Genomic DNA, 72089 nt, shown 5'->3' on the forward strand with positions numbered 1-72089 from the left:
ACAATCACAATCACAATCACAATCATCATATCAAACAACTAACTACAGCACATCACCAATATCCCATTATGGGACTAATACCGAGTAGGAAATCCCCCGGAAAGCACAACACGCAGACGGTATCTACACAATTGTCTCAAAACGCCTCTTCTACGAATTCTCCTCCTAACATATAACACATAAAGACTACCAATTACTTACTATTCATAAAACCCCCAAATCCTAAATTAGGGTTTGACCAAACCTAACAAAACATTATATAAATTATATTAAAAGCTTACCCTCGACGCAAGGAATCCAACGACACGAACTACGATACGAACTGACCGTCCGAACTCGGGAATTGTTAAGGATGCGATTAGGAAGATGATCGATCGCTTTCTCTCTTAAACAGGTTTTAGGTTTTGGTAAAAGTGAATTAAAACAACGACGATTATGTTTAAATACCCTAATCGCATAATTAACAAAACCCGCGAAAAACTCCCCGTAAACCGGACACTCGATCGAGTACCCAAGGTACTCGATCGAGTATTTTCTACTCGATCGAGTGCCCCAGCTACTCGATCGAGTGCCCAACAGGTCAGAAACTATTTTGCTTCGCCACTTACCCTTACTCGACAGAGTAAGGCCTACTCGATAGAGTACCCCCAAGACTATAAATACGGAGTATTACAGAGACAAAAAGACACCCTAGAGTGGCCGAGTGAACCCGTTTTTGGGGGGCCGGGTATCCTAAAACGGGACGGGAAAGGGTTTAGGGTTGGATTAGGGGGACCGCTACCGCAGATCCGCCTAATCCAACCCTAAACCCTTTCCCTTGCTTCTCATTTGAAGGCGGCAAGACAAAAAGACACCCTAGAGGGGCCGAGTGAACCCTTTTTTTTGGGGGGGGGGAGGGTCGGGTATCCTAAAACGGGGCGGGAAAGGGTTTAGGGTTTGATTAGGCGGACCGCAAACGCGGATCCCCCTAATCAAACCCTAAACCTGTTGGAATATGTGTCCTCTGACAATAATGCGATCACGACTGTTGATCATGATGATCACATGTTTAAGTCTCATTATAAAGAATACAATTGGGAAGTAATATTTTACTGTCAACTGGTCAACATATATCGGTAATGATTGGCTGACTAGAGTTTGACATTACTGTCGTGCGACGGTGGTGATCAGTTGACCCCCTAGGTCATACCTATAGGGCAACACTCTTAATTGATCATTTAATTAATCGTATAACGTTGCGAGTTAATTAAATTACTTGAAAAATTGACGGACGATTTTGGAAGTAAAATTTACGTATCTCATTGATATTGATTAAAATGAGATACGGTCTGAGTAATTGAATTGTATCATTACTCGGATGAAATTATTGTTTAAAGAAACAATTAAATTTGAATGAATTATTATAAATACAATTTATTGTGATTTATAATTGGAGAAATATTTTGGTACAAGTAATTATGAATTACTAAGTCGATTTTTGTATATGACGTATTTTTATTAATACGTTGATTTTTAATATGTTAAAAATACATAACAAATTTATGTTGCATATGACATGTGACATATTGACAAATTGACAAAAATAATATGGAATCCATATTATCTAATGTACCGAAATTAAGAGGGGTTTAGGCTAAATATTGTGTTGTTTAAATTAGTGGAGAACATAATCATACACTAATAGCCTAGTCATGCAACCCTAGTTTGCATTGTGAAGATAAACAAAGGCATGCATTGGCTCCCTTTGCCCCTTCTTCCCACCGGTTTTTGAGATGAAAAACCATTTTGGTTTTTCATCTTATTTTACCCAATAATACACTAAAAATGTAGTTAGTGCATATTCATTCTTTACTCATCCAAAATAAGAATTCTAGAGAGAGAAAAAGCTCCCTTCTTCTTCCTCCCAAAACCAAAAATATTAAGGGTCTTATAATATTTTTGGGTCATTTTTCTACAAGATTAATATTGTACTAGTATCTATAATATTAATTTTAATTAAGAATGAGCCTTGGGTATAAAACTTTGGGAGAGATCCTACACTTGGATCTTAGTTCATCCAAAAGGGAAAGCTCAAGAACAAGAGAGAAAGGTGATCTCTCTTGTGCCCTATTAACCGAAAATCACAATGTAAGAACATGTTTCTTCCTTATTTTCTTTTAATGTTTACATGCATAAGATCAATCATTAATTTTATGACAAATTAACTTATAACATATATGAATATGTAAGTATATAGATCTACTTTTCCTTCAATCGGTATCAAGAGCCATGGTTGTTTTCATGCAAATCGGTTAAAAGTTTTTCCGAGTTATAAGAATAACATATAAAACTTGAATAATTTGTGTTATTATGATATATCACGAAATTAATTTATGCATGTTAAAATTTCTGGTCCTAAAATGTTTTAGGATATTTTTGTTAATTTACGGATTTTTATTGTTCATATTATACAATAATGGCATTTAAATATGATTTTATGAGTAAAAATGTCATTTTCGGTCTAAAATTAGCTATACTTCGAATTTTCCAGTGATTTTTGGATATGTTGTCACATATATTATTTTGAGATAACCTGTAAATTGTCATAATTTTTGGACATGTTATGCTCGAAAAATGGATTTTTCATTATTAAAATCGATTTTAGGTGAAAAATAGGTTAATAAGAGATAAATTTCGAATCTGGTCATAGACATTTAGTATGATGTCACATGCAATTTTACAAGATGTGTGTAAAATAATGGGCTATAGTGAAGTCTTTTTGCATGATTTATGGATTTTTGAAGAAAAATGGCATGAATAGTGACTTAATTAATGAAAAATTAATAAAACATACTCTATGACTAAAGAAAAACATCATATGTTGCTTTTTATTGTCATTATCAGATCTAAAATTGAAAAGTTAATGAATATAATTTTTCTCATGTTTTTATGATTATTTTGTTAAAAACCGATAAACCGCAACATTGTTTTTCTGAAAAAATTTTGAAATTTTTAACCTAAGTTTTTGAACATTATGAGTGTCATGGTATTTTTCCAGAATGTTCATGAGTTTAAATTTCAAATTTTGAATTATTTGAAATTTTGTAATTTATTTGAAGTTTATAGCTTATTTTTGTAATTTTTGGTCCATTAACGAACAATTTTAGAAATATGAGTTAATTATGGTCAAATAATTAGTGAAGACTAAATTTTGAGTCCTAAGAGGTTAGGGTAATTAACTTATGCATAAATATGAATTTATGTAATTTTTGTGATTGTAAAATGTTGAAATCACGCAAATCCGTAAAAACCGAGTAATATACGATATTGGCTAATTAAAGGCGATTTAGCATTAAAATTGGGCAGGTTTATACATATTATAATGCTGCATTTTCTTTATGATTGTCATAATTTTATTTATGTAATTTTTTGAATTATGTAATTTTACTTAGTATGGCCTTAGATTTTAATTGGTATTTCCCGAAATGTATGGGAATATCGATTCGGTTGTAATTTTATTGTGATCTCGTATCACCGTTTTGTAATTTAATAGATTTAATTTTATTTAGTTACAAATGTATAATAGGAAATTATGTAATTCTTTATGTAATTTATTTTATCTCGGAGTTCCCAAAGACGGATTTCTTCAAGATGGCGATACATAAAGACGATGTTACCTCGAGATGCGTGCCACAACCGAAGTTCAAGGGACCAATGGAGTTGGTTTCCGAATATGTAATAGTTAAATAGTTTTTCTATTTTAGGAAGGCCATACTAGGATTTATTTTATGTTTGCATTTTATTTATATGTCACATGCATCGCTAAATCGCCATAACTAAAACATGCATTGTCATCTTTATCGAGTTTTTCGACCGTGTCAATTAGAATTATCGTAGTTCACCGCTTTAGTTCACTTAAAACGTGATAGATAATAAATTGACATGACCTCTCGCTAAAACAATTAATTGAGATATAGCCTTACCAAAGAGTAGAAACCATGAAAACCTATTTTGTAAGGGAGTGCAATCGGCGACACCGGGGTACAAACCTTGTTACGTAGGAGAAGTGGGTGATAAATGTCTATCCACCGAATTCATGTTGATAAGGGTTTCATCGGCCACACCGTGCCCAAGTTAAATATGGGTTTGGATCATGGACACATTTATTCGAAATTTGGATTGAACTCAACAAAAGTTTTTCGATAAGAGTTTTATCGGCCACACCGTCCCCTTGTTGAATGTGTTTTGGGCTAAAGATATATGTTAATGTAATATTATCGACCAAGAGTTCTTAAAGTAGAATCGATTAAACGTTAATCCACCGAGTTGTATTGATAAGGGTTTCATCGGCCACACCGTGCCCAAGTTAATATGAATTTGGGTCTTGGAATCATTTATCTAGTTGGGTAGAGGTCACTAGAAAAATGCATAAAACTTGTTTAAATTATAAATTTTTACGAGTATTATTATTAAAACGACATTTGTTTTACTCCTTATCCTTTGTTTTGTAGACCACTTCTTTTTCTCATAACAAATGGCAACACCAACCCCTATTGCAACGCCTCTCGCTAGTTCATCATGGCTCCGATCTTTCATGGATCGATGTAAACTTGAAAAGAATGGGTCAAATTTCTCCGATTGGGATGCCCAACTCAAATTAGCCGCCCAAGGTGACGACAAGCTTCGTTACCTTACTGAGGCCTCTCCACCCCAACCTACTACTAGGTCCACCGCCGCCACTAGGGAAGCATATGAGGCTTACCAAAAGGAGTCCGCCGCAATGAAAAATGTCTTGATATTTGCGATGGAGGCGGACCTCCAAAGGAGGGCCTTTAAAATGGGCAATGCTAATGAGATTTACTCCAAGCTTGTGACAATGTTTTCACAAACTCCGCGGATCGTCCAATATGAAGCAGCCGCGGCATTCTTTGATCTCGACTTCAAAGAGGGCCAAAAGGTTAGCCCTCATGTGCTCAAACTTATGGAGCTTGTCGAGACCTTGAAAATTCAAAAGGTTGAAATCCCCAAAGAACTCATTGTAGATAGGATTCTACACTCCTTGTCCAAAGTCAAAGCGTATGTTCAATTCCGGGTGAATTTTAACATGCAAGACAAGGATGTGTCTCTTGAAGAATTGCATAAGTTACTTGTGCAAGCCGAGAGGGACATGGGGTTAAATGTGAACCCACCAAAGGATGTGCTTAACATAAGCACTAAGAGTAAGGGGAAGTTCAAGAAGAATGGGAGGAAGGGCAAGAAGCAAGCTCCCACATTCACCAAAGCTAAGACTTATGAAGCTAGCACTTCAAAAATCAAGAAGGGTCCTCTTGATAAATGCCATTATTGTAATGGTATGGGACATTGGAAAAGAAATTGTTCCAAATACCTTGGTGATATTAAGGCTGGAAAGATTACTCCAGTAGGTAAATGACTATCCTTTCTTTTATGTTTCTAATTCAACTATGGTATTATAATACAAAGTTGTGATAATGTATCTCCCTTTTTATTGTAAAAAGGGCCTCCACCAAGCAAAGACAAGGGAAAGGAAAAGCAAGCATGAGAAACCATCAAGAAGCTAGGGATAGCTTTCATGGAGCTTTGCTTTTCATTGTCTTATTTTAAATTATGTTTTGGATTTTAGAACCTTAAGTTTTCGTGTTCGACATGGAAAGGTATTTTGGATAATGGGTTGTATTTTGGATAATGGTGACTTGGTTTGCAACCCAAGTCACCCGTTTTATCATTTTATCCTTTGTTCTAAAATTCGTATTTAAATGCTTGTTTTTAGAAACATATAACTTAAAGTCATCTAATAGACAACTATAATGACGAGATTCATTATATGTCCACATGCTTAAGGCTTGTGTATGATCACTTATAAAGTAATATTGAGTCTATGAACTCTCTTAAAGGAATGTCAAATCACCAAGTACACTTACGAAATCTATAACTATTAGTCCATCTATGAGATAGTTCTCCTTATACTTCAACATCATTATTTGTGTCTCATATGCTATCTTTGAATCTATAGTGTATTTATTCTAAAGATAGAGTGGGAGAAAAATGAGGACACAACACACAAGGCAAGATAAAATTGTGTACTTGTGTAAATTAGATCTACGCAAGAGAGAATGATTTGAATGAAGGTATATCTATTTACATAGTATACCAAATAGATGAGATCTATGGTCTCTAGTAAGTTCTATATGACTAAAGAGACCAAGTGAAGTAATCATAAGAGTATATTCTTAAGATAACTACACGAGGAGACCAAAAGAAAGTTTTGGATGAAAAATGACTAATGTAAAGTCTTAACAAGTTTTTGACTAAAGTTTATGAAAATTTTGACCAATAGTTTAAACCTTGAGATTTACTTAAGAGCCTAAATGAATCAATGTAACATCCTAGTTATAAGCGATATTTATGACTAGAAGTTGCAAGGATTGATATACCGATATCTTCAATAGCCAAAGTTTTAAACCACGCAGATGTCATTACTTAACCTCATTATGAAATGGTTAAACCTCCTTCCGAAAGGGTATTTCGAAGGACATGTTCTAGATATTATTTATATTTGAATAATGACATCACTATACATTATTATGATATGTGTGAGTTAGAGATTAAAATCTCTTTCCATAAGGTTAAGATGAGACCACTTCAAAATAGGTATTTTGAAGGGATATGATGGGAACATATATGGTTTTATCTTAATAACTTGGCAATGCAATTTATATTTCAATTCTTGAAAAGTTTCGATTGAGAAGTCAATTTCGAAACATGGGGAATTGAGTGGAAGTTAAGAAATTATCATGTGAAGACATGGAATTTAGTGGGAGCTATCATCCTTTGAATGTTTACAACTCACCACTCATTGAAGAATGACGAGCTAATACCTTCCTTCATAGAGGAAGATTTGAGTTTTCAATTCTGGATGAAAATGGACTATGATGAATCCAATTACATCAAGAGATGTTGCATAGGTATTGGGAGATACACATCGAATCAACAGAAACATAGGTTATTCATCTAAATGAAATGAAATTGCCATTAGCAGTCATGGTCGTTCCTTGAACCTAAATATAGTTGATGACATGATTAAAAGTTACTAATGTTTCCGCCATTAGAATAATCATGTACATGTCCAATGGTGAATCATATGCATAAGAGCATGATGATTCATTGGTAAGCCACAATAGAAACGCCATGAATTCTCGAGTAGAATCCGATGAGTGATTTCGGTGTTTGTCAGAATGCTCTTATATATGTCAAGAGGTTGCGCATATTAATGAAAATTCGAGCACATGTAAGGATTTATGAGAATCCTAAACCTTTCAAGCTAGAAAGAGAAATAAGAAGTTTTGGAAAGGTACTTAGTTTGAGAATAAGTTGCTCAAGACTAATCTTTCCTAATATGATAGGACTTGTGAGAAGTGCTAGGTCAATCATCTTGACAAATTGTTGCAAGATTCTACAAAACATATACCTAGTGCATGTGTGTGGATGGAGTACTTGATCAGTACAAGTTATATCATTCATCACAAATTTGTTCGTTATGTGATAATCGATAAGGAAGTTCTTTCAAGTTAAAGAACCGAAACCAAGGTCGGGAACCTTGATGTGTACTTAGTAAGGTTCATGCTATGATAGAGAACATGAATGTAAAGGAAAATGCAAGTATTAGAAGTTTGAACACATGGACACATGACATGTTAAACTTCTATTGCAATCAATAAGTGTTTACACTTACAATATACATCACAAGGTTGTAATATGATATTGACTACCCGAGTGTGATGTCGACATTTGTCGTTTGATTTATTATTAACTCACCTTATACTTTGTTACATCCAAACGGGTTGTGGAGACAATTGAACCCCGTTAAAGTGAACACGGATTAACATAGTATTTGCCCATAGTCACTTGTATGAGGTGACGTCTCGAAGTGACTAGAGTGTGATGCGATTGATGGCAAGTTCAAGTGCCATAGAGTCATGTGAGATGACTAGTCGATCACATAGGCAAGATCGGTATTAGGAACATTTTGTCGGGCCTAATGACCGCTTATAGAGTTCTGGCAAATTTATATAGCCTGGTCGTGGCGAGAGCTACTATAGTATTCGAATGAGTCGATTCTTTTGACTAAAGACTATTCGCCTAAAATGGCACAGTTTCAGATTAACTTTGATTTGTGTTACTACGACCTTCGTAAATGGGGTCAAATGGGCATATTTTGGGTTATGATGGCTGTGGCTAGTCGAAGGGAATGAGTGTGAAAGGAATTGTCCACCTCTAGTCAGGGTTATAACAATATCTCAGGGCCACTCGAGGAGTAATGAACTGGAAATGTGTGGCCACGCTCGGAAGGTATCTATGATAGATAAATCCGGTCAATCAGTTATTCTCCAGATCGAGGAAACCACTCTCGATATGATCACTTGCAAGTACGACCTGAAAGACACCTTGCATTGAGTGGGAGATAGTAATAGGACAAGAGAATTGGTGACGCACACTTGTCGAGGACAAGTGGGAGATTGTTGGAATATTTGTCCTCCGACAATAATGCGATCACGACTGTTGATCATGATGATCACATGTTTAAGTCTCATTATAAAGAATACAATTGGGAAGTAATATTTTACTGTCAACTGGTCAACATATATCGGTAATGATTGGCCGACTAGAGTTTGACATTTCGTCGTGCGACGGTGGTGATCAGTTGACCCCCTAGGTCATACCTATAGGGCAACACTCTTAATTGATCATTTAATTAATCGTATAACGTTGCGAGTTAATTAAATTACTTGAAAAATTGACGGACGATTTTGAAAGTAAAATTTACGTATCTCATTGATATTGATTAAAATGAGATACGGTCTGAGTAATTGAATTGTATCATTACTCGGATGAAATTAATGTTTAAAGAAACAATTAAATTTGAATGAATTATTATAAATACAATTTATTGTGATTTATAATTGGAGAAATATTTTAGGACAAGTAATTATGAATTACTAAGTCGATTTTTGTATATGACGTATTTTTATTAATACGTTGATTTTTAATATGTTAAAAATACATAACAAATTTATGTTGCATATGACATGTGACATATTGACAAATTGACAAAAATAATATGGAATCCATATTATCTAATGTACCGAAATAAAGAGGGGTTTAGGCTAAATATTGTGTTGTTTAAATTAGTGGAGAACATAATCATTCACTAATAGCCTAGCCATGCAACCCTAGTTTGCATTGTGAAGATAAACAAAGGCATGCATTGGCTCCCTTTGCCCCTTCTTCCCACCGGTTTTTGAGATGAAAAACCATTTTGGTTTTTCATCTTATTTTACCCAATAATACACTAAAAATGTAGTTAGTGCATATTCATTCTTTACTCATCCAAAATAATAATTCTAGAGAGAAAAACAGCTCCCTTCTTCCTCCCAAAACCGAAAATATTAAGGGTCTTATAATATTTTTGGGTCATTTTTCTACAAGATTAATATTGTACTAGTATCTATAATATTAATTTTAATTAAGAGTGAGCCTTGGGTATAAAACTTTGGGAGAGATCCTACACTTGGATCTTAGTTCATCCAAAAGGGAAAGCTCAAGAACAAGAGAGAAAGGTGATCTCTCTTGTGCCCTATTAACCGAAAATCACAATGTAAGAACATGTTTCTTCCTTATTTTCTTTTAATGTTTGCATGCATAAGATCAATCATTAATTTTATGACAAATTAAATTATAACATATATGAATATGTAAGTATATAGATCTACTTTTCCTTCAAAACCCTTTCTCTTGCTTCTCATTTGAAGGCGGCAAGACAAAAAGACACCCTAGAGGGGCCGAGTGAACCTTTTTTTGGGGGGGCGGGTATCCTAAAACGGGACGGGAAAGGGTTTAGGGTTTTATTAGGCGGACCGCTACTGCGGATCCCCCTAATCAAACCCTAAACCCTTTCCCTTGCTTCTCATTTGAAGGCGGAAAGACAAAAAGACACCCTAGAGGGGCGGAGTGAACCCCTTTTTGGGGGGTTGGGTATCCTAAAACGGGACGGGAAAGGGTTAAGGGTTGGATAAGGGGGACCGCTACCGCGGATCCGCCTAATCCAACCCTAAACCCTTTCCCATGCTTCTCATTTGAAGGCGGCAAGACAAAAAGACACCCTAGAGGGGCCGAGTGAATCCTTTTTTGGGGGGGCTGGGTATCCTAAAACAGGACGGGAAAGGGTTTAGGGTTTGATTAGGTGGACCGCTACCGCGGATCCCCCTAATCAAACCCTAAACCCTTTCCCTTGCTTCTCATTTGAAGGCGGCAAGACAAAAAGACACCATAGAGGGGCCGAGTGAACCCTTTTTGGGGGGGCCGGGTATTCTAAAACGGGACGGGAAAGGGTTTAGGGTTTGATTAGTCAGACCGCTACCGCGGATCCCGCTAATCAAACCCTAAACCCTTTCCCTTGCTTCTCATTTTAAGGCGGCAAGACAAAAAGACACCCTAGAGCGGCCGAGTGAACCCTTTTTGGGGGGGACCGGGTATCCTAAAACGGGACGGGAAAGGGTTTAGGTGTTGATTAAGCGGACCGCTACCGCGGATCGCCCTAATCAAACCCTAAACCCTTTCCCTTGCTTCTCATTTGAAGGCGGCAAGATAAAAAGACACCCTAGAGGGGGCCGAGTGAACCCTTTTTTGGGGGGCCGGGTATCCTAAAACGGGACGGGAAAGGTTTTAAGGTTTTATTAGGTGGACCGCTACCGCGGACCCCCCTAATCAAACCCTAAACCCTTTCCCTTTCTTCTCATTTGAAGGCGGCAAGACAAAAAGACACCCTAGAGGGGCCGATGGAACCCTTTTTTGGGGGGCCGGGTATCCTAAAATGGGACGGGAAAGGGTTTAGGGTTGGATTACGGGGACCGCTACCGCGGATCCATCTAATCCAACTCTAAACCCTTTCCCTTGCTTCTCATTTGAAGGCGGCAAGACAAAAAGACATCCTAGAGGGGCCGAGTGAACCCTTTTTTGGGGACGGTATTAAAACTAGGGGGCTGAGTATCCTAAAACGGGACGGGGAAGGATTTATGGTTGGATTAGGCAGACCGCGGTCTGCCTAATCCAACCTTAAACCCATTCCCTTATTTTAAGAGGATAATGTTTGAAAGAAATGCGGGTTTAAAGCTTTGGTACATCGTTACATAATAATATGGACATTTGTAAAATGTTGAAGGTACATTATAGTTGATCACTCTTGTAACTGGCTTTAAATTAGAAAGGGTCAATTCTAAACAGTTAAAGCTTAGGTAGATGATAATAATTTAGATTCAAATAAACATTCATAATAAACTGCAAATTTGTTCTGACAATAACACTTAATGAAAACGCATATGTTTTTAAACTTAACCACAGATTATAATTATACATAAATTAACATCAAAGTTCTTAACCCTTTTCGGGTTTCTCGCAAAATGAAGCATGAACACTTTGCTCTCACCCTCCAGCAAGTCCTCCCTTAGATGTTTCTTATAACCGTCTATTAATTCCATAGCCTTTACGACTGCTGGCCAAGGTATAGTATTTTCGCCATCAAGAAGAGCATATGATTCTCGTACAGCTATGACACCGGTGAGAAACTGACGGTCCATGTCAGCCTCTGTGTACTGTTTTTGTCTATTAGCTTCAAGTTGTCGGGCTATCTTTGTCTCTTTCACCGTGATAAACTTCATCTGCGCTTCAAAGAATGTCCACCTCTGTTGTAGTGACTTTGCATTCACTTGACTATGTCCATTTCTCATCGACCCTTCCCGATGTTCTTCTAATACTTCGTTTTTACCAAGCACCTCAATAAGATATTGATCCAGTGAATCTCTTTCGCGTTTCATTTGTGAGATCATACTCAACGTCGAAGTTTTTGCTCGATATCCGACATTATTTCCACATTGGTAACGGAACTCATATTCTGGTTCAGGCAAAAAAATAAACGTATTTTAAAAAGAGTGACAATAAACTTAAGGCATTATGGGAAGTACCAACTTCAACCATATTTAAGGCCATACTATAGGGTAAAACAAATTAACGTGGGCTTTGACATTGTATAATCATGCAAAGAGCAAACAATGTTATTGTGAAAACAGATTACAGCAAAAGGTAAAATAATCTTCTCCTGCAAATATTAAGCACGTTGCCAGATTGAAATATCTACTATACTTAATTTTGGCAAAACGTTCCAGCCACAAATGCAGTTTGATTTTCAGATCTGAAACAACTTTTAATTCGTCTGGGGACTAAAGTATATATTTCTTTTCACAAGATAAAAAAAACATACTGATTAATCAAATAATACTTATAAATGAAATAATCTGAATGTTATATAGGCTACTATTTACATAAAGATCTGCATTTCCTTTGCAGGGATAAAATAATAAGAACAAAAAAAAACCAGAAACCAGAGCACCTTTTCAAGGGAGTGAAGACGTTTTCTATATGATTATTCCATAGATTTTGTAATTAGCACACTAGTTTAGACAAGTATTTATAGTGAGTTTTATATTTAAACTGATTATGAAACAGTCTTGAATGGCTTTTGTAAGTATTTCTAATATTAATTAAATAGTATTATGTCGTTTACTGTCATTAACATTCAATACATTTTTTATATATGCTATATCAAAATGCACAACAATATTTCCTATGAACATTATCAATAAAATAAATGTTCCTTTAAAGGCATGACAATGGACATTGGCAGGAATACATTATATATGAACCTTTATTTGTATGAAATAAATTACCAGAGCATATTCGAATTCCATTACTGCATTATTCTTGCAATAATATTCAATATACTTATTTAAATAAAGATATGCATTTATTTTGCAGGGAAAAAACTAATAAGAACAAAAAAAAACAGAAATTAGAGTACCTTTTTAAGGGAGTGGAGACGGTTTGTATGATTATTCCTTAGATTTTGTAATTAGCACACTAGTTTAGATAAGTATATATAGTGAGTTTTATATATAAACTGCTTTGGATAAGAATAGGAGAAGTTACAATTTATGAGTGTAGTATTATTTGTCTTTTCACATGCATTAGTTTACAACTGTCATTTGACACATGTCTCATTTAATCAAATAATCATGAATAGTGGTGTCTTTTCACCTGAATTATTTTACAACTTGCATCTGAGAGTGTAATTATTAGATGCATTAATTTATATTATTTAATTTAAATGGTACATTGTTAATGCACGTAATGGACATTGTAAATACAGTGATGGGACAATTCTTTTCATGATGTATCAAAAATCCAAAAATTACAAAAGGTACTACGTCAATATAATGAAATATCATTAACAAAATAGAGAATGTACTTATATTCTTATATTCTGAATGGACATTGAAAATCAACAGTAGGTACAAGGGGTATGAGGTAAATATAAAACTTATATTCAAATGTACCTCAGCTGTATATATATAGTATTACTTGGTTTGATTTAATAGAATAAAAGCAAGTTCGACCGCTGGTCGGGAAATTGATGTCGGGATAGAGTCAAAATCTTCCTCTTCACCGTCTACAACAACAAGATTTCCTAACTCGGGTGCCAAATGATATTGAAACAGGTGCAATGTCCTCCTTGTTAAGAGATTGTCTGTCAAGTAACAAAGACACCTTCGGAAAACTACTACATTATCCCTGGTAGTCGTTCTAACCCCAAATGAAATGCTTGTCTGTAATCTGCTTTCATATTTCTCTCTTAAACGGGCTTCCTCATTTTGTAAGATAAACATCTTAGCCCAGCACTTGCATACTGCTTCCATGTTATGTTTGTCAGCTTGATTAACTTTTTGAAAGATTTGTAGCATGTAAGTTTCATCTTGTAGTGCTGTGTTTTTTGCATAGTTGTCCTCCACCCCTGGAATTATGGCGTCCTTCCCATTAAATAGCCATCCTAGCATTGTCTTCTTTGCGTCAAGATGATGTTTAGTGAATTGTTTTCTGTCTTCCTCTTCAGAATTTGTTACCAATCCCAAGCAAAATAATGACATGATTTCCTATGTAGACAGATTAAGAATGGTTATTCCAAAATGTTCATTGAACGATAACATTTAGAACATCATACTGTAAACTTTAAAAACACTATTAATTGAACGATGAACACTGTGAGCAATATTTGAAATTGAGTAAATTGTACAATTAGTATTTTAATTTACCTATTACTCCTATTTCATATGTTGTACACAATTTTCCTACTTGCCCCAATTACCCCAACACACGTAAATCTCACACAATTGTAATCAATAATTAACATCCCATTAAACTTGACATGAACATCAAATTAAACTGAAAACGACAAAAATGTAACAAACAAAAGAGGCGGGATTTTCAGGTGATTTTGTCAATGATTTAAATCAACCAAGTATAATTACCTAACAAATACACCAAAAGAATGGACGAAATTCAGGACAAGTTAGTAAATAAACGTGATTACCTGGCAATGAAGAAGTATTGAAAACGAAGGTGGAGTATAACCAAAATTTATGGAGAAGTTACCTAATACTCCGTAGTTGAAAGACGTATTTTCTTTGGAAAGATTGTTTGAAATAAGTATTCCTTTTATCTATTTTAGATTTACACCTAATTGTGTGTTTTATAATTGAACATAAATTGGCTATACTTCCATAATAGGTATTATTAGGTCCACCCTAGATTTACGTGTGTTGGGGTTATTTGGGGAAGTAGGAAAATTGTGTGCAACATATGATATAGAAGTAATAGTTAAATTAAAATACTAATTGTACATATTTACTCAATTTCGAATATTTCTATTTCCCTTCTCTTTTCTGCCCTCTTCTCATATGATTTGTTTAAATATTAGTGTATACGGAGTATATTTTTTTGTTTTCCTTAAAATGAACATTCTCATATTAAAATGACCACGCACGATATAAATTAATTGTATCAATTGTGAGATCCTAAAGCAAGAAAGTTACACAGGATGTAAATTTGTTTTCCTTAAAATGAACATTCTCGTATTAAAGCAAGAACATCATTGATTTTGGTGAACATTTGTTTTCCTTAAAATGGACAATTGATCATTAAAGAATGTACATTATAACAAGTAGCTTCGGATGAATGCACATCCAGTACAACTTTGGTGTACATACGCCAACGATCAAAAGTACATTATCAATACAGCAAACCCAATAGACATCAACTAACGCCAGATATGTCGACAGCACAAAAGAAAACTAATAAATCATATTCAGGAACCATTTGTGAATTCGTGACACGCTAATGCATGTCTAATAATGTTGTTACGATGTTTGTTGTGCTCAAATGTTAGTAGCGTGCATAGGTACTTGAATCTCAGCATTGTTAACAATCTCATCTGCAAAAAATAAAAAAAAAATAAAAACAAAAAAAATATGAAATTAGAATTTAATAACCAACAAGATAACATTGATTTGGTCTAAATACGTTACAATTAAAATGTAAAACTCACATCAATTTTGGACAGTCCACACTCCCAAGTGGCTATTCCCATAAATGTTTCCATGTGCCTCATGGTGTAAATACCACAGTCAAAAATATTTCTGTTATTTCTCCATGGAAGCATTGCTATTGTAGGATCCATGCCCATTACTATATTACTTTTCTCCATAGTTGATTGATTTTCACCCAAAACCCGTGCAAAAGCATCACCCTGTAACACAATAATAAAAATTAGACGAGATGAACCATAATGTACATGAATTTACCAATGCAAGTGAACGATAATAATTCATAGTTGAGGAGAATGTAAATTTACCAGTTCAAGTACACTATCACCATACTCTTCTAAGACACTCCCCCTTCTAATGCGATTGTAAAGAATCATGAGACATTTCCTTGGCAGGTCGAAAACGCACAACACAAAATGATTCTCAAGTGCAATAGGGAAGAAGAACTAGCATCAGGGAAAGAAACAATTGTAAGGCCACTGACAGGTAAAGGTTAATTTCATGTTAAGTAATAGCACATTTTGAAAACTTTGACAGTACATTCACTGACTTCTATTCAAATAGACTACTACAAAGAATATCTGAATTTAATTTCAATTACTAAATGAAGTGAGGGACTGACTAGTTCAATGGATGGTAGATCAATCCACTCAAACTCATTTAATTCTACTTCGATGCGACGCTTGAAAGGTTTGTAACGATGATCATCAATAGACGCACATGTGTTCTTCATTAGTAACAACTGCACAATGAAGATAAAATTTTAGTAATGTGAAAATGTTGGAAATAGTAAACTGAAATACATGAAAACAATGACCAAACTTACATATGTAAGTGTACTAAAAAAGAATCGTGTGGGATTGGTTGGATTCCCACCCTTTTCTTTGTAGTTTAGATATGCCGACCAAGAATCTATGACAAAGCTTGAGATATAGTGATACGGTTTTAATGACAACAGTTGATCCCAACCAAGGACATTATTTTTGAACTCAAATAACGTATTACTGCACAAAAAACAGTAATAGCATTATGATTAGCAGCAGATATGTAAAGATAAACTATGTAAATGAATATAAAATATTAAATCTTCTGTATGTAATTACCAACTGTTATCCACAGAGCCCTGGCCAATGAACACATAATTTGAAATCTGATATTGCATTGATGTCAAAGGTATGAAGGGATTCGTGTCGTCAATAGCATCAAGGAGAGGTTCACAGGAAGGACTCCTACTAAAATGATATTGATTCCCTGTTTTCGGATATAAAGGTGGACGATCAGCAGATAGTTTCATTCCTTTTTTACTCCGGTCTGGTGCTGCATAAACAGAAGAGTCCTCATCTTCCGGGAACACACCTAAACTGAATGACACAGCAGCGTTTGTAGGCGCATCCTTATTCTTCTCAGCAATTAATTTTCTCACTTTACGAAGAGCCGCTATGTGTTTGCTAGCAGAAGTGGGTTGTTTGTTGAAAACCTGGTCTATTTGATATGACGTTTGAATAGGTGTTTCAGTTAAATGAGCAAGAATTTCTATCGGTGGCACTTCTGCACAGCTTGTTCGTAAGGTGGCCCTAACAATGTCAAGTTTGTCCCTCACAATATGTTTAATGTGTGGCCAGTTACAAGATGGATCAACAATCCCATCTTCAATGGGGCTGTCAGGAACATCAATCAACAAAGGATAAGAGGAGTTTTTTAAGATGCTACACGAAGTGCAGCGAACTCTAGGACGATTAACAATCTCTTCTATTGTAAATTTGTTTCGGGGAACATCAATTATCGCAACAGAAGAAGAGTTTTTGTCAACTGTTTGTAATGTATGCCAAATGCTAGGATGATGTACTACTCCTATTGTAGGACTGTCAGAAACTTCAATTATCACAGCAGAAGAAGAGTCTGTGGTGAATCTTGATGGAGGTTGACAAACAGTAGGTGAATCAGGACTGATTTGCACAACCATAGTGACATATGTGTTCTTCGGTTTTAAATGTTGTTTTTTTTTTAAAAAAAAAAAGAAAAAGGAAAAAAAAAACATATAAGACAGAAACATAAAGCCATTAAAAATACAGATATCCAGAAAGGACATGCTAAACATTAAGAAAGTACATGAAGAAAATACATCCTAAATATTAAGCCATAGCAAAGAACATCAAAATTATTAGGAAATAATGCGTACAAATTCCGACATATTGATATGAAGCACAGGTATCCAGAAAGTAAATGCTAAACATTAACAAACTACATCAAAATCATTAGCAAACAATGCGTATAAATTCCGACATATTGATATGAAGGACACGTATCCAGAAAGTAAATGCTAAACATTAAAAAAGTACATGAAGAAAATACATCCTAAACATTTAAAAATATTAAGCCATAGCAAAGTACATCAAAATCATTAGGAAACAATGCGTATAAATTCCGACATATTGATGCACCTGTGAAATAATATTAGGACTGATTTATAATGAACATCTTCGAACAATAATAGCTAAGGAAACTATGTAAAATTCGAAGCAGATGAAAAGTAAACACAGTTGTTTTTATCAAATAATTAAAGGCAAAGAGTATAACCTTCATTCCGATAGAGAGCGATAAGAGTAAGTGAACGATCTGAGAATGAGAAAACGTGCAGGTACAATTTAATTGACAGGTTTATCAAAAAGTAGTAAGATGTTAAAGAGAAGAAGTTTAAAGTGACGGTATTTTTTTAAAAAATTGGGTCATACTATAATGCCATAAGTCCATTCTTTTTTTTTTTTCTTTTTTTTTTATTCCCACTGCTAGAACCGTTTGAACCTCTACTTTTATATACCCATTTTATACTTAAAAACTTCAGATTAGGTCAAATTAGGATATATGGCCATTTAACACAATGGTAATGTTATAATTTGTCAATGTATTTTCTAAAAGTTCTAAATGTACTTTTTTGACATTCATAATGTACAAATTAGCTCAAGTTGTTGGATTACGAACGGCCACAAGATCGAAAGACACCCTAGAGGGGGCGAGTGAACGCTTTTTGGGGACGGGATTAAAACAAGGGGGCCAAGTATCCTAAAACGGCATGGGAAAGGGTTTAGGGTTGGATTATGAACGGCCGCAAGACCAAAAGACACCCTAGAGGGGGTGACTGAACCCTTTTTGGGGACGGGATTAAAACTAGGGGGTCGAGTATCCTAAAACGGGACGGGAAAGCGTTTAGGGTTGCATTAGGCAGACTGCTACCGCGAATCCACCTAATCCAACTCTAAACCCTTTCCCTTATGTGTGGTTTGTATAGCCGCAAGACCAAAATACACCCAACAAGGGGCGAGTGAACCCATTTTTTGGGAAGGGATTAAAAATAGATCTTTGACAGTTTATTAAATAGGTTTTCCTGTTTACACTGTATATATTATGTAATTTATGTAAACAGTTTAATTAAAATGTCCATTATCTATATTCATAATGTGCATGTTCTGATAATTAGGTGCAACTAAAATATCATTAAGCACTGTTTGGAAAATGTAGATTATATTATATTTAAAGGTACATTAAATTATTTTAAAAAGAACATGAAACACTAATTAAATTGTAATGCATGAGATCGTTTAATATGATAGAAAACTTCAAAAGTTCATTCATATACCTAGATTATGATGTCGCTATAGATAGATCTTTGACGTGATTTTAGACCTATTTTCCTGTTTTCAATGTATAATAGAAATAAATGTGCTTTCAATTTAATTCAATTGTTCATTATGTATGTTCATAATGTGCATGTACTGTTTTACAAAAGAGATTTAAAAGCAGACCTGAAATGTACATTATATTATTTTGCTAATTCAGTACATCATAAGTCGCTATTCAAGGAGATAATAATGTTCAAGTAAATAGCACGCTAAAAATAGACAAAGAAGTACTTTAATTAAGTGCAACTAAACATTGGTTCACAAATTCAACATTTTGCTTATGCAATTGCAAATCATTACACATACTAACGTATACTAGAATTTAAAACATCATACTACATGAACAGGGATGTCATCAGACAAATTCTAACGTACTGCGTAGATAATATTTGAACATTAAATGTAATTACTAGCTTTAGAGAAATGACCCTTCTTCGCATGATCAGCGACAGTTTCATGGCAATCGTTGTGGTCGAACATAAGTAATGTGCATAGATATTTGTATCGTAACACTTTACGCACGCTCCGCTGCAAAACAGAAGCCAACAATTAACAAGGTAGGCAAAACACAATGAACATGAATTTCTTTAAAATAAGAACCAACACTCACATCATTTTTCATCAGGCCACATTTCCAAGAGATTAATCCCATAAATGTTTCCATGTGTCTCATTGTGTATATACCACAGTCATCAACATTGTAGTTATTTCTCCAACTAAGCTTTGCAACAATGGGATCCATAGCCAACACAACGTTGCTAGAGTCAGAAGTTTTTGGGTTCTCACCTAAAAACCTTCCAAGAGCATCAATCTATGACAAAACATTTTAAACTAGTGTTAAGCGCGACTAATAGTCCCAATTCAATAGAACAACAAGAATGTGTCAAATTCAAACATACTGTTAACAGTGGAGATATACCATATTTCTTGATGGCATCTTCATCTGAGAATGAGTTGTCAAGAATGACGAAACGCTTCCTCACCAGGTCAACCACGTATAAGAAAAAATGTTTCTCGTGTACAATTGGGAAAAAAAATTGAAATTACAAAACAAATGACGTACAACCATAAGTACAGTCAAACTCTTGGAAGGGTATATTTTAACTAATCGTGAGGCACATGTAAAAAATGAGAACGGTACATTGCAATATAAAGTGACCTCATTTAATACAAACGCAAAAAAAAATTCCCTTTGACTCAAGCAGTTGAAATAAAACAAAAGCAGAATGCAAACATGGAATGATAGTATGACTCATGGTCTATGTTCCCAACGTGTGCATATAGTTGCAACTGCTCATGCATATTAGATATTCCCCACATTGAGAAATTACAACATTAACATTGTAAATGTTTAAAAAGTACATTTAGTACGTTTAGAAAGTACATTGAGAAATTATAACATTAACATTGTGTTAAATGGCCATTTATCCTAATTTGGCCTAATCTGAACTTTTTTAATATAAAATGGGTATATACAAGTTGAGGTTCAAATGAGTTTAGTAGTTGGAATTAAACAAAAAAACGAAAGGACTTATGCGATAATAGTATGTCTCAATTTTTTAAAAATGCAATACAACAATGGCAAAGAAAATTGCAAAGTATTTCAAGCAAACAATAACAACTTACGAGTGCGATTGAAGTTATGTCTATTCCCGGGAAAAGTTGCAACTCCATTTTTACACGAGCCTCGAATAATTCATAAATTTTTTCATCACTTAAACCTGGGCTGGGTTTCGCTAATACAGACTGCATGGGAAAGTAACGAAAGAGGGAAGTACAATATTTCAAAATACATATTACACACGGCATTTAAGAGTGTATGTAAATGTACTTACATGCACAAGCGTGGTAAAAAAGAACCGCTTCGGAGTACCAAGATTATTTTCTTCCTCTTTACAATTCAAATATGATGACCAGCAATCAATTACAACACTCGAAACATGTTCAGACGGCTTTAATGACCACAAATGCATTCGCGTTGCAAAATAAGTCTTGTACGAATATAAGTGCCCACTAGAGCAAAAAATATAACAAATTACTTGTCAGGTGTGAAACAGTGAAAATGACATACACAAAATGGTAATTTAGCAAGTACACATTTTAGATTACCTAGAACGACGATTGTTAGTGCCCCGGTCACTGAAAACATATTCAGCCACTTGAAGGTGCACCGCAGTAAGAGGTGTTAACACATTGGTGTCATCTTGGATAGCGAAAAACAATGGATCAAAACGAGATGACTGTTGCTTGTTCTTTGGATAGAGGTATATAAGAAGGACTTGCCATGAAATGAACCCTTTTGGTAGTCAAGAAGATTCACCAAAGGACAGGCGATCCGTTTAACCCTTTAGTGCGGCTAACCTTGCCTCACTTTCAAAGAAAGTCTTTCTCCAACCCTAAATCGAACGAAAATTCACGATTCTGTGTACGGATGAATTTCTCCACTTAGCACATTGTTCTCTGTGTTTAGCACGAGCAAGTTTCAATTTGTACGCTTTCTCCGCTGCATTTGCTACAAAGAATAAACTGTTCATCCTCATCCGGTGTCTTTGGATTCCCACGCACGGTGCACACGACACATCTTCGGTACCACCACCATATGTCAAATATACAAATTCAGTTGGTGAATGGGCCTGTTTGACACACTCTTCACCTGGGAAACATTGCAAACCAACCGCGTATTTCTCATCTAACACAACCATATCTTCCATGACTCTCTTTTTTCAAGCGGTGTAGTCATCGCAAACTCTGGACAAGGCACGGTATGTAGGTACATCTTTAGTACTATGAAGGTACATCTTTAGTACTATGAAGGTACAAAGAAAATATTTCAAAGTGAATATTGAAAAGGAATAGTGAATACTTCGAGAATCAATGGATATACCTCCGGAGACGAGTACGAAATTGGAGATTTTGTATCGCACTAACATCCTCGACACTCTCCGCACTTTTTCAACCACTTGTCTACATGGATTAGAAAATCTAATTCTTTCCATTAGTCGACCTTTTACACGACCAAGACCAAATCGACAAGCTTCCATCTCCCGCTTTTCCCTTGAGAAAAGTGCGGAGATGTCCAATTCAAAAGAGTATAGTAATCTCTTTCTACGAATCATTTTTCATGGACAACACGGTCAACATAAACAAGCTGCAAGTAAAAACAGGATTATGTTTGGAAAATGGCAGGTTTTAAAACCATAATAACTAACAATAAATGTAACCCAGAAGATTTGTACCATTAGAAACAGGAGAGGTCCACCAAAGTGATTCTTCTTCCCCTTCCTAACCCAATCCTTTGTGTTATCAAACTCTCCATGACAAATTGACACCAATCAAACCGACCTAATGGCGAGACACATTCCTCGGCCCGATTTTAGTACATGGTGATTGACGAACGGCTTTCGATTTTTGCGCATTAACAAAGACACAAAGCAAGCACCACAAAATTAATCTTAAATTGATCGTAATCATCATGACAAATAATATGCTCTGCAAGGGTCTTGATATCCACTTGACCATCAACATGAAATTGAGCTTTCCAATGCGCGTAAAACGCATCACATTCTGCATCTTCGTCACTACAGCATGAAAGTAAAACATGTTTTCCTCCAATTGGGAGACCAACGGCATCATGAATACAAGAAGCAGAAATACGAAAGCGCTGTTTATCAGGTAGAATGATGAAATCCGAATACGGGTTGTAGTTCTCAATTAACCAATAACCAAGGCGTAAAGGAAGCCTTGTAACCCTTAGCCAGAACAATGAAGAAAAACCAATCTCTTCCAGAGCACACCATTGATTGTAATCAAGGTGTCGAAGGACATCAACAAAACTTTTAGGTGACATCCAGGTGGTAATACGGGAGAACGTTGGAGTAGGATCATCAACGGTGAGGGACCGAGGTTGTTCAACCTCGGAGAAATACGGCGTGTAACAGTTCCAGGATCGCCTTTGCGCTTTAATAACTGAAAGTAGTTTTGCATGTAATATTAATGAGTTGTGTTGTGTTGTACACGTTTTACGAAGAAATGTCCTCTCAGTTTTATTGAAATGTGCATGATCTACAACAATAATGTGCACGCAATTATGACCTTTTGCATGTGGTCTTAAATTGATGCTCCTTACGTTAAAAGTACTTAAAATTCAACAAAAATCCAAAAAAGCACAAATTAGATCAAACTAAAAAACAACAAACAAATCGAAATGTATAAGCAAGTTACGAAATCAACAAACAATGCGACAAATACAAATTCCGATAGCATGCAAATGAAAACGCAAATTTCGATTTTAACAACAATACTGAACTCAAAATTCATCAATAAATGAATAATCCGGCAAAATGAACATAAGAAACATTAATTTAGGTTACAGTAGAGTTACATAAAACGGACTAAATAAATTAAGGACGAAATCGAAAAAAGCTTGAAGCTAAACAGTATATACCTTCATGACGAAATAGGTAAGAGAAAATCCAACAGAAAGGCGAAAACGCAACTCTACAGAGAATAAGGAGAGAGAAATAGTTGAAAGCTTAACAAAGAAGGTCGGAATCCATGGTTGAAAGCTTAACGAAGAAGCGCGAGGTAAATTTCAGGGAAAAAGAAAGACAAAGCCCTCAAGTTTTGGTAAAGGAGCGCGCGTTATAGGCCCTTAGATTAGCCGCGTCAGACAAGATCCAACGACTGACGCGCGTTCTCACCGTTCTCACGCTTGTGCCATTCTCATATGATCCAAAATATTATTATTATTATTATTATTATTTTTTTTATTATTATTATAAAATGCGAGCAGCTTTCATTATTATTATTATTATTATTATTATTATTATTATTATTATTATTATTATTATTATTATTATTATTATTATTATTATTATTATTTTTATTTTTATTTTATTTTATTTTTTTTTTTTTTTTTTTTTTTTTTTGCAAGAAGTTTATTTCTCATATATTCCAAAATAAGAGGATTACATGAGGTTCTTACAAAAGTATATATCCCTTATACATTTCCTCAAAATTTCCTTTCCCTATACAAAAGAACAAAAGAATAGTATGCTAATTGTTAAGACCTCCAAGTACGTCCATATACTCCTGTGCAGAGATTTTGTGAAGCATTAATGTGTTTACTGTGAATTTGATATCCAAAAGCAAGGATAGTGCAGATCGTTCCCTTCCTTCAAAGATTCTGGAGTTCCTTTCACGCCAAATGACATAGACTAAGCACCCCAAGCTACACTTAATCCATTGACTTCTCCAATGCCTACGTTTCCTTCTCTGAGTAGGCCATAGGAGAAGGGACTGAAGGTCCAAAATAGACGTATTCATCTTTAGCCATTGCTTCATGTGTCCAAGAACTTCAATGGTATATTGGCAGTTGAAGAACAGATGGGATGCAGTCTCATTATCGTTCTTACACATGCTGCATCTGTTAACAATATGAAGGCCTCTTCTTGCTAGTTGATCAACAGTAGGCAATTTCCCCTGCACAGCTAGCATGAGAGTGATTCTATGACGGCCAGCCATTGTCCCCCCTTTGATAGCCTGGAAAACAGCTTGACTAGGAGCTCTAAATCGAATTTTATCATAAGCTTTCCTAATGGAGAACTTACCTGCACAAACACACGTCTCCAGAAAAGCCTGAACATCCTGAACACTTCCCATTTTCTCAATGCAACTATCCCTGACTTTTAGAATACCACGGATGCTGTCAGAATAGTACTCCTTGCTGTCCAGGTCCCAAACAGAGCAACTATGAGTAAGGTACTTGCCTATCCATTGAGACCAAATAGCTCCATTTCGTTGATCCAGGTACCATAACCATTTTAGAAGTACCGCCTGATTCCAACCCTTAACATTCTTGATTTGGAACCCACCCTCCTCCCAGGGGGTGCAAATACTCTTCCAACTTTTGAAGACAAGCTTCCTACTATCCACATCATTGCCCCAAAAGATGTCTTTACTAAGCTTGGAAATGAGCTTGCATATTTGGTCAGGTAAAAGTAGGCTTGAGCACCAGAAGTTACTAAGGCCAAATACCACAGAATTTAAAACCTGTACTCTACCCGCATAGGATAGGTATTTAGTAGAGAAGCTAGTAGTCAAACCTTTAATTTTGAGGATAAGTGCATCAAACATGTCAACAGTAAGTCTTGAAGAATGAATAGGAATCCCAAGGTATCTAAAGGGAAATCTCCCCTCTGTAAGCCCCACAGTACCTAGGATAACAGCTTTAATACTTGCAGTCACACCCCCTAAGTAAGCTTCAGTTTTCTCAAGGTTTGCTTTTAGACCAGACCAAGTAGAAAACCTATCAAGGGTGTTAACAGCATACTTGACAGAAGGCAAATCACCCCTAGTGAATATCATTAAGTCATCTGCAAAGACTAGATGGGTTAGCCCTAACCTTGCACATTTGGGGTGATAAGAAACATCAGGTTCTTTGCACATGGTCCTGAGACTTCTGGAAAGCACCTCCATACTTAGAACAAAGAGGAAGGGAGATAAAGGATCCCCTTGCCGCACTCCACTCCTCCCTTTGAAAAAACCATGGTGTGAGCCATTAATCTTGAGAGTGAACCATGATCCAGTGATACATCCCATAATCCACTTAATAAACATTGGAGGGAAATGCAGGCCCTTGAGCATGTTCAGAATGAAATCCCATTGTAAAGTGTCAAAAGCCTTAGTAATGTCTATTTTCAGCATACACCTAGGAGAAATATTCTTTCTTCTATACCCTTTGACTAACCCTTGAGTGAGCATGACATTTTCAAAGAGACTTCTCCCATTCACAAATGCTGCCTGCTCAGGTCCCACTAAGTGAGGCATTATGCTTTGGAGCCTAGTAGTGATGATCTTGCTAATGGTTTTGTAAATAGTTGAGCAGCAAGATATAGGCCGAAAGTCTTTGACAGACTGAGGAGTCTGCTTCTTTGGAATAAGGGAAACAATGGTCACATTAGCTTGCTTAGGCAAGAAACCAGTCCTAAAAAAGTCTTCAATGGCTCCACAAAAGTCATTCTCCACAATACTCCAAGCTGCTTTAAAGAAGCCAGAAGAAAATCCATCCAGACCAGGACTCTTATTGGAGTCAATAGCAAACAAAGCTTCCTTTATTTCAGCCCTGGTGACAGGTCTGATGAGGGTAAGATGCTGATTAGGATCCACACAACTCCCATTAGAGATGATTTCAGAAGGAATTGGAGTGACATCAGTGGCCTTCCCCAAAAGATTCTGGTAGTAATCAACCAAAGCCTCCCCCACTGCTGTTAAGCCCTTATACTGTCTACCATCAATTCCCTGAATATCCCCTATCATTTGACTTTGCTGTCTTTCTTTGATTTTGGCAAAAAAAGTAATTAGAGCAGGTGTCATTGTGTTTGATATTATGAGCTTTAGCCCTTTGAGAGAGGATTTTTAACTCGATTTCTTTCAGATCCCAGAATTCTTTAGATAAATGTTTCTCCTTTGCAACAAGACAAGCAGAAGGATTAGACTGCATTTCTTGATAGCATTGAGAAAGTTCCTGTCTTTTGGAAATAATCCTACTACCAATACCAGCGTAATGGTTAGCATGCAAAGTTTTTAGCCCCTGCTTAACATTTCTCAGTTTACTCATCAGCCTGAACATAGAGTTTCCAGGCTGACTAGTAACCCAATTAGCAGCAACAGTTTTGTGGAAATCTGGGTGCTCCACCCAACAATTCAGAAATTTGAAGTGTTTCCTAGGGGAGTCATTATCATGAAAGGTTACCAGGGCAGGACTATGATCCGAAATACCTGGAGAAAGAAAGTGAGCAGTAGTTTGGGAGAACTGCTGAACCCATTTATCATTAATAAGAACCCTGTCCAGCTTAGAAAGAACCTGGGTAGAAATTTCCTGCTTGTTGAACCAAGTGAAGTCACAACCAGAGGCACTTAGGTCATCAAGCCCACTCATCTGGAGGCAAGAGTTAAAATCCCACATTTCAGAAAGAATGGGGGGAATGTTACTAAGTTTCTCAGAAGGCCATCTAACCACATTAAAGTCTCCCATGGCTTCCCAAGCACCTACCTTTTTCCCAAAATTAACCATAGATTCCCACAGCTCCTTCCTTTTAGTAGCATTATTACTACCATAAACAACAGAAAGAGAGAAAGACCTCCCAGTGGCCAAATGCTGGACCCTACAATGGACCACCTGGGAATGCTCTTCAATAATATCCACTTTGGTAGTGGTAGGATTCCAAAGGATCCAAATCCTACCATTACTATGTTTATTGTAATTACAAAAAACACTATATCTTCTAAAATTAGTCCTCAAGATCTTTTTGGCTTTTGTTTGCTTCACCCTGGTTTCCAATAATCCCAGCAGATCCACCTTATTTTCTTTGAGAAAATGAACTACCTCACTATGCTTTATGGGTTTATTAAACCCTCGAATGTTCCAAGTGGTGACTATCATTTCATATTGTCAGGAGGATCAGCCACTAGACAGCAATGTGTCTTAAGAGTATCAACTTCAGTGGTGCCTGAATCATCCTGAGAAGTATCCATGTCCTGAGAGAAGCCCACTGACAGTGCAACATGTGGTGATATACTATCATCACCCAAAGCCTGTGTATCTTCATTTATCTCTCCCTCCTCAGGGTGAGCAAGGAGAGCAAAAGCATTCCCATTAAGAATGCTAGACCCTGGTGCAGACACCTGTGGAGAGCCTCTCTTCAAGGCTATTCGAGGCTGAACCACAGTGTCCTTCTTGGTGCTTCCTGAGTGTGATACAGCATCCTCAGATGGTATGCCCAATTCTGTAGGAGGATGGGTTATGCCTAGCTGTGAGCATCCTGAGCTTTGGCCCTCCTCCAGGGAATTAACACACACCTCTGTGGACACTGAATTATCACCTAGCACACAAGGAGAAGACTTAGGAATGTTTCTGGTCACTTCATCTTTCTTGGGATTGTCAGTCTTTTGTTGCTTAGGCTTGTTTTTCTTGCAGTTTTGCTTTTTGTGCCCCATCTTTCCACAGTCATAGCAGTAGTGGGGAAGCCACTCATACTCAACTCTCTGGGTTGATGGCCCAAATGGGGTGTTAAGAGAAATCTCCAGAGGAAGAGTAGAAGCAATATCTACCTCTATCATTACCCTGGCAAAGGATAGCTTGTCCTTGTTAGTGGTGGGCATGTCAGCAAACATAGGCCTCCCTATTTTGCTTGACATCTTGCTCAAAACAGTGGAGGACCAGAGATAAGGGTCCAAATCAGGGAAAAGAACCCAAGTTGGGACCACAGAAACTTTCTCCATTTCAAAGGAGAAAGCAGGATGCCATTGTTTGAGGATAAGAGAATAGGAACCCATTTTCCAGGGACCCTCCTTAAGGACATTGTTCATTTCCTCAAGAGTAGAGAATCTGAAACTGAACCAATCCTTCTTAAAGTATTGCACTATAGGAGAGGCAATATGGCTCCAGTTTTTTGTGACAAACTCAGTGACTTGTTTCAAAGATGGCTTTGATCCAAGAAGATGCCCCATTAGAGTGAATTCCCATAGTTTTAGTTCATCAGCAATGTCATCCAAAACTACATCTATTTCCTCAGCAGCCTTGCTTTCTTGGTGAAAATGCAAACTCATACCGATTTTTGCCATGGGTTTAACAACCTCAGACCATTTCTTTGGCTGTTCTGACACCGGTTTAACAGTTGTATCAAGAACAATAGGTTCAGTATTCCCAGGGGAATCACCATTAACAACAGTAGATGTAGGAACCCCAATAGTATTAGTCGTTGTTACAGAACTAATCACAGAATTAGGGTTTCCTAATTTATCCAAATTAATCGAATTGGGGGCCTCAATTGGAGAAGAAGAGGAGACACTAATTGCAGGAACTGACACCTTATGCACAGGTTTAACCAAACTAACAGCATTAACAATCATTTCATTAAGAAGAACAGGCTGTCGAATTGGCGATACCTGGGTGACAGTACTCGGCGCAATGGCGGGAGGAATGGAGCCAAGAATGGTATCAGCAGAACCGGAGTGAGACGGAGAATCCATTGGAGGTCTTCCCTTGGGAGGTCGACCACGACCACGAGCCATGGAGGCAAAGGAAGGATCGTAACAATGGCGGGTATCAGAGCGCGCTTTTCTAGAGGGAGAAACTTCGTCTCTCTAAAATCTTCTTTTTATTTCATTTTCTGAATAGATTTATTATTATTATTATTATTATTATTATTATTATTATTATTATTATTATTATTATTATTATTATGTAAGACATTATTAATTGAACAAAAAAAATTGAAATGACTAATTTAAAAGCATGACATGTGTAAGTAAATTGTCCATATTTGAAGGGTAGGTATATGGTTCAAACAAAATATATACTCCCTCCGTCTCAGTCAATAATTTACATTTGCTTTATTTCCCTTCACAAAATAAATCAAATGTAAACTATTCATTAATTTCACACTTGTCTTTTTATTAATCATAAGGGCTATCAAAGCGCCCTGATTCCCTTACACTTATGATGATTAGTAGTTAATAAATTTTGCTAGAATTCGAGATAACAAAGCTTTAGAGACTACTTAATGCTTAGAATCAATTACGTATCAAGAGACCATAAGGGATTAGGATATTTCATTTTTTTTTTTTAAGAATTATGTGACACCCGGATTTGAACTTCGAAACATCTATTCGATAATGTTCTATAACTTAGTTTTAAAATAATCAATGTCATTAACCCATACAAAGTACGGGCTTTTAAACTACTAAGGTAATATGTTAGGGGAGAAATGAGTAAAATTAGGTGGGGAATATAATGAATCGCATTAGTTTAGAGCAAACGCCTTTTGTGCTAGTCAAATAATTCCGTTAACTTCAGTAGTGATGTATCCTTTATGACAGTATATTAAATTAATAAAAGGTAAATTTTGGATCATGGATTAGACTAAAATCAAACGTTGTAAATTGGACCAAAAATGCACGTAAGGAGACACTACGTATGTAGGATTGAGCAGCCGTAGTACTACGGACGATTCTGTTATATATACACTTAAAACGGACTCAAATGAGATTTTGTGACCAATTCCAAATATCCATTTAGCATCAAGTACGTACTAAAGAGTCGCACTAGTTATTCTAATAAAGAAGGAGAAGGTGGTATGAATTAAGGTTAAATATAGAAAAGATGAAAGGAGAGAAACCGACTGCATTATTGATCCGTGTTTCGAACAATTACAATCGTCTGCATTTATGGTAGTTCTAAAGATCTAAACATAATAATAGTATCTCCTAATATTGGTAACATAATTAACTTAATTATGTAACATTAAAGATTACAGAAAATGGTAATAAAATAATTTAAACACAGTCGAAATTATGTAGGGGTTGCATTCTGCAAGTGTTAAGAAATAAGTGAAGGGGAATGTTGAGAGAAGTTGTACCTAAAATAGTAGCCTTAATAATAGTGCAAATACAAATCGAAGCTTCGAGTTCAAGAAGGCCTTGCATAAGTGGGCAACAAGGGTGATCTGATAATACGATATCACCCATCTTAACCTGAAGTATTCCTCCAAGAAGATCGACGCAAACCCCCAACTTTATGCTATCTATGGAACATGTTCTAGGTACGACCACTGGAGAAGTTGGGACTGGTTTCGTAGTTGGTTTTACAATTGATAGAATTTTGGGGATCAACCCTTTCTTGGTGGGAGTCTGGACAGTTACTGGAGTTGGTTGAACGGTGGAAGTTGGGACGACAGTCGGACTTGGATAAACATTAGAACTTGGGACGACAGTTGGACTTGGATAAAAGTTTGGGGTTGGAATCGTATTGGGAGTAGGATTGACTATAGAAGTTGGGACTGTTTGCGGTGTTGGATATTGGGTATTTGGGATGACTGTAGGACTTGGATTTACGATAGAAGTAGGAATCGCTCCAAGAGTTGGGTTAGTTGTGGTGGTTGGAATATTTATCGGAGTTTGGTATCCAGTATTTGGGATCACTACTGTAGGACTTGGATTTACGGTATAAGTTGGAATCGTTCCAGGAGTTGGGTAATTAGTTGTGGTCGTTGGAACATTGATCGGAGTTGGGTATCCAGTATTGGGGATGACTGTAGGACTCGGATATATGGTAGAAGTTGGAACGGTACCGGGAGTTGGATATTCAGTGTTTGGAATGACGTTAGGACTCGGATTTATAGTAGATGTTTGAATCGTTGTTCCAAAAGTTGGGTTAGCTATGGTCGTTTGGACTGATATCTGAGTTGGATATTCAGTGTTTGGTATGACGGTAAGACTTGGATTTATGGTAGATTTTGGAATCGTTCCAGGAGGTGGGTTAGTTGTGGTCTCTGGAACTCTTTTCGTAGTTGAAGATTGCGTATTTGGAATGACTATAGGACTCGGATTAACGCTTGTAGTTGAAATTGTTTTCGGAGTTGGAATCTCGGTAAATGGGGTGGTTTCAAGGTTTTGATAAACGATAGAAGTTGGGACGTTGTTGTCGGGGATTTGATTAACCTTGAAAGTTGGTGTTGTCATAATAGGTTGTTTAACGTTAGAAGTTTGGATGGTTTCGAGACTTGGTTGCTCATAAGATGGTACAATCTTAGAGGTTGGTGGTTCGGCAAAAGAAGTCGGGTTGATTTTGGGGGTCGGATTAATCATGTTAGACGGAATAGTCTTGGAAGTTGATTTCTCACCATAAGATTGTGAAATGACATAGTTAACGTTAAAAACATAGACAAATAGTAAGAGGAATTTTGGAGTGGAAACAAAAGTAAGTGATGAACACTTCCTTGACTCCATTCTATGGAGCAAAAGGATGCTCAAGTGATAAAACAGTAAACTAGTTTATATAGTAGTAGAAATGTAATGGAATTTCCTTTTGTTGCATACAATTGGAGTATCATCCTTCATGTTTGGGCTTACCAATCTAATTCCCAAAATGTGTTAACATAGTAACTAGTAATAGTAGTAGTAATAAATAAATCAATTGGTCTCCCTTGTGACGGGTTACCATTTGTGACGGATATTTTGTGAGTTAAAATGGTAACAAAATGGGTTAGTGGAGAAAGGGGACCACATGAACAGTGTTGCAGAGAGAGAGAAAAAGTGGGTACTTTGTGAGGTAAAATGGTATCCGTCACTCAAGAGTGACGGATATGTGCCGTCACAAACAAGAATTTGTGTAAATAATAATAATAGCCCGTAAGGGTGGAGTCTAGTCGTTAAAATATGGGTGAAATTCTCAAGGTACTCAGGTGCAAATCTACCTAAGAACAATCTTATTGAGTATTTATTTATGGTCTCTGTCTTCTAAACTTCGAGCTTGCATACAATATCCGAGTGTGTACCCAATGCGCAACAAAAATAGCGGCCGTGGATTCCCTTGTCATAGAAATAAAAATAAAAATTTGGTCATTCAAATTTGTTTCTTATTTTAAAACGATCGATTGTTCGAGATACATTTTTACAAAGATAGACGGAGTTCAATACACCGACGGAAAATGGTAATTGCATTACTTGAATGCCATATTCATCACACGTTAGGCATATTCACAAGTCTAATAGCTAAGTAGCCATGAATGAAATATTAGCAATGTTGAACAAGAGCCACAATATTAACTTAGGTAAATTAGGCATACCATAATATATGTCACGACCTAAACTTGATGTAGTGGAGTAATCAAACTGTGTTGTCTGCGTAATTATGGATTTGTATTCTCAACAAAGGAAACATATTCGGTTTCAATTATTTGGGTTATATTTCTTGAATTGTAGCCTCATTAGACTTAATACCCGGTCCAAAGATCAGACCGAACCGGATTATTTGATCCGGACCACGGTCTATTTAGTTTGTTATATAAGTTCTTTTGTTATACAAAACCGGACCAAAGACTAGACTGAACCGGATCATTTGGTCCGGACCAAACTGGGTCGTATTTTATTGGTTTGGTCCACAGTCCACCTATTTACCCTACTTTGGTCTTCGGTCCGATCCAAGAGCAAACCGAATGGGGAATTGGAAGCGGTTTTTACATGACTTACTTCTCTAAATCCCAACTTCCAAATGTCGGGTTAGTAATGGAGTTTGGTCAACGATTGGAGGCAATGACTTGTCTTGAAGTCTACTATAGTGCAAAACATCTACAAGCAAGAAAAAGGAAGACTAACCAAGGCATGAGGACGAGAAAGAAACGAAGAAAAGAGGGAAAACAACCCAAAAGGCTCACCGTGAGCTCTCTGGCTAAAAAGCTCACCGTGAGCCTTTTCCTCTTCCTCTTCCGTTTTGTTACGGAGCATGCACACAATCCAAGCCCATTACTCCCATTTAGTTCTAGGCTATAAAAGGATGAAGACATTAGGTTTTTAAGACATCTCATTTAGTGGAGGCTTATCAAGAATCAAAGTTGTAATCTTGGGAATATTATTGTGTTTTTAGATCTAGAATGGAGAACTAATCCATTTTCTTAATCCAATCCTAAAGGTGTAATCTTTTGGTTGTAAGACACTCTAATCTTTCCCTAATTGTTATTATTATTGTTAATCCCTTGTGTTTAATTTTGGATCTTGGAATTATTGTTTGATTAAATTAATTAAGTGTGATTTCCTTGTTGCTTTATCTTATCAATTTCCTTAATTCATTGTTGTTAGAATTGTTAAGTGTGATTTCCTTGCAACTATTAAAACAACATCTTTTGTTTGAATTAGTGAGTGTGATTTCCTCCTAACTTGATCTACAAGAAAAGGGTTAACTTGTAATTAGGCATTAATTGTGTTCATTGTGTCTAGTTACCCTTACTGAATCTCTCATACTTTTACCTTCTTGTTAATTTAAATCAATGTACTCCGTATGTGATTTCTACTTGGATTATGTTAATGAGTTGGGTTGATGATTGGTTAAGTGTGATTTCTTGTCATTAACAACTATTAAGGAGGTTTAGGAGAGTAATCTCCACAATACGGTAATAATAATTAATTGTGGAATTATTTGTGTCAATGATCAATCATTAGAAGTTCTTCTTAAAATTGATAAATTTCCATCTTACAAATTGATTGCTTGCTTGTTTGTTACTTGATTTTTTTTTTATATATATAAGGTAAAGAAACTAAATTGATTGAAAATCAACATATACCATCCTTCCGGATGAGAACGGTAAACGAAAATCAACGATTTTCCAATACCAAGAAGCAAACATATTAAAAGGGCATCAACAAGAAACTCACAAATTTTCAACCGAAAATAGTCTCTTAAAAACCCAAAAAAAGCATTAAAAAATAATACTACAAAATAAATAAACAAATTCTAAAACTGTAAAGAGGAAATAGACATAATTCTATTGAAGAAACAGAGAGATCTCCTCAAATGCAATGTATGAAAAAACATATTACTCCTTACATTTCTAGTATCAATAATGATTTGGTACAATCAATTTGAAGATAAATCTTGAAATATTACTCTTTAATCCTTAATTTAAACCTTCTTTAACTAAGACATGTGACTAAAATGAACTCTTCTATGCTAAAATGGAGAGTAGATTAAAGTCAAGTCTTTAAGAATATGAAAAACAAGAACGAAATTTGAAAATTTTTAATTAAAGGGCTAAAAAGAGACAAATAAAAAACTACATAATCATACAAATAGGGAAGAAGAAGGGTTGAAGAAGATAGAATGTTGGGTAGAGAGAGCTTGTTTGTTACTTGTTCTTTACTGTTGTTTGAATTGTGACTTTGAAAACCAAACCAAAAACTCCCCCTTTTTACATACTTGCCTTTTATTTAATTGCAATTGTTCTATTTACGCATTTGGAAACCGACTAGAAATCCCATTCCCTTGGGTCTTTTCGCTTTACATTTTGAGTCTTTACATTTTGAGTCTTTAGTAAGCATTTAGTGAGGTTATAAATTGTAATTTGACCGCTTTTAATTACGACGTTTTAGGCGAGCCAACCGCTGATTGAGCCATGGACCGCAGTTATATATATAACAAAAGAATCTTTAAGGATATAACATTATATATTTTATTTTCTACTTTGTTTGCACATGCTATAAGATGTGTAATTATGTACTTAAACCTAGTAAAAAGAAAATGTTGTTTATTTTGATCGTTACGAATTTTTTGAGTTCTAATTTTATATACTACATATTGGTGACAATCATATTTGGTCCTTTTGGTCCAGTCCGCTCTGGTGCACGTGTTTTACGGTTCAGACCAAACCGGACCAATATTAATATGGTTCCGTCCACGATCCACCTTTTAGCCCTTATTTAGTCTTCGATCCAGAGAGTTTGATCTGGTTTGATACCAGACAAATGAACACCTCTAAATTCCTACTCCATTCAAAATATCCCAACCAAACAATGGAACAAATCCATTCCGGTTACATGTAATACGTTTTGGATCACATGGGTCATCTGATTGCATATCACAAATTCAAGTCCAATTAAAAGGTAATTAATAAATCTCATTAAGGGCTTACTTGGAATTTGAGTAATTATTAAGGGAGTAATAGAAACTAAAATAAGAAATAGGAGGAGATTGGTGCTTTGTGGTGGTTGTGGAGGGTGGAAAGAGAAGGTGAGGGAAGAAATAGTACCTTCATATGAAGGTAATGCATTACTTAGGGAGAGAGGTAGGGAACAATTACTCCCTTAATAGAGTGACTATTACACTATATTTCCCCATTTCTATCTTCAACCCCCATCCCTTCCCTCCATTTTTTAGTTCATTGTAACTCTATTACTCCCTTAATAATTACTCTCATTCCAAGCAAGCCCTAAAAGGTAATATCATTAAGTAGTTGTCCTTATAACTCCCCTTGTAAAAAACCTCGGCTGATTATAAACACCTTGGCTTGTCTCTATGTTGCCCAAAAATTCCTCATCTATGGTCTACACAATGTCAAGTGACGTTCCCAGGGTTCGTTTCAATGAAATCATACGACAGCCAGAAGTCAACTCCATAGAAGTCAATTCCAAAAAATAAAAAAAAAAATCGACATTCATACAGCTGAATCACATCAGTAACAGCTGACGACCATCATACAGGTTCTGGCATCAAGACAAACATTGCTAGACATATTCATACAGGTTCAGTCGATTATTATGACAATTCAATTATCCCAGGTTACATCAGGGAATATCATAGTGAAAAGGGGTCACAAAACAGCTGAAAAACATTTCTCGCACTTAGTAGAACCGTTTGTACTTATGGATCTCCACCGAGCTCTACTCTCAAATTGTCATATGGATAGACCTTTGGCGCCTATGCAAAGTAAAACCATTATTAGAAACTAAACCGCAGCTATACCAAAAATATAGTTAAATTTCTGGGAAAAAAAATAGACCAACAAGCTTAAAGACTTGCAATATCCCTCTTATTATTATTTCGAAAAAACTATCACTTCTTGATCACCCAACTCAAAGTACATCAGAAAATAAAATGTTCCTAGCTTTCTGCATATTCCAGAGAAATTCAGAAAATTAAGATTGAGGACAAACTTCAAGAAAATCTTCAGCCCAATGCAGTATTGGATTTCAGAAGCTACTGAAGTTAGCAGCTAGTTCAAGTATATGACTCTATGAGTCTATGAGTACATACATCATTAACGTTACACATAATCAAACCACATCCTCAACAGGTTCAACTGCCACGAGCCAATAATGTCAAAACATATATTTACCCTGCTTAGAGAGGCTGAGTAAGATAAAGTCGTAAAAAAATGCAATAGAGTAGTCTTTCTTATTCAAAGTCAAACAATAGTACTCCCTTTTCTCTTCATCATGTTCTTCCCACTTTCCATTCAGGGAATTTTCTCAGTGTTCTTCCAATTTCATTTATTTCCTATTTTAGGAAGTATGTTATGGTGAAATTATCAACTTGTCCTTGTTAAAAAAAAAATACAAAATGTATCATTGTTAGTTAAACTCAAGTTAACTTCTTAATAATAGATGTGTATTAAACAACTCAACCCATTGTTGACAAGCTACCCCATTCATTACTGACTCCCCTCCAATCCACACTGTCCTCCATTAACCCACCCAAACAACCACCAGGTTTCAGAATAGATGAAGCCCACTCCGACCACCACTAATCATTGACCACCAACAACCAGAAGACCCCAAAAATCCTTGTCATCTCCTCGAGAAACAGCCCACCTACGGCGACCACATCTCCATCGTTGACAATCTACCTCCCGTCGTCAACGACCACCGATCGTTTCTCCTCATTGACCAGCAATCCATGGAACGTTTTCCCAACCTGCTCTCCTGCCGCGATTACGCCCTCAGCTACCTCCACCGATGTCGCTCCCTTTTTCTTCTCACTCCTCCCAGTTAGAATATATTGGTATATATTTAGTCAATCGTGTAACGGGTTGGGGGGTGGCCTTGGGGTCCGTGGGGTTATCCTCCGTGCCCATACCCCACCACTCCTTGGACGCGTCCACCTCGACCTCAGTATACACCAAGCCTATTCTGCTGAACATCCGCCTTCACAGACACATATTGAAGCCGCTATGTATACACTTGGATTGCAGCCACCAGACCCGAATTGGTTCATGGATACTGGAGCGACATCACACATGACGTCTAACGAAGGTATTCTCTCGTCTTATTTTAATTCGAGCATTAAAAATGGTGTCATTGTTGGAAATGGTAAATCTATCCCGATTAGCGGTTATGGGCACACCCTACCTCGAACCCCCCTCTTGTCCTTAAAAATGTCATACGTGCACCTGACATTGTTAAACCTCGTGTCAGTCCGTAAATTACAATTACAACTGATAACTCGGTCACAGTCGAATTTGACCCGTTTGGTTTTTGTGTGAAGGACTATCTGCACGGACGCGTCTCATGAGGTGTAATAGTCGGGGCGAACTTTATCCCATCACCACCACAAAATCGAGTAGTCCTCGAGCAGCGTTTACCGCTCTTGCACCGTCGTTATGGCATAATCGACTCGGTCATCCCGGCCTTCCTATTTTTAATGCTTTACGCACTAGCAATTTAATTCCTTGTAGTTTGGTTAATAAGAACCATGTTTGCTCTTCCTGTTCAATTGGGAAAATTATTAAACCACCTTTTGTAGCCTCCAGATCTCGGACTCATTTACCATTTGATATCGTTCATTGTGATCTCTGGACTTCACCGGTCCTTAGCTCTTCGGGTCATAGGTATTACCTTGTTTTATTGGATGATTTTACGCAATTTGTATGGACTTTTCCTCTTGCTAAGAAGTCACTTTTCCGCACATGCCGCACTAGGAAGTTGACCAAGTCTATCCGATTTTTGTAAATTTTCGTCAATACATTTACACCCAATTTGAACGAGAAATTAAGAATTTTCAATGTGATAACGGGAAAGAATTTGAAAACGCTTCATTTTGGGGGTTGTGTGCAAAACACGGGTCGACTATTCGACTCTCATGTGCATACACATCTCCCCAAAATGGTAAAGCGGAACAAAAAATTCGCTCCATCAATAACATTGTTCGTACTTTACTACATCATGCGTCCATCCCACCTACGATATGGCATCACGCCCTACAAACAGCGACATATTTGCTTAATATCATTCCTAATAAACAAATAGAATATCAAACTCATGTTCAATTGCTCTATTTCAGAAACCCGTCGTATACAAACTTACGTGTTTTTGGATGTCTATGTTATCCCCTTTTCTATCGACTAGAGTACACAAACTACAAGCACGGTCTACTCCTTGTGTCTTTCTTGGGTACCCCGATCACCATCGCGGATACAAATGTTATGATCTCAAAGTTAAGAAAATAATCATAAGTCGTAATGTCATATTCGATGAACATCGTTTTCCTTTTGCTGAGCACGAGCCCTCTGACAAACACCTCTATGATTTCTTAGATGAGTCCATGTCACCATATGTACTTCGCCATCTCCAAACGGGTCCAACTGAGACTAACGACCAACCCACGGATACCCGTGTCTCCCCTCCTTGTCTCCCCTCCTCGTTCTGACCTGTTACACCGCCTTCCCCTACTGCCACGGCCTCCCCTACTCCACCTACAAACGACACCACTACTGCCCAACCGTCACATGCTACGACTCCTCCACATACCCATCTTCCCCCTCCATCGAAAGCTATAACACGAGGTGACCACGGTATACGGTATACGGAAACCGAAACCAATCTTTGATCTCAACAACACTGTTTCCATATCTCCTATACCCAAAACTCCTGTGTCCGCCCTTAATGATGCTAATTGGAAGATGGCCATGGATGACGAATTTAATGCTCTTATTAGTAATAAGACTTTGGGAATTAGTCCCGCGTCCGTCTAATGTAAATGTTATTCGGTCTATGTGGATTTTTCGTCATAAAATTAAATCTGACGGTTCTTTTAAAAGGCACAAAGCACGTCTTGACGGGAAGACTCAACAAGTGGGCATTGAGCATTGATTGCGGCAAAACTTTCAGTCCTCTGGTAAAGTCCTCTAGTAAAGCCAACTACGATCCGTACGGTTTTAAGCATTGCTCTTTCGCATCACTAGACTATCCATCAATTAGATGTCAAAAATGCATTTTTACATGGCGATCTTAATGAGACAGCCTATATGCATCAGCCTATGGGATATCGTGACTCTCGATTCCAAATCATGTGTGCCTTCTTCGCAAGTCCCTTTACGGTCTCAAACAAGCACCCGTGCTTGGTACAAGCGGTTTGCTGATTTCGTCACCACAATTGGATTCCGTCATAGTAAGTGTGATCATTCATTGTTTATCTACAAGGATGGTAAATCTATTGCATACCTTCTTTATGTAGATGACATTATTTTGACTTGACGGTTTACCTCGCTCCATCATGGTTCGTCTTAGCTCCGAGTTTGCAATGAAAGATCTCGGTTTATTAAGCTATTTCTTAGGCATATCCGTCTCTCGCCATGGCAAAGGTATGTTCTTGTCTTAATCAAAATATGCTAATGAAATAATTAAGCGAGCTAGAATGTCAATGTGCAAAGCTACGTCCACACCAATTGACACCAAACCGAAACTTAGCTCTACTGCTGATCACCCGTGCTCCCGTGCTCTGACCCTCAGTATCTCACATTCACGCGCCCGGACATCTCCTATGCGGTTCAGCAAGTCTGCTTGTTTATGCAAAATCCCATGGACGTGCATATGAACGGCTTAAAGCATGTGATTAGGTACATCAAAGGCACGGTTGAGTATGGCATTTGGCTCGGTTCTTCACCTCCCTCCTCTCTCACATCCTATACAGATGCGGATTGGGCGGGGTGCCCGGATACTCGTCGTTCCACGAGTGGTTATTGTGTGTTCCTCGGGGACAATCTTATCTCATGGACATCGAAAAGACAGCCTACTTTGTCTCGCTCGAGCGCTGAAGCCGAGTAAAGAGGCGTCGCGAATGTAGTCTCGGAGTCCTGTTGGCTTCGAAATCTACTTGTTCAGCTTCACCATCCCATTCCTAAGGCTACGATTGTCCATTGCGATAACATTAGCGCTATTTATTTAGCGGGGAATCCGGTTCAACATCAAAGAACCAAGCACATCGAGCTTGACATTCATTTCGTCCATGAAAAAGTAGCTCGTGGTGAAGTCTGTGTTCATCATGTTCCTTCCGCTATCAAATAGCGGATATTTTCACGAAGGGGCTGCCTCTTGTTCTTTTTGATGATTTTCGTCAAAGTCTCAACGTTCATCTTCCTCCCGATTCGACTACGGGGGTGTGTTAGAATATATTGGTATATATTTAGTCAATCGTGTATTACTTGGTTACGATTATCCACAATTGTGTATCGGTTATTTACAGTAAATATATCCTTGTAATTAGGCTAGAATATCTTGTAATATCTCTTTGTAATTGTATCTATACCCTTTACGTTATCAATGATAAGCAAGCATTATCTTCCTATCTTCTTTCACTCCCTATCTATTCCACCAATAAAGCAAACCAACCAAAAATGTCAAATCTTTTTTCCTCAAATCTACACCAAGTCAACACCAAACGGGAAAGTAAACATGACTTTAGCACTCCTCATGAACTTTCGAGTCTAGTGATGTTATCGATGAGTAACTTCGCTGATGGTAGTTAGGGGGGTGGTTCAGTGGTGGCTTGGTGATGGTGCTCAGAATGGGAGGGATGGCTGGCTGGCTGTGACTTTAAGGCTAAGACATTAAGTGAATTAATTATTCTAATTAAGCTCCACTTGTGCCTCACACATCTCACACAGTACCTTTATGAGTATCATATTACTTTTCCTTAAGGTAGTGTTTCGAAACCCGGAATTGATTTCATTTTCATGATTTCAATTGTAGAAATCAAAATGTTTGAATTCAATTCCAAATCCAATTCCAAAAGTTCGTTTGGAAACCCATGGAATTGGAATTGGAATTGAAATTGGGCGGGACGGGTATGGGTTGAGGTCATCAATTTTTTTAATTTGAAAAAAATAAATATAGTCACGGAAAGTATTTGTGATCAGAAAAAATATCATAAATAAAAATATTGCTATGAAATTTGCATAGCAAAAAAAACATAGATAGTGGTGGAATTTAAATGACTACTCTAATAGGTAGGAATTTGAGAGGCTCAAATATTAACTACATTGGAATTGCCAAGGAATTGAGTCTAATTCTAATTCCAAATTCTGGGTTCCCAAACGCTTGAAATGTCTCAATTACGGAATTCAATTCCAATCATGGGTTCCCAAACATACCATAAGAGTTATGCCATTTTGATACGGGAAGAACATGAAAAAATGGAGGGAGTAACTAGTGTGTGAAGGAACTCGTAAACACTTTTACTTGGTAATAAATGAAGAGAAGTAGGTTATCTAGACACGTTATACCAATGTCTGTCAAGTATTTTCATTTTGCAAATGGCAGGGTAGGAGGCATCGGATGTACTTCTAGAAACTGCTTTCAAAAGACCGAAAATGAAAATTATGTGGAGACTACTCTTGATATAAGAAACTACAAATTAACCCCATAAGTTATACTTCATGTGCAATTAAGCCCACGGGAATATATTCCGGTCAATTTCTCGCCGGAAAAAATTTACATGGCACCGGAAAGATGACTAGGATTGGATTAATAATTAAAAAAAGAAAAACACCTGATTTCATATAGTAAAACTCGAGTTTCTTCTGCCAGATCCAGAAATTTTCATCCTTTCTTATATCTTGCGTCTAACTCTGTTTATCTCCTCCATTACTATCTTATTTCCAGAGTAGTGGTATCGAGATGAAAATACCTTGATTTTCTATGATTGTGGTATTGTTATTTACTTTAATTACTCTATATTTAATATAACTTCAAGCTAGACCGTAATAGATTACTATTTTTAAAAAATACCTAGATTTCCCCAAAGTTCCATTTTTCAGTTTCTGGTAGGTACTTGGGTAGACGTTCACGTCGTTCAGTTACATAATAGATTAATAGTGAATGATGTATGGGGGTGAGACTTAGACTAAAGCAAATAAATTGAAGTGAAAATAATGAAGGTACATGAATTGAGGAAGGAGCTAATAATCTCGGCGAAAGAGAGATGGGGAAGTGGGAGGAGGTGAGTGAGAGAAGACATAAATTTGCGGCCATAGCAGTGGGTTGTTTAAATCATTCTTCTTCTTCTTTAATTATTTAATTTAATTCTAATGGTGTTTCCATTGCCAGTTCATTTCTTTCCGGCGAGAAATTGGCCTGAAATTTTCAATTAGGCTTAATTGCACATAAAGTATAACTTTTGGGGTTAATTTGCACTAATAGAAAGATATGGGGTTAAATTGCACATAGTGCCAAACGTATGGAGCTTATTTGCTACTTCCCTGATTAACGGCTCCATTTATCTTGACTCTATAGCAAAATTGTATTTGTATTCTTTGCACATTAGAGAGTTAAAGTCCTGTTTTTCAATGTACAACTTAAAAGTTAAAACCAAACTAGGGAGTTACCTATAAATATAAGGGTTATTTCACAAGAATAATCTCAACTACGTGTGATCTTCTGATAATACTCCGAACTTCATTTTATCTCGAAATAAATCGAACTATTAACTCCCCTTTCTCATAATGCACTAGGTGACCGTCTACCCGCTAATCAAGTCATTGTTTTTGTTTTTTACCTATAATAATAATAAGGGAAATGATACATGTATTTAAGAAGCCAAAAGAGGAAATTAATCTTTAAAATTATTATTAACTACATCATTTTTTGTGCAATTTTGCCATAAATTCCTTTTTTAATACCTAAATTAGAAGGTTTTAACTCCTTAAATACTTAGCTTTGTTATTGCTGAGGGGGTGGGAGCCCAGATTGTGTCTCGGTTGCCCACCAATTAAAATTGATTTGATCTCAACAATAGTAGTAGTAGTAGTCCAATTCAGCATTCTCACTTCCTTTTTTGCCTTTTTCTGACCACCATACACTATCACTACGTACATGCACCACTCTCCTTTTCCTTCCCTGATTTCAAACCAACATTCATTTATTCAAGCAACCAACACTTCTTACCAACACTCAATTTCACCCAAGTACAACAGCCAACCCCACCTCTCCTCCCCACCGGAATGCGCCACCATGAGGACCACCTCATGACCCACGAATATGACAATCTCACCTCGACGAAAGAAACCACCTTCCATTCGGCGTCATCTACATCAGATTCCTCCCACATAGATCTACTCCTACAACCACCTTTCTCATCAACAGACCAAACCTGGTTTGCTTTGGGTTGTCTAGTGGGTCGTGGAGTGGATTATGGCGACAGTGGTGCATGTTTCTGAAACTCTAATCTCCAAAATTGATTGGGGGAAATTTTCAATTAGGGTTTGATAAGTTACTTAATTTGGGGGTAATGTCATTTTATGATATTCTTGAACTATGTTGTATTTCCGACAATGTTAAAGCGAGCATTTGGGGTGATGGTGAGTGAGTTGGAAGGCGGTGGTTATGGTAGTAATTTTGTGAGGGAAAGCAGTAAAGTGGGGGAAAAAGGGCAATTAGTATTTTACTATATGCCACTTCAGCAGCAGGTCACCTATAACCTGGTATAAGAGGTAAAAATTGGGTGAGTCTATTTTGAGAAGATTGTATTGATAGTTGGGTTTATTTTAAGAAGAAGGGTAATAGTATGGATTATTCATGTGAATTAATCCTAAATATAAAACACTGCTTTGTTACACAATAGAATTCCACATAGACCTGTTAATACAGATAATATACCTAGAGCTGGGAACCCAACCCAAGAAACCAAAAATAAAACCTGTCCAAAACCCAACCCAATAAAACCTGAAAAGTTGGGGTACAAGAGCAGACTCAACCCAAGGCCAAACAGATGACTAATATACGAGCACAAAACAATTATTTTAAAGCACAACTTGACCAATCCAAGATGACCAGTGAGCAGTGACCAGCTATGTTACTCGGACTCGGGTACGGGTGTCGGACACGGGTACGGATCCGAGTGTCGGGTACTCCGAGGTTAGAAATAACTGACACGGGGACAGTGTCCAAAAATTAGACACGGGTACGGGGACACGTCGATTTCTTTTTTTTTTTTGTTACTGATGGAAATAAAAGTGTTTGTAAGTGGTAATTATATTAAAATTTTGGTGAGAAGCAAGTCAAAAGTCTAAACAAAATTAGATAAAATGTCAAAACCCACTATCATTATTGCCCCACTTGCCATTCTCTCTCCAATCCTACTTAAAAGGAAAACATGCCACGTAAAGATAAGGCCCACGTTATGTTTAGTTTAGATAAAAACCAGAAATCAAAGGCCCACTTGTAAAACAATTAAACCAAAGCCCAATGTAAATGTAAACCCTAACGATGAGACACCGCCTGCCGCCTTACTGCACATTCCACCAACCACCACACCATCGCAGCATTCTAAAGGTAAGATATTTTCGTTCCGTCAACTACTTGACTAAAGTCGCCGTGTCGGCCTGTCGGTTGCCGGATCCGGTACGGATTCCGTACCGGGATCAGTGTCGGGTCGGGTCGACACCGGTACTGCTCGGAATCTGCCGTGTCGAAGCTACATAGGTGACCAGGACTCTACCAGATTGATGATCTGACAATGAATCAACTTGACATTAACTTAAAAACAATTAAATAGGCCTGATGATACTCAAAACATGAAACTGACACCATAAAGTGTGTTTCTAACCTATCCAAATCGACCCTGGCCTGACACAAGAATAACATGGCCTATAATGACTTCATCTGAAGTATGGCATAGGCCCGATAAAACCCAATACGACTCTACGCCAAAACCAACCTAAGTGGCCCAACCAGCAGCCCTAAATATCGCAGTAACCACATCAGAAGCTTTCAGAGGCATTAAACTATACACAGCTCTTCTTTCTTTTTGTTTATCACCTTTTCCTTCGGATCAAAATGAGTATTCAGGCCCCTTTCTAATCCTAAGAAATTTGAATCTTAAAAGTTTTAAGTTAGATCTCAGAAATATCTTAATAGAAGAAAATCCAAGATAACTAACTAGCATGAAGACAATGCTTCTCAAACCCAGTTCTGTTCCTTACAAACCAATTAAGACTGCATTCAGTATCCACAAATCTTAAACCTTACATGAATTCCAGCAAAATGTACATTCTCCATGTTTTGCATTCAAACAACTTCAAACATCTAGGTAGAATGAGACAATGCCTTACGAACTCTATCGAGCCTTAAGAAACCTAAAGACGGGATACTCATAAAGTCATAAGAAAATTAAAACCTCAATGAACTATCCTATAATGACCTACGGTATAAAAAACCGAATATATATTTGGAAAAATGTATACAGTTGAATGGAGTATATAAATAACTAAGCATGATCACAGTCATCACACTATACCAATTGATTTCCTTACTTCATCACAAACATAGTTGAATAACTTGAATTCCAATGCCAACCTCTTACTCTCTTCCAACATATGTTGCTACGACTCTTTTTAAGCCAAAATACACATATTTTTCGTGGAAATAGCTAAGTCCGACACTTGAACACGCACCATCGTCAGATACTTCTAAACAACTCTAAGTAACATCACTGCCAACAATATCAACAACCACTGTACCACTTAGCAGAAGCTACAAAACTAATCGCACTAGTCTCCTAAAATCTACAAAAATAATGATAACACAAATCACTGATAAATCGAGAAATAGACGAAGCTAAACACAACAAAACTAAATGAGCAGGAACTTACAAAGGGATTTTTAGACGCCTTATCATTCCAAACAGCAGCCAATCCAATCGCCGCAAAACAACTCAGTCCTCCACACAACCAAGCCAATGCTTCATACTACACAATCAATCCATCCACTAATCATCCCCAAATTCATCAAATCAAATCAAAACCCTAAAATTGCGAAAAATGGGGAAATCAACGAAATCACAAACCTTTCCAACAGTTTCGGCGATTCGATCGATACAAGGTTCGGGGAACGGGGTTCCGTTGTCCCATGTCAGCTCATCGTTCGTATGAAGCTTCAAAAAGAGGGAAAAAAAATAATTAGAAAAATGATTAAAATTGGATTGAAATGGCATTAATTAAAGGAAATGTAATGTACAGGTTTGTCAGGGACGATGTGTTTGCCGACAGGGAGGCCCATGCCGGCCCGTTGACGGAGGGAGGATCCGACGGAGCGTAAAACGACGCCGTTTCCGCCTAGGATTGATGAGGCTACTTTCGTCAATTTACCTGCCATTGTTTTCGTTGTTTGTAGATAGTGGTTTGTTTTTTTAGTAGTCCATGGATTGTTAATTATACTAGTGTAGTGCTAACAGTAAATAAAGATGATAAATTTAAAGCGAATTTAAATATTTACATAGTATTCACTTCCATCCAAATTAAAAGTAACCGTTGTTTTATCATACTTAACGATGCACGTTTTGCAACATGAATATCTTTAGTTACACCTTATTAAAAATTATAAAAATTCGATATTTTTATACGGAGTAGCATTTATGACGATAAATCAAATAAGATCTCACTTGACTATATTTTGTCTTATAGGTTAAGAATAATATCAAAGATTCCCTATGATCATAAATAGTGCCAAAAAGCAAGTGATGGGGCATATTCTGCACCGCTGACCAAGTCAACATATTGAGCAAGGTCAAAGATATCCACAGAAAGTCAACGGCTTAGGCAATGACTAGCCGTCGACCAAATTCCATCTACTGTCACTGGTCTCGGCATGGCAACTTGCCGGCCGGGGCACATACCCGCGTACTCACATCCAAGACCCCTCGGCGGTGAGTCAACGGGCCCGCCCGGCCGCCATAGGTCCTCGGCCGAGGGTAGATCGATCTTTCCACCGCTAGCCACTTGGCCACTTGGCCACTACGTGACAAAAGGTGAAAGTCTATAAATACTCCTCAACCTTCATTGAGGAAGGAGATCCACAAAACCTAAGAAACACTATTCATCTGGTATAATCTTCCTTATCTCTCTACAATATACATTTAGCCAAGTAACAACTTATCCCTTAAGTTTTCGACTTGAGCGTCGGAGTGAGACGCAGCACAAAGCCAAGCCCTCGCCTCGTTCATTGTTGCAGGAGAGGCCGAGAGGAACGATTAAGGGAAGCAGGATTCAGCTCAAGACATCATTCTACAAGCCACGGGTGGTAACAATACTTGCTCTGGAATTACACCCGGAACAATTGGCGCCGTCTGTGGGGATACGCTACTAGAAGCTAGTCACATTCATTCCCAAACAAAAAAAAAACAACAAAAACCCACCCAAAAAGCTAAGAAGATGTCGAAACAACAAGACGCAAGCCGTGACCGACGAAACCGCATTCTACCAAGATGATACCTTCAACCATTCTCGAGTCGTGCGACCCTCCACCCGTGAGTAATCCAACCGGAGTTCGGATGCCAATAATACAGACACGCCACCAAACCAACCAGGTCACCATCATCAGGACATGTGGTTGACGTAGCAAAACCGAAAATGCTCCTGGACCTAATTAGTAATACGCCTCGCCACACCGTCACGCCGACAAGAGCGGCGGAAACCGTCCAGGAGACCGGGGCCCAAAATGTGACTCCGAGAAATTTGAACGGAGCACTAGGAGAAGCCGACCCGGTCAAGTCGCCTGGGAGCCAAAAGTGGGCGTGGTAGACCTAAGTCCTTCCCGCGCTCATGGGAGGACAGCGTCCCCCGCAAAGACGAACGAGGCTTACCCCAAAGGAGCGAGAGGAGTCCGACTCGGCGAGAGTTGGAGAAGAAGTCCGAGTCAAAGAAGGAGTCCTTCCCGCTACGAGGAGAGGAGCCGGATTAGGAATGCGAGGAGCCGATCGCCGCGTGTCGTTCGACACGTGGTCGACGACCCCTCAACGCCACGTCCTAGAAGTCCAGGTGCCAACTAAGCTCAAGTTGCCACCCATATCATACAAAGGGGAAAGTGATCCAGCCGACCACGCCGAGGCTTTCGAGTCTTACATGTCGGTATGGGAGCGCCCGATGAGGTCGGTGCCGAGTTTTCCCAACAACTTTGCATGGGATGGCTCAAAGTTGGTACAAGGGGCTTCCCGACGGCTCGGTATACTATTACGCCGACCTAAGGGACGCCTTTCTAGCCCAGTACTCTTGCAACAAGAGAAGGGCCGTGGAGACATCGGACCTCCTAACTATCAAACAGAGGGGGAGGGGGCGAGTCTCTACGAAGCTATGTGAAGAGGTTCGACGGAAAGGTCCAGCAGATTCGAGAAATTAATCCCGAATTGGCGGCCTTCGCGCTGATGAAAGGCCTCCCAAGGGGAGACTTAAAAAATGAGCTCATCAAGTGCGGAGGCCTGAACTTGGACGCCGCTAGGAAGATGGCCGACCAGGCCATCAAGGTAGAGGACTACCACAAGACTCGGGTAGGCCCGGCGAGGCCGAGCACTCGAAAAGAAGAGCGCCGGGAGGACAACCGGATGAGAGACGCCGTGACAACAACGGGTCACGGTCCGATGAAAGACGCCGTGAGAATAATAGGTCACGGTCGGACAAACTGCCGGGAGACAGGACTCGACGGTGCGCCGGGTGGAGTTCGGGAACGTACCACCGGAGGCGGTATAGTGATAAAACCCCTCTCGTCGTATCGCCCGCCGAGGTCTTCGCCCGAGCAAAAACGAGGGCCGAAGTGGGAGAGACCCCCAAGCCAAAAAGTGACGGTGACACGAGCGATCTTGTGAGTACCACGGCCACACCGGCCATTTAACCAACGACTGCCGGCATCTGAAGAATGCCATTGAAGAACTGATCCGGAAGGGGAGCCTCGGCAAGTACGTTGCCAAAGGCCAAAAGACTGACGCCGACAGTTCAGGTAAGAAATCCGTCTTCGAACGGATATGAGTGATCCATGTTGTCATCGGGGGCAACGAGAACGGAGGGTCCGCTCATGGGCACAAACGGCACCTGAACGAACTATATCAGGCCATCAACTTTGTGCCCAACACAGCGATCCCCGCTTCCAGCATCCCCGATATAACCATTGGAAGGAAGGACTACGAAGGAGTCATCGCTCCTCACAGCGACCCACTTGTAGTCAATTTGGACATATCCAACCACCTGGTCAAGAGGTGCCTGATTGACACAGGGCGCGTACCACGAACATCATGTTCGGGGAGTGCTTCCTCGGCCTCGGCACCGAAAGTCAAGGACTTGAGCCCCCGCACCAACCCACTATACGACTTCTGGGGCCTACTGGTACCACGGGATAAATCGGACTCCGGTGACGTTCGGCGAAAAAGAATGCGGCTAAGAATGTCCTAGCCGAGTTCGTGGTCATCGACGGCTCGTCCGCCTACAACGTTCTCATAGGCCGAGTCACCCCGAGCGAGGCCGACGCAGTGATGTCCATCCGGGCCCTAACACGGATGTATGTCTCGGACCGGGGGAAGCGCATAAGCTCGTCTCCAAAGACGAGAATGACGAGGTGGTCAACGTCCGGATAGGCTGCCGAGAGGATGCAACATGCAATCCCTCAAAGTGGCAAAGAAATCAGAGAAAGGGAAAAGTCTATCCTTACAACAGGAGGGCGACCTCATGGATGTAACTAGCGGCTGACTAGGACGGTGTGCCTTTGATAGGCCATTAGGACGCTGGTAATCTCGGGAATACTCTATGTAGCGGCGGAGGTGTCCAAAACAGCTGTGGGCACCCCGACGCATGTTCTTACCTAATGAAAAATCGTCCAAGTCTTCCATCAAAATGTTCATCTTCCCCATAGTCACTAGGAAGCAGCAGACGCCGGCTCACGCTGTCATACCGACAAGAGCGGCAGTCTTTATCAGAAGCAGACGCCGGCTCACACTGTCATACCGACAAGAGCGGCAGTCTCCATGAAGGAATAGGCGCCGTCGTAGTCACCCCAAGTAGTAGACGCCACGGCAGTCACCCCAAGAGGTTTGACGCCGTCGCAGTCACTCCAAGTGGTAGACGCCACGGCAGTCTCCATGAAGGAATAGGCGCCGTCGCAGTCACCCCAAGTAGTAGACGCCACGGCAGTCACCCCAAGAGGTTTGACGCCGTCGCAGTCACTCCAAGTGGTAGACGCCACGGCAGTCTCCATGAAGAAATAGGCACCGTCGCAGTCACCCCAAGTAGTAGACGCCACGGCAGTCACCCCAAGAGGTTTGACGCCGTCGCAGTCACTCCAAGTGGTAGACGCCTAGATCTCCATCAAGAAGTGGGCGCCGTCGCAGTCACCCCAAGTAGTAAACGCCACGGCGATCACCCCAAGAGGTTTGACGCCGTCGCAGCCACTCCAAGTGGTAGACGCCACTACAGCGATCAATAACAAGAAGCGATCCGGCTCACACTGTCACACACCGACAAGAGCGGCAATCACCACGGGAAGCGAGACACCTCGATGGTAACGACCGGCGCAGTGATACTCGCAAAGCGTTCAAAATGCCTCGAAGCGTTAACACAATTGAGAAACTAACTCTAGGATCGCCTCGGCCAAGCCGAGGCGAAACAAAAGAGACACTCAATTAATAACGTAAGGAGACAACCTAGACGAAGACAAAGACGCTAAAGTACGGTTGAGACGCTCAAATACTAGCGCAAGAAAAAGAAGTGAGGTAAAAACCTCGGCCGGTAGGAGGCGGAAGAAACGAGCTCTTATTAAAAATGTTCAACGAATTACAAGAAATTACAAGGATAAGCCAAAAGACAAAAGGTTACAGATATCATCTCCCTATGTCCATTTGTTTGTTGCTCGCCATCGCCAGCGGTAGCAAAGACCTTCTTCGATGGGCAACCCGGCGGTTCCCTTAGCGGCCTCGGCCTCGGCGACCTCGGCCTTAGCCTCGGCGGCCTCAAATGCCCTTGCCCTCTCGGCTTCCTCCTTGGCCGCCTTAGCCTTCTCAAAGAAGAGAGTCGCCTCCTCGGCCGCCTCTTGCTCTATCTTCACCCTCACCGCCTCCTTGGCCTTCTCCTCCACGGCCTTCTCCTTAGCTTCGAGCTTGTCGTCAAACAAAGCTCGTTGAATCGCCCCACGGAAAGGAACCATCAAGAGGAAAGAGCTCCTCAATTACTTCCTGGCGGCGTCTTCGGCCGGATCCCGGGTCGGAGCACATGTCGGGAGCATTTTGGTTTGGAGCATCTCAATGTCGTCCTCCTTTTGCTTGATGATGGCCTCCTTGCTCCGAATCACCTTCCCGGATCTCGAAACCGTTCTCGAATTCATTCCTCTCTGGAAATAGAGGTCTGCGTGCCTCGAACGAGGTCACACTTCGCCAAAGACTTTTCAACTTCGGCCGCAGTTAGCCGGTCTCGGCCTTGCTCTCTCAGAAGAAGGACCTCCTTTTCGGCGTCCTCCCCCGAGCTTTCTCTCGCCCAAGAGCGCCTCCTCGGCCTCCCACCTAAGCCTCTCGCTCATTGAGAAGATCCGGCTTCGCCTTCGCGGCCACCTTCTTAGTGGCATTAAGCTCAAAAGCGGATTGAGCCACATTCTCTCGCTCCGTGATACGAGCACCGGTCGGCTCGTTCCACCTCGCCGATCTCTTGATCAACCTCGCGCTTTCCGCTACAAGCCGGGAGGGGAAGCCTTCAGGATGAAGAGCCGGTGGCGACGTTTCGATCACCGACTGCGATCGGGAAAGGGAAACCTTTCGGGATGAAGAGTCAATGGCGACGTTCAGATCACCAGCCTGCGCGGGGTTCTCCTCCACTTGCTGCTCAACAAGAGCGGCGGCCGACAGCGGCTGATCTACAAAATAAAAAAAAAAGAGCATCAGTATCAACATACATAGGCAGGCCGAAGAGCCTGTCATCATCGACGCTGATGAATCAAGCAACGAGCCACCGGATAGATCAATACCATGCTTGGCATTCTTGGCCGAAGGACGCATTTCCTCGTCGGCCAGCAGGAGCAAGCGCAACGGTAAAGGCTGTCTGCTTTCTTTTACGGACAAGGGGCGACCCCTCCTCCTCATCGGAGTCATCCCCATTGGAGATATAAACGATCTCCACCGTCTCCTTCTGAACAGGGGGGATGGAAGGCGGAGCCGATGTCGACGCCATCACCGCCGAAGGCTTTGTTTTTCGCGTGTGGCGCGGCATGTTGCTTACAACCTTCGCCTGGGCCTCCACCACATTCAAGCTTTTCAGCTGCTGGTCCATAAGATCGTTCGGCGACGTCCTGCGGTCATGGGTCAGAGCCTTGGGATGCAAGTTAGCAACGGTTTTGTCTTTGTGCAACCCCATTCTCCGGAGGATATCCTCAGACAAATCCGGTCCAAAGTAGTCTGCGAAGGAAATAAAGCAAGAATTAAGTAGAAGAAATAAATCGAAGTTCGAAAAACAGGAACATTGAGAGCGGTGATGGGCCTCATACCGACCCCACTCACCCTGTGCTAGGGCCGGTATGAGGCCGACATAGCAGAGCGGCTCATCCTGAAGAATGATCTGCGTTGGGGGAATCCATCTTTTCGGCACCCCACCCTTGTCCGCCTCAAAAAGCCTCATCGCCAGCTTCTCATCCTCTTTAAGAAGGACCTTGCTGGCATCCATCTTGAGCTTCTTCCGGCTGACCCATCTGTCATGCTCCGCCTTAGTCTCACACCGCAAGTTCACTTGGTGCTGAAAGGAGAGGGGCAGCGGATAGTCATCCGGCACCTTGACGTACACCCACCGATCTCTCCAGTCTTTGCAAGAAGTAAGTTTGTCAACAGAGACATAACCCTTCTCCATGAGCACACTGTACCAACCGACGCGGCCAGAGATTGACGGCTGGAGATAATGTAGCCGGCGGAATAAATTCACCGTCGGGGCCTCCCCCTTGAAGAGACAAAGCCACACAAAGCCGACTATCGTCCTCATGGCCAACGGATGCAGTTGGGCCACAGCGACGTTCATAGCTTTGATGATGGCCATGACGTACTCGTTCAGCGGAAACCGGAGCCCGTACTCCAAGTGTCGCATGTATACGCCGGTATGGCCCGGTGGAGGGCAACAGACGGCCTGACCCTCCTCAGGGATAACAATCTTGTATCCCCTGCCAAAGAAGAAATGGCCTTCGAAAAATGTCTCACCGGAACAACTGGCCAACTTATGGGTCCAAGCTCGGTCAACGCGTACCTTACAGACGTCACCGTGATCCATAACGTACTGCCTCCCCTCTTTGGGACGAGCCTCCTCAGCATCATCACCAAAATCGTCTGCGTCATCATCAACATCATCGTCATCCTCCCATTCCTCCAAAATTCGAGGATCAACTTCAGGAGAAGGTAACCTAGGGCCCCGTGCCTTATCGAGAGGGCGTCCAACTTCTCCTCCTCATCAAGACGCGACGGGAACCCCCGCGCCGGTTTGCTAGGCCCGGCATCGTTAAGACATGTTTACAATAAAAACTTACAGAGTTAAGAAATTGGAAAGTTTGTTTGTTTACCTTGAAGAAAAACACCCGCCGGAGTAACAACTCTGAAAATTAGAAGACAATGAAACCCTTGAAAGTTTAGAGAGAAGAAAATTTTGGAGAATGAAATTGGTGGCCAATTTCACGGAATAACTGCCCTATTTATAGGGAAAAGCCCATGAAGAAGGACCAATCGAGAGAATGTGACCCATGAAGCGTCAACCAATCGGCGTGCGAGACACGTGTCGGACATGCAACCACGGGATGTCAATCGCTGCAATGATCGAACGTCAATCAATGCAACAAGTGACCAAGCGTCTTCAACACGCCCATTCGTATCTCTCCGCCTATTCACCTTCCTCAACAAATTCCCAAGCATCTGTTCTCCGCCGGCCACATGATCAACCAAGCTAAGTAGCGCCGGCCGGGGGCAATCAAAAACAACCGGCACTCTCAACCCTGGTCTCGGCCAGCGTCACTTTCTTTTCCACATCGGATGCCCTTTACGCATCCATGTGGAGGGGGGATATGGTACGGCCTAAGAAAAGACCAGGCCGAGGTAAAAGAAGCCGCCGCAGAAGAAGCCGTCTGAGAAAATTTTTACAAATTACTTGCGCAGAATATACGCTCAAACGTACATCGGAGCCCATACCACGGCATAGACTACGCTGGGGGCAAATTGATGGGGCATATTCTGCACCGCTGACCAAGTCAACATATTGAGCAAGGTCAAAGATATCCACAGCAAGTCAACGGCTTAGGCAGCCTAGCCGATGCAGCCCATCGGCCTGTCAGCCTGGGTCTCGGCATGGCAACTTGCCAGCCGGGGCACATACCCGCGTACTCACATCCAAGACCCCTCGGCGGTGAGTCAACAGGGCCCGCCGGCCTGCCATAGGTCCCTCGGCCGAGGGGTAGATCAGTCTTTCCACCTGCTAGCCACTTGGCCACTTGGCCACTACGTGACAAAAGGTGAAAGTCTATAAATACTCCTCAACCTTCATTGAGGAAGGAGATCCACAAAACCTAAGAAACACTATTCATCTGGTATAATCTTCCTTATCTCTCTACAATATACATTTAGCCAAGTAACAACTTATCCCTTAAGTTTACTGACTTGAGCGTCGGAGTGAGTACGCTTGGCACAAAGCCAAGCCCTCAGTTCGTTCATTGTTGCAGGAGAGGCCGAGAGGAACGATTAAGGGAAGCAGGATTCAGCTCAAGACATCATTCTACAAGCCACGGGTGGTAACAATACTTGCTCTGGAATTACACCCGGAACAGCAAGTGTTACCTTTGCTTTGGATGGGAGGGAGTATGTATATAAGAGATATTAAGTTAAAGTGGGAGAATATATATTTATTTGTAAGTTTGTATGTAGTATTAGAAGCTAAAACTCTTTGTGAATATTTTCGTAGACAATGTCAATTAAAATTACGTAAAACATTTAGCAGAGAATATATGAATTTTCATATTTATAAAATTTAGATTAAATATATTATTACAAAATGACTTATACGAAATGTAATTAATTACGGAGTATCGAATTGTTGTACTACAATCATGTTTTATAAATATGTAGACTAATACATGATATATTAATATAATATTAAGATCATATAAATCAGATGTAAGACTCAGCTTTTAGAATAATGACAAATTGACAATTAATAGAGCTCAACTCCTTACTAAAATAGTTGAGCGGGAAAACTTAAAGTAAGACTTATTCTTTTAATTCAGGGAGATGGAAAAAAAAAATGAACTTGGAAATTAATCAAGAGAATTGAGTGAAGTCATGAAATGTGTATTATATTTTTTTAACACAAAATTAATTGATTTCAATTTATACATTTTATCAAATATTTTTCTTGACTTTTTTATTATTATTATGAAACTAATAATATTTTTATAGTTTTTTTATACAGGGTAATTATGTGTTAAGTCATTTTCTAATATATAATAATAACACTAATAAAAGATTTAGGAATTTATAGTTTTTAGATTTATATCAGTTTTGTTTTATTTTAATTAAATGATTACAATTCAAAGTTTAGAAAAGATTATATAATGATTAAAATATTATATAAAAGAAAAACAAGTAATGAAAGAAATACTTGTTTCCATATTTAGCGAGATTCTTTTCGGAGGGAAAACATTTGAGAAATTTTATTCTCCTAGGGAGCGTTTGGTTGGAGGTCTATAAGAAAGGGAAAGAGAAACAAAGTTATTGATTTCCTTTGTTGGTATTTGTTTGAGACAAACAAAGAGAATGAAACACCCTTCCTTACCTCTCAATGGCCATCTAATTCCTTACCCCCCCACCCCTCCAAGGTATGAGATTTCATTACCCTTATTACCCTTCAACCACCTTATTTACCTACCACCACACTTGCGATTCTCACCACACCAGTCACCATCAAGATGCCACCACTACCACCACCAAAACCACCACCACAGCCACCCCACATAAACCACCACAGCCACAACCACCATGACGCCACCACCAACATCACCACCACCACAACCACCTCACTGCCACCACCACCACCACGATGCCATCGCCACCACCACCACCACCACCAAAACCACCATGGTGGTTGTTTTGGGTTAGTTGGTTTGGTAGTTTTGGGTTGCTTTCTTTGTTTTTGGAGTGGTCTTGTGTAGGACGGTTTTATATTAATAGCGTAAAATGGATTTAAGGCTTTTTTTTTGGTATTGCTCTTTCACATACGCGTTTTACTCTTTTATATATGCAAATTACACTTTTACCCCTTCCATTTTCAATTTTCTTCATCCCTCGTCTCTCATACTTCATATTCCATACCATTGCCACCACCTCCATTTCCCTACCGTACCACCATCAACTCCATATCACTAGTGATCCCACCCACCAGAGATACTACCCGCTTTCCCCAACCGACAATAATTACAGTCGTGACTCCACCAACAAACCACTCATCACGCAGCCCCATTCGATCTCGATAATTTAATAAGTCCCGCAAGGTCGCACAACACTGTCTTCCCTATTCTCTCAGGCATGTTAAAATTAATTAAGAACAAAATGACAAGACAACTTTATTGAAATATCAAATTGACAATGAATATGGACATTGTATTGGTAATAATTTATAGTTGAAGAAATGTAGTACTGCCTTGCGCAATGCAATTTTGTGTAATATAAGGCAAATTAATGTAGTTTTTGAGACAAATTGAAGTACAATAAGTCTCCCATAAGACGGATGGTATCCGTCTTAAGGGTAAGACGTGTCAATTCGGTACCATATTGTTTGAATATGGTACAAACTAACCCGTATAGCAAAAAAAATATGATAGACACGAAAGGAAAGAGTAGGGTATACTGAAATGACTATTGCAGACCTTGAGATGACAAATGAGATTAAAAAATTGTCTAAAGTTTACTTTTCCAAGGAAATTTGAACCAATTTGTATTCACATGCAAATCAATTTGGACCATACAAACCTTTCCATAAAAGAAAAGAGGGAAGAAAATCCGACTAACATGAAAAATGAAAGAGGGAAGAAATGAGCGACTAGGAGGGAATATTTCATTATTTTAAGATTCTATTAAATCAAATCAAACGTATTGTAAAAAAGTTACATATTATGACTAAGATGATAGCATTTCATACAAAAACTCTCTTGTCATCATTTACATTCATATATATCATTAGTTCACTACGCCAAATAATAGGTGCAACAACGGTTAGATAAGGTGATATACCGTTGTAATACAAAACACGGAACCATTATTACATCGACCGTTGTTATTTTGTGACCACGGTTGTTAAAAAGGCGGAGCCGTTATGAAATGTAAATAACGGGTTCAAATAACCGTAATACAATATTAAGAACGGTTCAAAAACCGTTGTCTATAATATTGAAACCGTGGTAGTATTAGTTGGAATGCTCTACGGAAACCTATGACAACGGTTTTACTGAAACACAACCGTTGTAAAATAGTAAATATGACAACGGTTTATGCTTATTAAACCGTTTTAAATGTCATGAATTCGACAACGGTTTATGCTTATTAAACCGTTATATTATGGATGAATATGTCAACGGGTTTCTATTTAAATGCGACCGTTTTCAATAGATTTATTGACCACGATTTTATTTTTAACTGTAATCGAATTCATAAATATTTTTTTAAAAAATTTGTTTTAGCAGGTTCCAGTAGCTGCTGAAATGCTAATTTTTTGCGATGGCGAGTTCCACGAAACGCTCGCAAAAATAGCATTTCAAAGAAATTGCGCAAGATTGCAAAATTTCAATCCTGCAACATCAGAATATTACACAGATTGATCTATTCAACCCAGCATCAAAATATTATAAACAGGGTGACCAAAACTAAATACACATGGCTCTATATACACACATACATAATGAGCGAACTATTCGGTAATGAAAGAAAATAAGTGGCCCACTTATTTCTCATGTCGGCGATGTCTTCCTTCAAATAGATTGCGTCTTTGTTGTTGATTGAAGGTGAGAACTACAAATCAAAATATACTTAATCAAAATAGACAGAATAAGTGGAATATTACACAAAATTAAGCCCAAGTTACGTTTGAAATAATTATTAAAACACACTAACCGGTGACTCTATGCTGGTATATTTTCGGGTGATAATCTCCCACATGGACCGACAACAGTAAAAGGCGCATTGTTTGCCATCTGGTTGTAGAGGAGACTATTATATAAATCACATACAAATAAGCTAAATTAGATCAACCTCTCGCATAAACATAAATTAAATGATAGGAGTAATTATTAAGAATACACTTACTTTTATCGTGACAAAAGTTGGACTTGATGCTCCAATTGCTTGAAACACACTAATTCATAAATATATACAAGAAATTATAATTAGCATTTGGCTCAGTAATATTGATGGGACATTAAAAGGAGCCTAGTCTTCAAAGGTCATACAATAACAATTGACATTATAATGTAAGGTTGTAAACTTACTCGTTCATTATCTTTACATATTTCTCAGTGGGACTATGTCCGCAAGAGTCAATCAAGTACACTATGTTTTTTGTCACATTGATTGCCGTTAGCAGCCAATGCTTGTTATGAAATATTGAAAATTGAACTGTTAGTTCATATACATGCATGTAAGCGTGTTAATAAATGAATAGAATCGTGATTCATTATAATAAAGTACTATACATACTGATTCTCATTGTATGGGGGCAAATCATAGGCTTTTGGGCGTCCTCAACAGTTCAACAATTTTATCAATGTGGTCTCTGTATTTGTATCCAATCACCTTTTGAGAGAATAATTCAGGTGACACGAATCCGTAGTCATGAGAAACATAGTTCCCCTCAGCGATGTGCGTACATAGGTACCTATTACGTCAAATGGAACGAAGAATGTTATTTTCATTGATGATTTAAATAAACATCACTATTCGTAAAACCAAATGCCAATTTTATAACTTACTTCATCCAAATTACAATGTGCATAGCATCTAACTCGTCTATGTCGAGAAACTGACACAGTGATTCCCCATCCATAAGAATAGTTGTACCTTCGTCCAGAACATCCTCTCCGATCTCAATAATGAGTACATCCCTGGTAGATACCTTCCTTTCAGCCAGTTGGTGCAAAGCTACGAACGTTGGAGTATTCAATTTTTTCTTATAGTCATCGGTGTGATATCTAGGTTTAAGAGGAACACCAGCGTTGTGTGCAGCAAAAGTAGATGGCTTATATTGTAAGTCGTCCGATTTAACCCCGGTCTACAATTTTAAAAAAAAAATATATATACATTACACGAGACGTCATATATAATTTAAATAACAAAAAAAAAAGGAAAAACTCACAATCTATTTTTCAAATTATTACTACCTCTTGAATTTTGGGTGGAGAGGCAGTCGAATCAGTGATTTTGGATGTTGACGTAGTAGTCCTAATTTCAGCCATAATGGCTTCGTGTAACTCCTGCAAATGTAAAAATTGAAATACTTACTATATGTTAGATAAGGTTACTCTAATAAATTTAAAATGCGTTTATTATATAAAATGCGTTCGCTTTAGCATAACTACCCCGGAGATGTCAACACTAATGAATGCTTCAGGCCATTGCACAATAGAACCCACAAAATCTTACAAACGCCTATTATCATTAAGTGGTACTATTAGAGTACCATACTCCTCCAGATATAAGTCGGACACTTCCACTTCCCTCCATCCCTCAGGGAGGGCAATGCCTTGATTGCCTTCAACCTCAACTTCTTGATTCTGGTCGTAATAGAACGCTACTCCCCTAGCAACACCAATTTTGCCCGATGCTACTGCAGGGGCGTTGTAGTAAAGAACACAAGGCTTATTGCAAACGACCTTCACATTTTTAATTAATTAGTATATATACATGCACTACTTTAATTAATAAATTTAAATAATTATTATATATACAATAATTATAAACTAGTCGTAGTAGCTAATACCCCGTCAAAAGCCGGATTTGGAGATGATAAGAACGTGTCTTCGGCTCCCACCTCCACCTCCTTCTCCCCTGCCTTCATGGCTTCCTCTTCAACTACCCCATCTTGATCCTTTGCCATGTCTTCCTCACTTCGCATGCCCGCTTTTTCCTTCTTCTCCCCTGCTTCCTTTATGACTTGCCGAACCATAACCAACTCTTTTTCAGATGGCTTATCCCCCATTTCCACCATTCTGAGTATCAACCAGGCCATTGTTTGTAGCTGTGTAGTAGAAATGAATATGATTAAAATAAGTAGTATAATTTCAGCATATATATATATATATATATATATATATATATATATATATATATATATATATATATATATATATATATATATATATATATATATATATATATATATATAAATTATGTTGAATAAAATACAGTATTTATATACCCTATCATCACCACTCATTGTCCTTCGAGTAGTTTTGCCAAAATACTTAGTGATACCAACATGCGTCGATTACCCTCTCACACGACCTAGATGCTCTGCTTTGCCGATTGCCCTAGCAAGAATGTCATCACGTCCTTCAGGCTTCCATTTTCCTTCATATACCTCCTTCTCAGAGATCCTCTACATACACAAAAAAAACCATTATGCAACAAAATTTTATTTAAACTCACAATTATATAACCGACCACCAGTGGTAGGGTGACATATTTATTCAAACTTATAATTTTCTCTTTGATGGCCTTATCATATGGAGATTCTAACTTTCCATTCTTAGAAGTGTGACCGGCCACCTAAGCGTCGTGACGATTGACAGTTTCAAGCTTCTTCTTAATCAATCTATAACCATCTCTGGAGCCATGAAGGACGCTCTCTTTCTTTGAAATGTTCTCTAGGTTCTGCTTACTCATAGTCTTCATAAAATGAATTGTATCGAGTAACCAAAGCATATTTCATTACTTATTAAGTGATTACTAATAAAGTGATCACAATGAGTCGCAGATACATTACCTTAAACTTGTAAGACTGCCTATAAGCAATAAAGTTATACCAATCTTGCTGGCCGACATACCGATACTTCTTCATTGGTGGTTTCTTGTTTATCTCCCCGATCTTCTTGTTGAACAAGTGGTTCTAAGCAACCTTTAACTTCCATGCTCTGAAGGATTCCCCTATCTTTTTTTAGGTAACCATTATGTTCTTGGGGGACGGTGTAAGCTGCGTGCATATATGGTGAGCATATTTGGTTAGTTTCGGCTAATAGTACATATCGAATACTAAGATAATTTCATCTCACTGCATTTATTATTGTATATACATACCTTTATTCTCCTCCATAGCTTTTCCTCCTGGTCTTTACTCAACTGATCGATACGCGGCAAACCGAGAGGCACATACTCTCTTACACAACAACCACTTTAACTCGCGAATTTTGAAGCAAAGATACCATCTGGCAGCCCCTTTAATTTATCCCATTCAAGTTTATTAGGTATCCCTCTCTCTATTGCTTCTAGGGAAACCCTATGGGTCCTTTGCTCAGTATCCGATTCCAAATTATTCTCATCACCTGAATCTTCTTCGTTTGACCTTTTCCCATCTTTTCTTTTCCGCTTTCCACCCATATCTAAACCAGAAATTAACACACAATATACCTAAAAATAAATGATCACACAGTATACCTAAAAATATAGGTGTTGTTTAACACACAATATACTTAAAATAATAAGTGTTGTTTAACACACAATAAACCTAAGATAATTAGGGGATAATATCACAACTAAAAAAGAAAATAAAGACATTAAGTTAATGAGACGAAGGAGTATGATTTATTATTAATTCTTCAAAGAGGAGAAGTCGGCTCCGGTATGGCGATGACGGAGAGGACGGCAGAGGCAATGGAGATGGCGACGGCGAAGACGACGGCGACGGAGAATAGTAGTGGTTCTAGGGAAACTCAGTGTTCGAGGGTTTTAAGTGAGCGAGGAGAAGGTTTACATGTGTGTTGGTTGAAGAACTATTTAATTGAAACTAATAAACACGGGTTAAGCGAAACCGTCTTCTGTATTTTGCAATATGACCACGGCTGACTATAAAACCGTAATTGTTTTCAGTATAATACATCGGTTGATGTGTAACCGTTGTCATTTATCTTTCATTGTGTCATGTTTTTTCCGCCAAAAAAAAGTATCTTCCATATTTGGTACTCCGTATTAAGTTAGTACAAACTTCTTTCCTCAATTAGGCAACTGGGATAACAAGTGGAAGAAAATGGAAATTCAAGATTAAATTATACACAACCCAATGTAATTAATGTATATATTAAAAACTTCTTTCCTCAATTAGTTTCCTAAATACAACCCAATGAGCAATTAATAAACATACATTAATCAAATGACCCAAAATACACTACGTCATGGACCATATCTCTTCCCATTAATGATGGTGTAGGAGTCTATTTCAACTCTGGTATTTTCCTCCAAATCCGACATCACTTTGGATGACCTAAACCATCATTGACGCCAAGCTTTTGTTACTTCACTCACGGTAGATACATACCAATCGCATCTGGGTAATATATACCCCACCATCAAATCCTCAGAAGAACCAACTTCGAAAGCCGATGAATTCTCATCTGTACCTTCAAGAATTATATGTTTATGGGGGAACTTAATGAAATGGAAACGACATTGTTCCTTTAACCTTTCATGTAACGCAGCTATTTTCTTCTCGCTTTCAATATAGCTCGTTTGACGACGCAATTTCCTTAATCTTGTATTTTTTACTTCTTCTGACAACTTACGATCCCTCTGCACCCATGGACTCACAATATTTATATCTTGGTTAACGACTATAATTTTGGAACAAAATTAAAATTATAGAATCACCCACCAATAATGCAGTGTTGATTCAAACCCACCAATAATGCAATGTTGATTCAATAAAAAAATAACTGAACAGTCTGTGCATTGGTTGTAACACCCACCATTTTAATAAATCTCATTTATTTGATTTTCGTTAAAGAGGTTTATTTTTATTTCTTTTTATACTAATTTTGGTTTAGTGTTTTATTTAACACCATTTTTATTAATTTTAGTCCTATTTTATAAATGGACCGACTTTTAATTATATGTCACTTTTTTTTATAAAATGGGAAAACGATTCTGGTTCATCACTTTTTTTTTTTACCGTGTATTTTATATCTAGAAAATTTATTTTGAAAACTTTTTTTTTTATATCTTTTACTTTAAGTCTTTGATAAATTGTTTTTATTCGACTTCTAATTGTTTTACAATAAAAATTAGAAGGTATTTTCTTTGACTTATTCCCTCTTGTGGCTGGTTTTTCTAGAGCTTTTCAAGGAGATTTTATTACTTATATTTATTCTTTCCCTCTTAAACACTCTACTTTATGACTACATTCATTAGGTCATTTATCATTCACATATCTATCCCTCTTGCAAAAAAAAAAATATGGAACGTAAACCCTCTTCCGCCGTTCTCTGTTTCTAAAGAATAAAATCTACGTACGTGCTTGCCTTCTTGCTTCTTTATTTCGATCGACCTTCCCTCATCATCCGTTCATCTTTTTCTAAGGGTTTGTAGAGGAGATATTGAAGACTAGCATATGTGGATTCGGATTCGTAACAAGGTAACTACGACGTTACTCGGTATTACATCGATTTAATTGTTGTAGTCGTATGTATTATTGATTTTGTGGTTTTATAAAGATTTAGTCATTAATATGATTTTTGAACCATATAATTTCTGATCCCTTAATGTTTATAAATTATTTTGACTATGTATAAATTTTATTTTGTCAATAGGAATTTATTTGGTTGATTTGCAAGTTTTACGATTAAACCGATTAATATGATATAAAGATGGTATAAATTCGTTTTTATGATTTCCAGGAGGTTTAAATTATTTTTCTGGGTTAAATGATAGATTTTAAAATACCATGAATTTTCGTGGTAATTATTTTGGAGTTTTAGTATTTATTTCGTAATTTAAAGTATTATTGCAGATTTCTGCGATTATAGCGATTCTGTTCGGTTTTAATTATGTTAAAAATACTAAATAAAATTGTAAATTTACAATATTTTAGTATATGGCAGAGACATGGAGTATTAGGTTGTGTATAAATTTGTAGGTCTTCAATCATTATTTTCGATTTATGGTTTATTTTACAAGTTTGATGAAAACCGTTGTTAAATCTGTCAAATATGTTCGTCTGTTTGTAAAATTCATATCACCTGTTTTTATTTTGAATTTGCAAAAGTGTAAAGAATAGACTCCTATTATTTTAAAGTGTAGAGTCTGTATAAAAATTTTCATAAGATTTAAACTTACAGTTTGGTCATAATAAATTATTTGTGAACAGCTCAAATGTCTAAAAACGCGTTTCTGACTTCTCTCAAAGATTCATTTTTAAAAGATATTTTGCTTTTGATACAGTAGCTAATCTTTTTCTCAATGAAGATTTATCATGTTTAGTTATGTTTAAAATTATGCCTTGCCTTAAAATATTTTCTAAAAGTAGATTTATGAACTGAAACATTATGGGTGACGTTTTCTGACAGTTTTTAGAAATGCATTTTTAGACCCCTGATACTTTCCTAATTTAAAGTTTGTCAAAACATGAAAGTTGTAGATAACAGCTATAGGAAACCATGAAAATTGGCCTTGCGTCATTTAGATTTTTCTGTAATTAATTATAAATTTTACAATACTGCTGTTCAGTTTTATAAACTAATGTAGAACTCCGTCTCATTAAAGCCTAAGTAATAAGTCTTTACTAAAGTACCTTAAGTCAAAGGATGGTCTTTAAAGTTTAATTTCAGTAACTTAATTTATTTAAAGTCCTTAAATAAATTTTATACTTTTTGTTTTAAGTTTAAGTTTTCTAATTCGAAGAAAATAAAAGTGTAGTTCACTTACGAACCATTTGAATAATATACTATATCACTTGGAATACTTTTAAGTTTGGAATAATGAATGTAAAGGCAATGAATAATAAACTAAGGCATACGGGTTCTTATACAGCTATAAGATTGGGTATCCTGCGGGCGGTACAGATTGTCGTAGAGTCATGTACATGTACTTAGACTAGGACTTCGCACTGCGTGGTAAGACGTGTCCTATTATGGCTTGTTGTCTAGTGAGCGAACTTGGAGTTGGTCACCTTTGCGTGACACTGAGTTCCCGAAACTAGTGTAAGATGCTGCGGTGTCAAGGAGTATAGCAGTTAGTACTTTTATCTTTGTGTATTTAATCCCATTCGACAGTGTTTCCGCCACTGTTTTGCACTAGATTTTATAGGGGATTACAGTTGGTATCAGAGCATCGCTGCTCCCGACGCTCACACATTGATCTTTAGGAAAATGCCTAATAAATGATTTGACTAAATAAATGATTTAGTGAGAGATGGGTAGAAACCATAAGGACTTGAATGTTAGTTTATGTGTTCCTGCAAAATCAATGACTAGCATTGAATCTATGTTTTGTTTTTTATTTCCTTCGACGAAGAAGATGAAGGAAGGTGGACATAGACGTGGTGTTTTCCCGGACCAGAACGCGATCATGATGGTGATATTGAACTTGCTCCACAACCTAGCTGAACGCCTGAACGCGTGGAGAACTTGATGCCACAAGGAAGGGACAATGGTAGTTTCAACTCAGATTCAATCCTGCTCAAGCTATAGACAAGTTGGCCAAGAGTAGACTCAAGTTTCACGATGGTTCAATAGACCAAGTGATGATTACACTGTGGATCTGTTAGACGAAGCAACCCAAGACTGGTGTGTTTGTTTTCTCTACAAGGTGATGGAGTTATCCAACGAGCCATCTGCGTACACTGGATGCCCGAAGATTCCTTCTCCGATCTCGGACTTTATTAGTCTGCGATCATCATTCTTATTCCTTCAATCTTTTTTTAGTCTTAGTCGCTTCCTATGTCCTTATTATAAATTTTCATCTCCTATTCTGATGAATTAATCCTTCTTTGTGATTCCTCCACATTGGTATCTATTCTCGTGAGATTCATTGGTTAAACTGACTCTTCTTGAAGAAATGTGATGGAAGTTAAGTAAGTTTGAGGTTTAGTAAAGTCTTGTTACTTATGGTTTGAGGATAGTGAGTTTTACCCTTAATGCCTATCTTGTGAGAGCTTTCATTCTATAAGGATTAACTTGAATGGTGGCTAGTGGATTATGGACTTAGGATTTTAGCTTAGATGTTGGCTTTGAAGTATAAGCAGCTTGCATATTTTGGTCTAGATGTGATTAAGGTATTTATAGTAACCATGTATCATTATTGGTTAACCTAGATTAATCTCAGTTTTGATTCTTATGGATTTAGATTGTTGAGTTCTGATGTAAGGTTGTAACCTTGGGACTTTTGGTTGTGTGACTTATCTTTATTTGGGTTGTTTAGTGTTAACCTTAGAAATAAGGAGTGTCTTAGCTCAACTGCAGTTTGGATTGATTATTTTGATTTGAAGAATTAAGAACCTGAAGTTGGGAATTATGCATACCTATCATATCTTAATGTCTTAACCTTAGCACTGGTATTTCTCGGAGGAATATTTTGGTATGAATTACTTTAAAGGAAATCGTTGTTTGATGACCTTATATGATCGAAATTGTTGCTTGGTTGAGTTCTTAACCCCTAGCTGTTGCAGTGTTATGATTGAGACTTTGATGAACTTCTAAGAGAGCTTTATCTTTTTAGATTGTACTTGTGGATATTAGAGGCCTTGTTGCTTTTAGTTCAAAGGAATCATCAGAGCTTTGTTAGACGATGTTTTCTATTTGGTGTTTTGAGGAGTCTTATGGATTTGATAACTTGAGGAATTTAATTAGTCAGTTGGATGTTGAAGTACTTGATGGATTTCTTTACCATGATGTTTTGAGAGGATGATCAGTCATGTAAGGATTTGAGATGGAAGTTGTGTTAATCGATAATTTTGGAGGATGTAGACTAGGAAGTTTGGCAATTCTGAGCTTGATAACTTAGTTGCCTGAGTTTTATAACCTTGATGTTGTTTTCGATGGAAATAGCAAAAGCTTTGGTTCCATGGAGGAGTCGTATCAAGAATCTTGAGATCTTTAACCTCTTTTGTAATCCTTGAGAGAGCTTTGTATAGCTCTTGAATCTCTCACTCTCACTTCTTCACCTGAGCATCTGTTACTACCGTAACCTTGGCTTAAGTTTGAAAATTTTTACCTTTAGCCTTTTCCTCGGATATTTCCATTTTATACAAGAGTTTTTGCTTTTACAAAGTTTGGTTCTCGGAAATTTTAATTTTGAGTTATGATTTAAAATTTTAATTTCAAAGTTAATGTTACTCTGGATTAGTGTCTAAACTTGGTTTTGTTTCAAAATGTCTTAAATCTCGTTTGGAAATAGACCAGAATTGTTTCAAATAAAGTTATTTAATGCATAAAAAAAAAAAAAACCTTTCAAATGTTATGTTGTATATACGAATTTGATTTCTCGTGAACCTTTTTCTTTGAGAAATTCCATCTTACACAAGATATTTTGACTTTTATAAAGATATATTGATTATCTTGGAAATTTTGAATTATGACTAGCTTCAAAGTTTTGAACTTCTCTTTCTCTTTTAGTTTTGGGTTATCATTTAAATTTGGTTTTGTTTCGAAATGACTTGAAATTCGTTTGAAAATACTTCCGAATTTTGTTTTTCAAATACTTTGATGCCTTGAGAAACTTTCAAAAGTGGTGTTGTATTTTCAAAATTTGATTTGCTCAAAGGTTTTATGTTAAATTGGCACATTTACTTTTGAATTTCGACATTGGTGGATGCTAGGACTTGTCATTAAAGACGTCTAATGACTGGTTCAGTACTTGCTGATGCATGGTTGTAAGATTTGATTTTTCCAATGTTGACTTACCCTTATCTTGGACGACAGAATCCTGGTTCGCGACAGTATTCTCTTGTTCCATGAGATGAGACAAGTGATTTTAATAGTTCAATTTTGAAAACTTGTTTAAAAATTGTATGACCTCAACGATGATTTCTCGAATTTATGTGTCAACCGAAATGATAAAAAAAAAAAACTTGTTCTTTAAATTTTATTTTTTTTTACTTTTAAGTTTCGAGGACGAAACTTTCTTTTAGTGGGGGAGATTGTAACACCCACCATTTTAATAAATCTCATTTATTTGATTTTCGTTAAAGAGGTTTATTTTTATTTCTTTTTATACTAATTTTGGTTTAGTGTTTTATTTAACACCATTTTTATTAATTTTAGTCCTATTTTATAAATGGACCGACTTTTAATTATATGTCACTTTTTTTTATAAAATGGGAAAACGATTCTGGTTCATCACTTTTTTTTTACCGTGTATTTTATATCTAGAAAATTTATTTTGAAAACTTTTTTTTTTATATCTTTTACTTTAAGTCTTTGATAAATTGTTTTTATTCGACTTCTAATTGTTTTACAATAAAAATTAGAAGGTATTTTCTTTGACTTATTCCCTCTTGTGGCTGGTTTTTCTAGAGCTTTTCAAGGAGATTTTATTACTTATATTTATTCTTTCCCTCTTAAACACTCTACTTTATGACTACATTCATTAGGTCATTTATCATTCACATATCTATCCCTCTTGCAAAAAAAAAAAATATGGAACGTAAACCCTCTTCCGCCGTTCTCTGTTTCTAAAGAATAAAATCTACGTACGTGCTTGCCTTCTTGCTTCTTTATTTCGATCGACCTTCCCTCATCATCTGTTCATCTTTTTCTAAGGGTTTGTAGAGGAGATATTGAAGACTAGCATATGTGGATTCGGATTCGTAACAAGGTAACTACGACGTTACTCGGTATTACATCGATTTAATTGTTGTAGTCGTATGTATTATTGCAGTTTTGTGGTTTTATAAAGATTTAGTCATTAATATGATTTTTGAACCATATAATTTCTGATCCCTTAATGTTTATAAATTATTTTGACTATGTATAAATTTTATTTTGTCAATAGGAATTTATTTGGTTGATTTGCAAGTTTTACGATTAAACCGATTAATATGATATAAAGATGGTATAAATTCGTTTTTATGATTTCCAGGAGGTTTAAATTATTTTTCTGGGTTAAATGATAGATTTTAATATACCATGAATTTTCGTGGTAATTATTTTGGAGTTTTAGTATTTATTTCGTAATTTAAAGTATTGACGCAGTTTCTGCGATTATAGCGATTCTGTTCGGTTTTAATTATGTTAAAAATACTAAATAAAATTGTAAATTTACAATATTTTAGTATATGGCAGAGACATGGAGTATTAGGTTGTGTATAAATTTGTAGGTCTTCAATCATTATTTTCGATTTATGGTTTATTTTACAAGTTTGATGAAAACCGTTGTTAAATCTGTCAAATATGTTCGTCTGTTTGTAAAATTCATATCACCTGTTTTTATTTTGAATTTGCAAAAGTGTAAAGAATAGACTCCTGTTATTTTAAAGTGTAGAGTCTGTATAAAAATTTTCATAAGATTTAAACTTACAGTTTGGTCATAATAAATTATTTGTGAACAGCTCGTCTGTAAAACGCGTTTCTGACTTCTCTCAAAGATTCATTTTTAAAAGATATTTTGCTTTTGATACAGTAGCTAATCTTTTTCTCAATGAAGATTTATCATGTTTAGTTATGTTTAAAATTATGCTTTGCCTTAAAATATTTTCTAAAAGTAGATTTATGAACTGAAACATTATGGGTGACGTTTTCTGACAGTTTTTAGAAATGCATTTTTAGACCCCTGATACTTTCCTAATTTAAAGTTTGTCAAAACATGAAAGTTGTAGATAAAAGCTATAGGAAACCATGAAAATTGGCCTTGCGTCATTTAGATTTTTCTGTAATTAATTATAAATTTTACAATACTGCTGTTCAGTTTTATAAACTAATGTAGAACTCCGTCTCATTAAAGCCTAAGTAATAAGTCTTTACTAAAGTACCTTAAGTCAAAGGATGGTCTTTAAAGTTTAATTTCAGTAACTTAATTTATTTAAAGTCCTTAAATAAATTTTATACTTTTTGTTTTAAGTTTAAGTTTTCTAATTCGAAGAAAATAAAAGTGTAGTTCACTTACGAACCATTTGAATAATATACTATATCACTTGGAATACTTTTAAGTTTGGAATAATGAATGTAAAGGCAATGAATAATAAACTAAGGCATACGGTTTTACTAAAACGGCTATATGGTTGGGTATCCTGCGGGAGGTACAGATCGTCGTAGAGTCATGTACATGTACTTAGACTAGGATTTCGCACTGCGTGGTAAGTCGTGTCCTATTATAGTTTGTTGTCTAGTTAGTGAGCTTGGAGTTGGTCATCTTAGCATGACACTGGGTTCCCGAAACTAGTAAAGATGCTGCGGTGTCAAAAGTATAGCTAAAGTGGATATCTAGCCTGAACTAAATTATTTCCATTCTATCTTTTGGATATTTTTGCTTTTAAGCATGCAGCGCGTTTTTAACGTGATTTGGTAATCATATTTTGTTACTTATGTTTTATAACATTTCAATTACTTTGATATATTATTTGCATCTGTAACATTTATATCATGTGATATGGCTGGGAGAACGTCGAGTTACTCCCCATCGATTGTGGTCATTATGTTTATAACATGACGGTATTAGCTTTTTTGGGATTTTTGTGTGAGCTAGCGAGTAGTTTGCGAGATCCTACTTTTTTCGCTTTCTTTTATGGTTTTTAGTTTTAACACTTTTGAGGAATTTTATTTTCGCCCTTTTTATAAAAGTGGCATTTGTTTAGACTTAACCATTTAATTTTATCCTTGAGAATTTTATACATTCTCAATTTATAACAGTTAGTACTTTTATCTTTGTGTATTTAATCCCATTCGACAGTGTTTCCGCCACTGTTTTGCACTAGATTTTATAGGGGATTACATTGGTCAAATCAAGAATAATGAGAAATATTAGCCACGGCTTAAAAAATACCGTATGGTCAAACAATTAATTTTTTTTAATATATTGAGTCGTATGATCATATCTTACATGTATTTATTTTTTTAATATATTGAGTCGTATGGTCAAACAATTAATAAACGGTGCACGCTGAAGTTAGAACGTCACGATTGATAACGGTTGTAGGTGGACCGTTGTTAATGAACCAATTTACAACGGTTGTAGGTGAACCGTTATTGATGAACCAATTGACAACGGTTGTAGGTGAACCGTTGTTGATGAGTATTATGTAGCAGCAATCTTGATCTTGATTACTGACTGATCTATGGAGTTCAAAAAATGGAAGCAAATCAAACAAGCATAACTCAACACTTTCAAAATGATCATTTCATTTAATTTTAAACCAAATATATTACATCATTTATCAGAAATCAAAAGATGTATAATAAGCCGGAACAACCTCGGTTAAGCGTAGAAAGCGCTTCTCAACCTGCCACCAATTACGCCACTCTGGTATACCGCTAACTTCCGGGTCATTGGCTTTATATTTTGCAATACAGATTGAATATATGCAAGGACACGACTTGCATGTGGAAATAAGGTTGGAAGAGTACAACTCAACACATCTCTGGCTGCAGCCAAGTTGCGAGT

At 37.7% G+C, this 72089-nt stretch overlaps 3 protein-coding genes across 3 annotated transcripts; all 3 read right to left on the reverse strand.

The window, feature by feature from the left end:
* Window positions 1-19378: 19378 nt before the first annotated feature.
* Window positions 19379-21873, reverse strand: LOC141651509 (uncharacterized). The gene is made up of 6 exons (XM_074459216.1): window positions 21592-21873; window positions 21272-21414; window positions 20998-21175; window positions 20789-20908; window positions 19773-19973; window positions 19379-19690 (listed from the first exon to the last, which is right to left on the reverse strand). The coding sequence occupies exons 1-6, from the start codon at window positions 21871-21873 to the stop codon at window positions 19559-19561; spliced, it is 1056 nt and encodes a 351-aa protein (XP_074315317.1). The 3' UTR covers window positions 19379-19558.
* Window positions 21874-30334: 8461 nt separating this feature from the next.
* LOC141653490 (uncharacterized) lies at window positions 30335-31975 on the reverse strand. Its single transcript, XM_074461272.1, has one exon. It carries the CDS (start codon window positions 31949-31951, stop codon window positions 30500-30502), a length of 1452 nt encoding a protein of 483 aa, XP_074317373.1. The 5' UTR covers window positions 31952-31975; the 3' UTR covers window positions 30335-30499.
* A 4153-nt stretch (window positions 31976-36128) lies between these two features.
* Window positions 36129-46923, reverse strand: LOC141653491 (NADH dehydrogenase [ubiquinone] 1 beta subcomplex subunit 8, mitochondrial-like). The gene is made up of 4 exons (XM_074461273.1): window positions 46721-46923; window positions 46551-46637; window positions 46357-46452; window positions 36129-36410 (listed from the first exon to the last, which is right to left on the reverse strand). Exons 1-4 carry the CDS (start codon window positions 46856-46858, stop codon window positions 36354-36356), a joined length of 378 nt encoding a protein of 125 aa, XP_074317374.1. The 5' UTR covers window positions 46859-46923; the 3' UTR covers window positions 36129-36353.
* Window positions 46924-72089: the final 25166 nt, after the last annotated feature.

This window comes from Silene latifolia, chromosome 4 (genome assembly GCF_048544455.1).
Source record: "Silene latifolia isolate original U9 population chromosome 4, ASM4854445v1, whole genome shotgun sequence".
Classification (NCBI taxonomy): domain Eukaryota; kingdom Viridiplantae; phylum Streptophyta; class Magnoliopsida; order Caryophyllales; family Caryophyllaceae; genus Silene; species Silene latifolia.

Bases quoted from the DNA above. Each gene is read 5' to 3' on its own strand.
- LOC141653491 (XM_074461273.1), bottom strand. From the start codon at position 46,858: ATGGCAGGTAAATTGACGAAAGTAGCCTCATCAATCCTAGGCGGAAAC. The intron at 46,638-46,720 runs GTACATTACATT...CTCTTTTTGAAG, and splicing joins ACATCGTCCCTGACAAACCT to CTTCATACGAACGATGAGCT. The intron at 46,453-46,550 runs GTTTGTGATTTC...TTGATTGTGTAG, and splicing joins TCGCCGAAACTGTTGGAAAG to TATGAAGCATTGGCTTGGTT.
- LOC141651509 (XM_074459216.1), bottom strand. From the start codon at position 21,873: ATGGAAGATATGGTTGTGTTAGATGAGAAATACGCGGTTGGTTTGCAA. The intron at 21,415-21,591 runs GTACACAGAATC...CTCTATCCAAAG, and splicing joins CTAAGTGGAGAAATTCATCC to AACAAGCAACAGTCATCTCG. The intron at 19,974-20,788 runs GTAAGTTGTTAT...GTTTTGTCATAG, and splicing joins ACATAACTTCAATCGCACTC to ATTGATGCTCTTGGAAGGTT.
- LOC141653490 (XM_074461272.1), bottom strand. From the start codon at position 31,951: ATGGAGTCAAGGAAGTGTTCATCACTTACTTTTGTTTCCACTCCAAAA.